At 40.2% G+C, this 72089-nt stretch overlaps 1 protein-coding gene and 1 pseudogene across 1 annotated transcript; one reads left to right on the top strand and one right to left on the bottom strand.

Annotated features, from left to right (window-relative positions):
- Positions 1 to 32229: 32229 nt before the first annotated feature.
- LOC100654980 (polycomb group RING finger protein 5-like) lies at positions 32230 to 36856 on the bottom strand (annotated as a pseudogene).
- A 6211-nt stretch (positions 36857 to 43067) lies between these two features.
- Positions 43068 to 57536, top strand: SLC2A3 (solute carrier family 2 member 3). The gene is made up of 10 exons (XM_003410674.4): positions 43068 to 43289; positions 45141 to 45233; positions 46651 to 46811; positions 48580 to 48820; positions 49099 to 49261; positions 49597 to 49784; positions 52966 to 53070; positions 53434 to 53535; positions 54074 to 54277; positions 55011 to 57536. Exons 1-10 carry the CDS (start codon positions 43275 to 43277, stop codon positions 55224 to 55226), a joined length of 1488 nt encoding a protein of 495 aa, XP_003410722.1. The 5' UTR covers positions 43068 to 43274; the 3' UTR covers positions 55227 to 57536.
- Positions 57537 to 72089: the final 14553 nt, after the last annotated feature.

Genomic DNA, 72089 nt, shown 5'->3' with positions numbered 1-72089 from the left:
CACCAATGTACAATATAGAACATTTTCTTTATAAACTATGTTATGCCAATTGAGCAAGATGTTCCCCAAGACCATGGTCGCCACAGCCCTCAGCCCAGCAATTGGGTCCCTCAGGGAGTTTGGATGTGTCTGTGGAGCTTCCATGATCTTGCTTTGTACAAACTGTGCTGGCTTCTCCAGTATTGTGTACTGGCTTATCCTTCACCAAAGTTACCACTTATCTATTGTCTATTTAGTGTTTTTCCATCCATACTTCTCCCCTGCATCATAACCGTCAAGGATTGTTTCTTTTTGTGTGTAAACCTTTTCATGAGTAATGGTCTCATACAGTATTTGTCCTTTGTGATTGACTTATTTCACTCAGCATAATGTCCTCCAGATTCATCCATGTTATGAGATGCTTCATTATTTCTATTTCTAGCTTTCTAAGGAAACACCATATTGTTTCCCAAAATGGTTGTATCTTTTTGCACTCACACCAGCAGTGCATAAGAGTTCTGATCACCCCCACGCCTCTCCAACATTTGTTATTTTCTGTTTTTTTAGTTAGTGCCAGTAATGTCTGGATGAGATGATATCTGATTGTGGTTTTGATTCACATTTCTCTAATGGCTAGTAATTGCGAGCATTTCCTCTTGTGTCTCTTGGCCACTTCAGTGTCTTCTTTGGTGAAGTGTCTGTTCATTTCCTTTGCCCATTTTTTAATTGGATTCTTTTTTTTTGTAGAGATGTTGGATTTTCTTGTAGATTTTAGAGATTAGACCTTTGTCAATTTGTAATAGTAGGCTGAAATCTTTATGAGAGCAGATTGCCAGGCCTTTTCTCCCGAAGAGTGGCTGGTGGGTTTGAACTGCTGACTTTTTGGTTTGGCAGCCTAGTGCTTAATCATTGCACCACCAGGGCTCCTTTATCTCTCACTAGACTCCTGTAGGAAACCCTGGTGACATAGTGGGTAAGAGCTACTGCTGCAGACCAAAAGGTCGGCAGTTTGAATCCACCAGGCACTCCTTGCAAACCCTGTGGGACAGTTCTACTCTGTCCTGTAGGGTCGCAATGAGTCAGAATTCCCTTGAAGGCAAGTTTTTTTTTTTTTTTTTTCTTTTTAGACTCTTATAAGCACTCTGCCCTTCAGCTAAATTGGACTAAGTACTGTTCCCCAGCCTTCCCCACAAATTTCCTGCATAGTGCCTTTAGCCCAACCCATTCCATGTACCTGAAATGTACTCCCAAGAAGCTGGACTGTATGAAGAATAACGGGGCATCGGGATTGGGATTGGAGGAAGACTTATTAACAACCTGCATTATGCAGATGACACAACCTTGCTTGCTGAAAGTGAAGAGGATTTGAAGCACTTAACGATGAAGACCAAAGACCACAGTCCTCAGTATGGATTACACCTCAACATAAAGAAAACAAAAATCCTCACAATTGGACCAATAAGCCACATCATCATAAACGGAGAACAGATTGAAGTTGTCAAGGATTTCATTTTATTTGGATCCACAATCAACAGCCATGGAAGCAGCAGTCAAGAAATCAAAAGACGCATTGCATTGGACAAATCTGCTGCAAAAGACCTCTTTAAAGTGTTGAAAAGCAAAGACGTCACCTTGAAGACTAAGGTGCACCTGACCCAAGCCATGGTATTTTCAATCGCATCATATGCATGTGAAAGCTGAGCAATGAATAAGGAAGACGGAAGAAGAATTGACATCTTTGAATTGTGTTGGCGAAGGATATTGAATATACCATGGACTGCCAAAAGAACGAACAAATCTGTTTTGGAAGAAGTACAAGCACAATATTCCTTAGAAGCAAGGACAGTGAGACTGGGTCTTACATACTTTGGACATGTTGTCAGGAGGGATCAGTCCCTGGAGAAGGACATCATGCTTGGTAAAGTAGAGGATCAGTGGAAAAGAGGAAGACCTTCAACAAGGTGGATTGACACAGTGGCTGCAACAATGGGCTGAGGCATAACAACAATCGTAAGGATGGTGCAGGACCAGGCAGTGTTTCGTTCTGTGGCACATAGGGTTGCTATGAGTTGGAACTGACTGGAGGGTACCTAACAACAACAGCAACAACATTCCATCTACCTGGAATGTACTTCTCTTGTCTCTGCCTATCTATTATCTCTTATCCTACCAATCTTTCAAGATACAGTCCAAACTCTAACTTCTTTATGAAGCCTTTCTCTATTCTTCCCATTTGCATAAAATCTCTTAACTGTTTGGCTTCTGCATGGTAAGGACCAGCATGAATCCAGTCCCTAAAATGTAAAGATTGACCTAGTCCTCACATTCCTACTTCTTCATCCTTGTTGCCAGCTGTCCCTGTGACACTTTCTTTTTCTCTGACCCTAGCCATCGAGAGCTAGGTCAGAGCTCACAAGTTAAAAGGACACCGTCCTTCAGACTGCCAAACAGGCAGATGCCAGCCTCAAGTTTGGGGAGTCCACACAACTCCCCAGCCTTCAGATCTGCCAGCCATAAATATGGGGCTTGTTGCCCGCTACCCTTTCAGGATACCAGCTTCAAGCTTGGGAGTCCCCATGACACCCTTTCTTTCTGACCTACTGTCTCCTTCTACCATTTTGGGTTTGATAACTCACTAAAATGACTACAGAATTCATGGAAAGCATACCATAATTGGAGAAGTGGTTCAGAAATCAGCTGCTAACCAAAAGGTCAGCAGTTCAAATCCACTAGCAGCTCCTTGGAAAGTCTATGGGACAGTTCTACTTTGCCCTGTAGGGTCGCTATGAGACAGAACCTACTAAAGTGCAACGGGTTTGGTTTAGTTGATACCATACTTATGACTACAGATTTATTGTAGCCAAAAAAGGATACAAATGAAAATATGCATAAAGCAAGGTCTGGAAGGGTTCCTGACGTCCTAAGGGATGGGCTACCTTCCCGAGAGCAGATGTTCTCGCTCACCAGGAATGTCTCTGAGCCTCCTTGTTCAAGGCTTTCATTGGCCAATCCTGCTTGATAGGCTAAATCGTGCTTACTGAGGCTAGTTGATATCAGTGTCCCAGGTGAGTCTTTTCTGGTCTGGGCAGCCCCCACTTGGAAAGCCTAAGTTCTCAGGTGTGCCCTGCAAGTCCCAGTCCAAGGCATCCCAATTGCTCCCAATGTTATTTCTCCAGACCCAAGCACAAAGCCCACCTTACTTGCGGTAAAACTAGGTCCTTTATCCCACAGCTTCCTTCAGCACTTATCTTGCCCTTCCAATCTCCAGTCTCCCTCCCCCGCAACCAAATTATAATGAGTTTAAGGGCAGGGACTTTGAGTTCCCTGCATTGTTCAGCAGAGTGCTGCTGGTTTTGTGGGCTCTCTTAATATATATATATGTATATATATATTTTTTCAGCGTTGTCTTAAAAAAAATCACTCAAACCTTCCTGAATTTAGAAAGCTGCTGTTTTTATTGGATCTTATCTTGTCCAAAGATGGACAAGTCCAAGTAAGAGCTCAGCTAGTGGATGAAAGTAGAGAATAGAATTGGAAGAAGCAAATTATCTGGCTGGGATGTGGGAAAAAGAGTGACTTTAGATAAAGGGAGAGACTGGAAAAGAGGATGAGATAGGCAAAAGGAGTATGAGAGATGGTGGCTTAAGACCTGGGGAAAATGAAAAGAAAAAGGAGCAAGAAAGACAATGAATTGTAGAAATTTTGAGATACAAATATTGAAGAAATGGAAGAAGGAACAATCGAGGGGTGAAAAGGGTTACATCTAAGGGGGAATATTCCTAGCCTTTGATTATCTTTGGGAGGTTTTTTTCCATGCACATCAGGCCACAGGCAAGAAAAAGAAGTAGAAAAGAATATAGAACTGAAGGTACCCTTTTCATAACCTCCCACTGATCACTTCCTTGGAAATACGAATGGCTCAGGGAGGCAGATGAGACTAATAACACGTCTTTGGAATTTTTTCTGTTCTTAGCAAAGCTCCTTGCTTTCTCCAGAATCGTGTATGTTCTGGTTCATCACTTGAGTGTATCTCTTCCCTCCTCTGTCTCTACGTATATTGCAGATGCTTGGGTCTGCTTATGTCCGTTGCCTTAGTACCTCTGCTCTGTTTCTCTAACTGTGGGCAGTATGTCTCCACCCATTTCTGTAACTGATAAAATGGCATCTTACCACTCGTGCAGTTCCTCTTTTGACTGTCAAAAGTCTCATCTGTGTTTTTCCCTTTCGTTTTTGCTTTAGTCTTTTAATTTTCTCTCTTTCCACTCTCTCTGTTTCTGTTTCTGTCACTGCTTTTCTCCACCAGCTGGCTTCCTAGGATATCATCCCTATGGCAACCCCTCTCTGGGGAAGGATATGGGGAAGTAGAGGAAATGAGAGAACTTATAAGGGCAATTGGGCAATGAGAAGCCAGATTGAAGTTGGAGGTGACCTTTTGGATCGAGTCCTGGAAGAGGATAGAGAAAAACTACATAGATAGTTGCCCGCCAGGTTACATAAAGTCCTAAGGGAACACAAATTGGGGCTGATATCCAGTTCCTACTAGCAAAACTCAGTCAGTTGGCACATCCTGTCTATCTTAAACGGCAAGCTGTCATCTCTTTTTCCCTTTCCTGTGAATCAGATTAACTATTCTTCTCTGTTTCTAGGCTTCACAATTCTTTTAAATGTATTATTTCTGATATATTGTGCCTTGAGAAAAAAAATTTAAGAATTATGAATATTCACATTAAAACAATGAGATCATTCTTTCAATATACTATAGTTTTGCTTTTTTTTTTTAAGTAAGATTACTTCTGGACATCATAATTTAAGTGGTACTCGAAGAACACTTGGAATGGTTCTATTAAGGACCAAAAAGAAAAAACCTCACAAAACTATGAAATAATATTGTCCACTTTCACTTAGGACCAGAATACAGATGTAGAACTTCACCGAGCTGTATGTAAACTTAAGATGAGTTTTTTACCTGCTTTGCTACATGTATCTCATACCTCAGTAAAAAAAAAAAAAAAAAAAAGACATAAAAGGAAGATAAAAATTCACTCTTAACTCTAATACCATTAGAAGACAAGTTGTTTTTTCTTTTTTGAAATGTTTGGTTCTATCAGCCCCACCACTACTAAAACCAAAAAAACCAAACCCGTTGTGGTCAATTCCGACTCATACCAAAAAAACACAAACCCATTGCCGTAGAGTCAATTTCGACTCATAGGAAGCTAAAATATGGTTCAGTTTGTAATTTGAACATCTAATGTGTGGATTTAGAGGTTATCCCCTCATTTAGATTTGGTGATCAAATGCCTTGGTTTCTAGGCTTGAGCAACATGAGATAGTAAAGGGAAGTGGAAACCCTGTGTCACTAGTTCAGGAAGAGGGGAAAGGTTTATATCAATATTGCAACGATTTTTTTTCTTCATTCTCTCTTTTTAATTGTGCTTTAGGTGACAGTTTACAGCTCAAGTTAGTTTCTCATACAAAAATTTATGCACATATTGTTACGTGACCCTAGTTGCAATCCCAATCATGCGACAACACACTCTGCCTTTCTACACCAGGTTTCCCGTGTCCATTCAACCAGCTCATGTTCCTTTCTGCCTTCTCATCTGGTCTCTGAACAGGAGCTGCCCAATTTTTTTTTTTTTATCTACTCAAACTAAGAAGCACACTCTCCACGAGTGTTATTTTATGTTTTATAGTCTAGTCTAATATTTGCCTGAAGAGTTGGCTTTAGGGAAGGTTTTAGTTCTGGGTTAACAGAGTCTGGGGACCTTGTCTTCTGGGGTTCCTGCAGTCTCAGTTAGACCATTAAGTCTGGCCTTTTTATGTGAATTTGAGTTCTGCACCACATTTTATTCCTGCTCCATCAGGTACTCTCTGTTGTGTTCTCTGTCAGGGTGGTCATTGGTGGTAGCCAGGCACCATCGAGGTCTTCTGGTCTCAGGCTGATAAAGTCTCTGGTTTATGTGGCCCTTTTGTGTCTTAGGCTAATATTTTCCTTGTGTCTTTGGTATTCTTTATTCTCCTTTGCTCCAGGGGGGTTGGGACCAATTGATGCATCTTAGGTGGCTGCTCGAAAGCTTTTAAGACCCTAGACACCACTCACCAAAGTGGGATGCAGAACACTTTCTTAATAAACTTTGTTATGCTAGTTGACCTAAATATCTGCCAAAACCATGGTCCCCAGACCCCTGCCCCTGCTACACTATCCCTCAAAGTGTTTGCTTGTGTTCAGGAAACTTCTTAGCTTTTGGTTTAGTCCAGTCGTGCTGACTTCCCCTGTACTGTGTGTTGTCCTTCCCTTCACCTAAGATAGTTCTTTTCTGCTATCTAGTTAGTGAATACCCCTCTCCCTCCCTCCCCACCCTTGTAACTATGAAAACCAAAAAACCAAACCAAACTTGTTGCCATCCAGTCGATTCTGACTCATAGTGACCCTATGGGACAAAGTAAAACTGCCCCATAAGGTTTCCAAGGAGCACGTGGTGGATTCGAACTGCTGACTTTTTGGTTAGCAGCCATAGCTCTTAACCACTATGCCACCAGGGTTTCCCCAACCATCAAAGAAGCAACAGATTTTTTTGTTGTTCCTTTTCTTTATATTGTTCATTTTTATGCCTGCTTTTCTTAGATTTTTCATTTTTCCCTACACACCTGTCTCCTACTTTCCTACCTTGTCTAAAATGTCTCATTAATCTCAGTGGTCTGTGCTCTGACATTTTGTTTTATGAGTCTGTCCCAAGGGCTTACACCTCGTTTCCCTGCCCAGGAGCCTTCCAGTAGCCCCTACAACTGCATTCTCACATGTTTATCATTTTGTTTTTGAAACAGCACCTGTGACATTCCCACTATCATTAGAGCATTGCCCCTTCCCAGGACTCCAGGAAATTCTGTTTCAGTACTTTCCCACCCTGCTTTCTACCCAGCAGCTATTCTGGGTCTAGTATGTTTCATTCTCCCTTAGTCTTTCTCAGGAAGAATGAAAAAAAGGAAACACTTATTTCTCAGGAAATGTTAGTCAGTTGACCGGTTGTCAGAGGGTCTAAAATGAGGGTAAAAAAAAAAAAAGACTCAGAAATACGTAGATGGGAGGGAGAGCAGAAAGCATGGATCTCATTATGTGTCTTCCCTTCTAAACTGAATTGCTCATTTCTCTATCACCAGCGTTTAGCTCGTAGAATTTATTAGTAAATATATGCCATTATATGAAAAAAGTGAATGCATAGAATAAAAATATAAGGGAATTGAAAAAATGACAAGGTAACTGAAACAGGTTTTAGGAGCAAAAATCAAGACGCTGAGGGAACTTTCCAAGAAAATGCAAATCTACATCTCGATTGAGTGGGGTGTTGGTTACGGCTGTATATGTATCTGTCAAAAGTCCTTGATCTGTACACCAAAAACTGAACTTTATGATTTTATACCTAAAAGTGACTTACAAAGAAAGAAAGAAACCAGTCTGCTGCAAGGGTATAAAGAAGGGGTGGAATTTGTAAAGATCCGAGGCTTGTAAAAAGTGTGACATGTGGAGGACGACGGGGGTGGGGGAGTGGGGGGGTGGGGAGCGGTTTTAGGCCTGCGGCTAAACAGAATGGCTGTCCGCCTAAAATGGAGGAGTAGGACAATGGAGATTGGCACTGCCGAGTGGCCCTAAAAGGGATGTCAGGAGATTAGCTGCCTAGAAGAAGACCATCTATCGTTGAGCCAAACCCTTGTATAACCGTTGGCATCTCCGTAGAGATGCCTCGGCTTCCTGAGAATTCCGATTTTATCTGGCCAATTACGTGTGCGCTGCAGCCGGCTCCTCCCAGCATCTCGCTCCAGCAGCGGAGCGGAGGCTTGCGAGCAGGAACAAGGGTCAGGGTGTGAGCAATGCCTTCCCGTCACTGCTGAGTACGTGCGCGCTGGCACGGAGCCCGCGGCGCGTTCGCATCCTGTCCCCGCCCGGCCCCCCTCCCCCACCGCCTGTGCCCCCGGCCCCGCCCAGGGATTGCCGGGTGAGGGGCTGAGCCCGGAGGCTGAAGAGTCTCCTCTCCCGAGCCATAGGGGCGCTTGCACGTACTTTCCCTCCATATCTGGTGTCGGACTCTACCTCGGGACAGTTTTGAGTAAAAAGGCCATGAAATGAGAGAAAGGGACATGGAGATACAAATGTAATAACGGAAGCGGATGGGGGGATAGGGAGCGCTTGGAAGAAAAATACTGAATAGAATGCAAGAAAGGGGAAATGAACTGGAAAGCGGAATGTGTCAAAAGAGAGGGAGAAAGCACAATTTTGGAAGGGATGGACGGAGCTGGCACGGAGAAAAGACAGAGAAAAGACAAATATTTTGGATTGATAAAGACGCTGAGAAAGATACAAGGTTGAGCGTGTAAGAGCAGTGAGGATTGATGTAGGCTCGAAAAAGAGAAGAATTGTATGGGGAAGATGGAGAGCAAGTTGCAGTCAAATGGGGTTTGCTCTGCACGCTGCCTGCCATGGCAAGAGGTATCTGAGAGGAGAAACAAGTGGAAACCAGGGAAAGGGAAACGGTCTAAATCAAGAACTCCCGTTTGCCACCTCATGTTCTTAACTGTTGAGATGTAAAGAAATCCCACTGTTGGTTTTGTCTTTCTTTCCCTTTGTGTACCAAGAGAAAAACAAGGAAGCGTTATGGTTTAAGAGCGAAGGGTTTGTGTATCATAACATTGTTTGTGTATTGTTTTATTTGTGCACTTGGCATCGGTCCTTCATGTCAATAATACGAACTTATTTAGAGCTTTGGAGAGACAGGTTAGGCATAGGATACATGTCATCAGAACAGCATCCTACATGTTGCAGAAGTTCATTAATTAGAAAATTCAAGTATCTTCTGCTTTAAACACACCTACTGTGCTACATTAAAATCTGAATTTGTGAACAGATGAGTTAGAACAATTGTTTATATTATAAAATTACATAGGATTTTAAAAAGACTGTGGGATATGACTTTTTTTTTTTAAATAACAGGCTTCCATAGCGTATTTTAAAATATGACTCAGCATCTAGTAGTGATAAAAAGATAGTAGTCGGTAATTACAGAATAAACAAATTAATGGCTTATGTTCAGTAATTTATTTTACTTAAAATTATTTATTTGGGTACCTAATTCCACTGAAGTCCTTATTCTTCTGTTTTCAGAGGAATTTCTTCACTCATCACCTCAATAGGTAAATAGAGGATCGTGGTGGTAATTTTTTTGCTCCAGTTTCCATTCCCAACTTTTGAGACTTCCCCTTTTCCAACCTGAAAAAGGAATATTATTCATTAGAAGGTAGGAGGAATCCCTAGCAACTATCTAGCTATCAGTCTATTACTGTGCACTTCAGCCATCCTTACAGCCCTCTCACCTATCCCAGGTTTACAGAGGTGAGGACTTTTAATGAAAACATTCCTACTTCCATATTTGCTGGTTATATAAAATGGAGTGTGTCTGCAACCTTTTTGAAGGTCACAGAAAATGATCATGGAGCTAAGGAAGACAGGGAGACTGGACTTTCAAGATTAGCCATTGTTATGGATTGAATTGTGTCCCCCCCCAAAATGTATGTCAACTTGGCTAGGCTATGATTCTCAGTATTGTGTTTTTGTCCACCATTTTGTCATCTGAAGTGATTTTTTCCTATGTGTTGTAAATCCTACCTCTATGGTGTTAATGGGAAACCCTGGATACGTAGTGGTTAAGTGCTAGGGCTGTTAACCAGAAGGCTGGCAGTTCAAATCCACCAGCCGCTCTTTGGAAACTCTAAGGGGTAGTTCTACTCTGTCCTGTAGGGTCACTAGGAGTTGGAATCCACTAGACAGCAAAGGTTTGGGTTTTTTTTTTTTTTAGTTTATGGTGTTAGTGCATTAGAGGCAGTTATGTTAATGCATTAGAGGCAGTTATGTTAATGAGGCAGAACTCAGTCTACAAGATTAGATTGTATCTTGAGTCAATCTCTTTTGAGATACAAAAGAGAGAAGCAAGCAGAGAGACAGGGGGACCTCATACCACCAAGAAACAAGAGCCAGGGTCCCTGCACTGAGAAGCTCCTAGACCAGGGGAAGATTGATGACAAGAACCTTCCCCAGAGCTGATAAAGAGAAAGGCTTCCGCTGTAACTGTCGCTCTGAATTCGGACTTCTAGCCTCCTAGACTGTGAGAGAATACATTTCTCTTTGTTAAAGCCACCCACTTGTGGTATTTCTGTTATAGCTGCACTAGTTAACTAGTTAAGACAGCGATTATCCCATCTTTCATTAGCTCCGTCCTTAATCCAGTCTTGAGTTTTCCTCTCCCTAATAATATGGAGGGCAACACTGTGTTCAAAGTGGCCTCTAGGGATTTAGGTGTTACAATACGTATACTGTGTCACCAGATCAGTAAAAAGAACCAAGTGAATCTATAAGCCCTTAGTAAACCTAAAAAAAGTTGCTGTCAAGTCGATTCAGACTCATGGTGACCCCATGTGTGTCAGAGTAGAACAGTGCTCCATGGGGTTTCCAATGGGTGATTTTTCTATTGTAGTTCACCAGGTCTTCCTTCCGAGGCACCTCTGGGTGAACTCAAACCTCCAACCTTTCCATTAGCAGCTGAGTGTGTTATCATTTGCACCACTGAAGGACTCCTTAGTGAGCCTAGGGAATCAACTTGTAGAACCAGTATCCTGAAGGCACTGTCAACACTGGTAAACTTAATCCCATCTCTATTACATGGGTGAAAGAAATTTGAAGAATAAACTCCTGTTTCCTACTCTCAGCCCTTTTACATCTGCATCTTGGTAGGCCCACTTTTTTGCATTCCCTAAAAAGGAGTCCTCAGAGATTTTTTACTACTCAAGATGTTTGTATCCCACCTAGATTTATTCAATTTTTTCTCTCTTCACCCTTTACATCTGCTACTCTGCCCCACTCTATTCCTTCCCCTGTCTTAGGTCTGGTATAAAATTAAAAAAAGAAAAAACCGCTACCATCCAGTCGATTCTGACTCATAGAACTGCCCCATAAAGCTTCCAAAACTGTAACCTTTATGGAAGCAGACTGCCACGTCTTTCTCCCGCAGAGCGGCTGGTGAATTCAAACCACTGACCTTTCAGCTAGCAGCCGAAGACTTTAACCACTGTGCCACCAGAGCTCCTTGGGTCTAATATAGCCCTATGATTTTAAAACAGAATGCTGATTCATGTAATATCTCAGAAGTCGGCATACTTTACTGCAAAGGATCAGATAATAAATATTTTAGGCTTTGCAGGCTGTACAGTCTCTGTCATAACCACTTGATTCTGCGACTGTAGTGTGAAAGCAGCCATTGACAAAATGTAAATGAGTGAGTGTAGCTGTGTTCCAATGAAACACAGTAAATTGAATTCATATAAGTTTCACAAGTCACAAAATATTATTATTTTGATTTTCTCCAACCACTAAAAAAGTAAGAGTCAGCCTTGTGGGGAAAAAAAAAAAAGGCATTGGGCCAGATTTGTCCCCAGAGCCATAGTTTGCAGACCCCTGGTCTGTCTGAACAAAAAAGGTAATCAACTCTCCAAAGCTGAAGGAGTCTCCCACCTTTTTTCACTTAATGTTACTTGTTGGCAGAGGCAACACTAATAAACAGCAAGAGCTTGCCTCCTCACTTCATCCTTCTTTTCTGCCATTCCCATCTTCCCCCGTGTCTTAGGCTGGGTTCTCCAGAGGAGTAAAACCAGTAAGCGTGTGTGTGTGTGTACATATATATATATATATGTATGTTTGTAAAACCAACAAACCAAACCCACTGCCTTTGAGTCAATTCCGACTCATAGTGAGCCCACAGAATTTCCAAGGCTGTAAATCTTTAAGGAAGCAGACTACCACATCTTTCTCCTGTGGAGCCGCTGGTGGTTTCAGACTGCTGACCTTTTGGTTAGCAGCTGATCTCTTAACAACTGGGTCACCAGGGCTCCTTAAATATATATTTATTTCACGAGAATGAGTCACACAGTTGGGAGGCTGGCAAGTCCCAAATCTGTGGGTCAGGCATCAGACTGCAGGCTTCTCCTGACTCATGTGGCTGCAGGGGCTGATAAACCCAAAATCTGTAGGTCGTAGGGCAGGCTGCTGGCTTATATTCCAAGAAACAAGGTCAGAGGATGACAAGTTGGATATAGGATCGAGAGAGGGCAAGGTTTGCCAGAATATCCATATAAATATTGGATGCAGGCCACACGCCCTAGGAAACTCCCCTTTCAACTGGTTGGCTACTCATATCAGAACATGAAATGGAGGATGATTACCTAGTATCTACCAAACCACTGAGAATCATGGCCTAGCCTGATTGACACATAACCTTAACCATCACATCCCACCTATGAGGATTTTCTCTATATAGCCTGAAAATAAGGAGTTTTATTGAAGCAGTGAGGGGAGGATATCTCTTTTTTTTTCCTACTCAACCCTTGAGTAGCCACTTATCTTCAGTCTTCAGACTTCTCATGCCCAGGCCATGCTTCCGGTTTTACAACAAGCTGCTTAATTAAGAATGATGGAGTTATTGCTTAGAAGGCACTGAGCTTCTGTTACGGGTGATGGAAAAGGAACGAATAATGGTGATGGTTGCACAACCTGATGAACGTGATTAATGTCACTGAATCGTACGTGTAGAAAATGTTGAAATTGCTCTTTTGTTACATATGTGTACTTAATCACAATTTTAAAAAAAAAGAAGAATGAGAAGAGAGCAAAAACAGTCTCCATTTCCAGGAGTGAAAGGGAACACTATCCTAGATACTTTTTTCTTAACCTATATTGGATATGGAAATTCTGGTGGCGTAGTGGTTAAGTGCTACGGCTGCTAACCTACAGGTTGGCAGTTCAGATCCACCAGGCGCTCCTTGGAAACTCTATGGGGCAGTTCTACTCTGTCTTATAGGGTCACTGTGAGTCGGCATCGACTCAACGGTAATGGGTTTTCTGGTTTTATACTGGATATATCTTTCACAGTCTACAGGAATATAACACAATATAGTTAGACAACTAGTTCTGTCCCAGACTGTTGTCGTTGAGCAAATTACTTGTAGATTTCTCATGGTAAATTAAGATGACAACATTTAATTTAAATGATGATTTAAACTTCATTTAAATGAGGTAACATGTTATGAATATGGCACTTAATAAAAATAGGTTTAATTTATCCAACACCTGTTATTACTACTACAGAGCAGAATGTTTCTAATGATAATTTATTTGAGGTCTGCACCTGTAATTGGAGAACTTCTTTCAAAAGTCTAAATTTAAATCCTTAAAAAGAATGGAGAGTGAGGAAATAGGTATCTTTATGTTTTAATCCACACCTTCAGTAACTTCTATATCTTTGAGCATAAAGGACCGTTGTTAAGAATACAGGATTTAATTGATGATCCTTTTCTTCTCCATTTTGTAAACTTTGTAAGCATCAATTTGCTTACTTCCAATTAGCCTAAAGCAGCCACTTATATGTAATTAGAATTAAACTGGATAAAAAAAGTGCCTGGAACCTAGTATTTAAATAGTTTAAATTGTGATTGTAACCAGAGTGATTTCTCACATTTGAACACTTAGAGAATTTTAGTGTCAGGTCATCAGTGTTAACACTTGCTGAATACATTTTCAATATAGGTACAGTCGTAAATAAATTTGCATCCAACCATGCAAGAAGCACTCAGGGTTTTACACACCCATGAGGCTGTGCACTTTTATGCCAAATAAGGAGGAGAAACCAAAGAGGGTGAGGAAAAACAGGACAACGATAGAGAAACAGATATTGCTAAAATGCTCGCATCCCTAAATTGCATCAAAACGAAAATAAAAGAAGAAGAAGAAAGAAAGGACAGGAGCATTTGGTCAGCTTTGAATGACAAAATGGTCCCTTCAGGGATTTAGCTAACGGTCTCAGATGCACGTCTGCAGTGGTTTACGCAGCCTCCCTTGAACACGCAGATAGGCGGGGCTAAGCTACAGGGTGTACACGCACTAGAAGAGATTCTTTGGTTTCCGGGCCCGCCTCATCCAAATATTTCTGCGACTGCCTGATTTGACTAGAGGCTGAAAATAAGACCAGTAAAGTAGCCTGGATTATTTCTGAGAAAGACATGTAAATTAGGGAAGTTGATTTTTTGCTACACAGAAATATTCCATGGCACTTGTAAATGAAGCATGTGTAATAGAGTAGGTATCAAATCATATAATCATTACAATCACAATGTCTAGAATACTATATGGCACGTAGTAGGCACTTGATAAAATTTGTTGAATGCGTGTAGGTATGGAAGGTTTTGATAAGGAGAAGGCATGATTGTCAGTTTAGCTTGAGAGCTTTGCCTGTACTGCTTCACATCTCTTCTTCTCTGAGACGCTGAAGGCAAATACTAAAATATTACAGTGGCCATTTGGATGAGTGCAGGTAAAAAGTTTTAGTCTCTTCAAACTATGCCCTGTTGTGAGAATTGGTAGTTCTTCTGGCTACAGAATCCTAATTCTGGTACTATTCCTCCACTCAGGCGTCTTAACCTCCCCCCTGCTGGGAAGGAATTAGAGCCTTTGGTATGAAGAGAGCTTATCCTTTGTGATTCCACCTGGAGCCCAGGCCATTCCACTGGAAAACCAGTGTGAAAGCAGACAATGCCTACAGCTTGCACAATACAGGTCCTCTGATGATCCAGAAAAGGTCAGGTTCTTCTCCTCCCCCTTCCTACCACTTCAATTCTTGGCAACCCCTCTGGCTGTTTTGTGTAGTGTTATCCCTTTTGAGACTGTGCTAAGAGACTGTGGTCCTCCCTTCCTCAGAAAAGTACACTGAAATGTGACATTTTGCATTCACACTTTCAGCGAGTTTGTGTGTCAGTCTAGTCCATCTTAGAACCCCATATTAATACTACCCCAGAGCTTCTATTAAAAAAAAAAAAAAACCAAACCCGTTGCTGTCGTGTCAATTCCAACTCATAGTGACTCTATAGGACAGGGTAGAACTGCCCACCCAGTAGGGTTTCTAAGGAGCTGCCGGTAGAGGAGCAGCGTGTAGATTCGAACTGCTGGCTTTTTGGTTAGCAGCTGAGCTCTTAACCATTGTGCCACCAGGGCTCCAGGGCTTCTATAGGTGGTGCAAACGATTAATGCACTAGGCTACTAACTCAAAGGTTGGTGGTTTGAGCCCACCCAGAGGCACCTCGGAAGAGAGGCCTGGGAATCTACTTCTGTAAAATCACAGCCATTGAAAACCCTGTGGAGCACAGTTCTACTTGGATACATATAGCATTGCCATGGATCGGAATCGATTTGAGACACCTGGTTTGGCTAGTTAGAACTTCTATAGCGTTTTCTCCCCTAGAGAACTTGATGAATTTTCTCTAAGGAGTTAAGTTCTACTGTGCCAGAGGGTCACCAAAGGGACAAGCCCTGCTTGAAGAATACAGACTTTTAATTATAAAACATTTTATTGAAAGATGTCCTTGCTTTGTACATACATCTGTAGACTGACATATGCTTTTGGTTTTTCGAAAGGGTTGATGTGAGTCAGCATGAGCACTTCAGTTATCATATAGCTGTCGTCCGTTAAATGGGCCAGGCAAGGATATCCTGGTGATAGTGTGACACTAATATTCACACAGAAAAGGAAGGACATTCATAGTTTTAGGGCATCGCTAGGGTGAACTTAGGGAGGGAGGGCAGTGGTGGTTTAGTGGTAGGATTTTCGCCTTCCATGAGGGAGAAAGAGGTGGGTTCAATTCCCAGCCAATGCACGTCATGTACATCCAACACCCGTCTATCAGTGGAAGCTTGTATACTGCATGTTACTATAATGCTGAATAGGTTTCAGCAGAGCTTCCAGACTGATCTACTTCCGAAAAATCAAACAATGAAGACTATGGATCACAATGGTCTGATCACAGTGTTCATGGGGTCACCATAAGCTGGGAGCCAATTCAGCGGCAGCTAAAACAAGGAGCACAAAGAACACTCTTTGCATCCTGCAAGCAATAATCTGTGTATAGAAGTTGACATTTAAAACTCTTGTTTATATATCTGTTTCCATCAGCTCCCCAACCATGAGACTGTGAATACCTTAAAGGCAGGGACCATATCTTTGTATCTTTATATTTCCAGAATCTAGGGATGAAACAGAAGGAGAATGTTATTAGTGCACATCCTAATAATGTCTCAGACTTAGTGTGTCTAAAACAAAGTTCTTGACTTGATCCCTCAAACCTGCTCCTTTCTCTGCTCTCCTGATGGAAGCAAATGGCAACTGTAGTCTTCCAGTTGCTTGGCCAAAAAACCCTTAGGTTCATTCTCAACTCCTTTTTTTCTCTCAAACCCTACATCTAGTCCATCATTTAACCGTGTTGGCTTTACCTTGAAAATATACTTCAAATCCAACAACTCACTGCTTCTGCTGCTACCACTCTTTTCCAAGCCCCTATTACTTCTCCCTGGACCATAACCTCCTAACTGGTCTCTGTGTTTCCACTCTTGCCCCTTTCCAGCCTGTCTCCATTCAATTGCAAATGTGTTCTTAATATATAAATCAGCTAGTGTCATTCCCTTGCTCAAAACCCTCCAATGTTTTTTTAGCTTCTTGGCTTTCTATAACATTTAATATATAATCCAGAATCTTCACTATTGCTTACAATGTCCTGCATGATCAGACTCCTAGCTATCTCTTCAACATCATTTCTCATACCACTCTGCCTCTGGTTTCCTCTGCTCCTGCCAAATCATCCTTTTGTCACTGTGCCAAGCATGCATCCTCCTCTCTGTGTCTTTGTATTTGAAATGCCTTCTGTTTAAAATGCTGTTCTCACAGGTCTCCCATGGCTGCTCTCTCACATCATTCAGGTTGTTCAAATGTTACCTCTACTGCGAGATCAATCCTGACCCCCTATCTTAGTAACCCTCCTCCACAACTCTTTTATCTCCCCTTATCTTACTATATTGTTCTTCAGAGAGCTCCCTTATCATTACCTGACGTTATATTTATTTGTTTCTTTATTATCTGTCTTCTGTAGTTAAAGTTAAGCTCCATAAGGGAAAGGACTTTGTTTTAGTAACATTTGTATTGCCAGCACCTAGAACTATACCTAACGTACAGTAGATATTAAAAAAAATCAAACCAAACCCATTGTCCTCGATTCCAATTTTTAGGGACCCTACAGGACAGAGTAGAACTGCCCCATAGGGTTTCCAAGGCTGTAATCTTTACTGAAGCAGATTGCCACATATTTCTCCTCTGGAGGGGCTGGCGGGTTTGAACTGCCGACATTTTGGTTAGCAGTCCAGCTTTTAACCACTTGTGCCACCAGGGCTTCTATTCAATAAACAGTTGATGAAAATTGGATAAAAGACTGACTGAATGAATGCATGAATATTTGCTCAGGGCTTTGTTGTTTATTTTTTTCACTTCCATAAAAACAAAAAAAACCAAACCCGTTGCCATCGAGTCAAGTTTGATTCATAGTGACCCTATAAGACAGAGGAGAACTGCCCCATAGAGTTTCCAAGGTGCAACTGGTGGATTCGAACTGCCAACCTTTTGGTTAGCAGCCATAGCACTTAACCACTACGCCACCAGGGTTTCCTTCACTTGCATAGTTTCATTTAATTCTCCCAGTAATTGCATAAAGTGGGTATTGTGACCTCTAATTTAAATAATTAAATTGAAATACAGAGAAGTTAAATAGCATGTCCAAATGTGTAATCTCTGGTTCATATTGAAGAGTTGGGGCTCAGATTTTGCTCTTTTGACTCCCAGTCCTCTGCTTAGTTAACTGCACTAAACTAATACTTCCTACCTATTCTTCCTTGAGTTATTTGACAATAAAAGGAAATAGATAAAGTAATAATGCCACGTGTCAGATTGTCTCATATCTTTAACATCCTGCTGGGTGTTAAACAGGATATACAATGAATGAGGTGGGTATTTGAGGCAGCCCCTCCCAGAGCAATGGGCAGCCACGATCAGTAAGGTGAGGTGTAAGAGAAGGAGCTTCTGCTTTGTTGATGGATGCTCATTTCGGAGATGCACCGAGAGGCCATGCAAGAAGCAGAATGTCACTTCTTTCTCTAATCCTGGAAGGAGACCAGTTATGAAAACACTGAAGAAGGTCTACCAGGGAAGATCAAACCCCACTTCTCTGACACCAAACTATATGGAAATCAAAATCAATTTATTATCATTTCTGTTCCCATTTGTTTTATTTATCTAGTGCTGCTATAACAGAAATACCTCAACTGGACGGCTTTAACAAACAGAAATTTATTTTCTTACAGTTTAGGAGAATAGATGTCTGAATTCAGGGTGCCAGCTTTAGGGGAAGGCTTTCTCTCTGTTGGCTCTGAAGGAAGGTCCTTGTCTCTTCTGAGGTTCTCCTGATCCTGGGCAATCTTCATGTGGTTTGGCATCTGTCTTCCCCCTTCTCTGCTTCTCTTGCTTGTTTAATTTTTTTTTATATCTCAAGAGAGATCGACTCAAGACATGCCCTGTACTAATCCTGCCTCATTAACATAACAAAGACAACCCATACCCTAATGGGATTATACCCATAGGCATAAAGGTTAAGATTTACAACACATATTTTTGGGGAACACAATTTAGTCTGTAACACCCTCTGTTCCAATTCTGCTCTGACATCAGCTGCACTTGCAGCACTTCTTCCTCTGACCCTAATCACCAAGAGCTAGGTCAGATCTCACAAGTTAAAGGGCTCAGTCCTCCAGACTGCCAAGCCTGCCCAAGACTTCAGATGCCAGCCACAGGCTTGAGAGTCCCCCAGGGCTCTCTCACTTCTGACCTGCTGGCTACAAATTTGGAGTTTTCCCACTACCCCTTCAGGATGCCAGCCACAAGCTCAGGGGTTCCCAGGGCCCTCTCACTTCTGAACTGCCAGCTCCCACCACTCCCTTAAAAAAATTGATAATTCGCTAGAACAAATCATAGAACTCACAGAAAGTGCTATACTATTACAGCTTTATTATAGCAAAAAAGATACAAATGAAGAGTTGCATAGGGTGAGGTCTGGGAGAGTTCCCAATGCTGAGCTTCCATGTCCCCAAAATGGATGTGCTATCCTCCCACATGGAAACCCTGGTGGCACAGTGGTTAAGTGCTGCAGCTGCTAACCAAAAGGTTGGCAGTTTGAATCCACCAGGCGCTCCTTAGAAACTCTATGGAGCAGTTCTACTCTGTCCTATAGGGTCGCTACAAGTCGGAATCGACTCGATGGCAACTGGTGTTTTTTTTCTTTTTTGTATCCTCCCACATGCATTGATCTCTTTCAACACCTGGGAAGCTCGTGGAACTTTAGTGTCCACAACTTTCATTGGCGGTTTCATTATATAATTTCAAACTCCAGCCCTTCTCCCCTGAGGTCAGTCGATATCACAAAGTTGATAACATGCCACACAGTGGGTCTTCCTGGCATACTCAGCCCTGACCCCATATGAATCATAAACTCTTAGGTGTGATCTAGTACTGATCAAAGACAATTCAATAACAGAAAAGCCCAAGGTGTTAGAGGTTAACACTCAGAAACTGAAGACAAAGACCAAATTCTTTGGGTGAAGTTAAGCTCTTTACCCCACAGAGTCTATAAATACAAACACAAAGATTTCTATATGTGTTGCTTATTTTTCACAATTAGTTTGATATATGGGGGTTGGGGATAGTTTGGGGCTGAACTGTGGGCAGCTGTTGCTTAAGGTAGTGGTTTTTTTAGTTTAAATTGTGACACACATACTTCCCTTCTTACTGCTGAGGTTCTTCCTTTTTTTCAGATCTTGCTCTGTAAACTATAATGACCAACTTATTTTTGTAGGTGTTGTTTATAGCATATTCTGATGTTATTATTGATAACTAACAAGAAGTGTAATATATATGATGCTCTAGTATGGTAGATTCAATTTAATCCCTGCCAATTATTAAAAAGTACCCCCATCCAAAAAGATAGTCACTTGGAATTGGCCAACAGACTTAAAAGCATGAAATGAAGTTTCTAGGAAGATAAGTGTTAAATACTTAAAAATAACCCATGAAGATTAGGGGTATGGTCAATGGGTAATAAACAGCAAAATTGACTATTCTTTTCATAGAATGTTCTTAACAATTGACTAATTGGTCCATAGAAATTAATAATTGGGTTTCATTAAAGAGGTGACAAGGAACAAGCCTAGCTGACTACTTACCAAAAAAACCCTCTGCCAGTGAGTCGATTCCAACTCATAGCGACCCTATATACAGAGTAGAACTGCAGCCAAGAGCTCTTAAGCACTGTGTTGCCAGGGTTTCAGGTGACTACTGAGGCAGGGCTTAAAAGGTGAGTTGTGCTAGTGAAATTGACAAGAGACAAATTATAAATTTTTAAGTGGCTTTCTGGTTTACCAGTGAGAATGAAGAGTTCATGTCCAATTCTGGACTATCTACCCCAGGAATGAAATTGTTTAAATTTCCCAAAGCACTTATCAAGCGTCTACTGTATGTAGGCTGTCCCAGTTATTGACGTGGTGAAGGAAATGATGTTGGAGGAAGAGATACAAAAATGAATGGGCCACACACCTGCTTTTAAGATTGAAGAAGATTGCTTGTATAGGGAATTGGTCATCTTAATAGTGAATCACATCAAACTTGAACCACCTGTCTCCACTAAATGAATATTTTTGTCTTGGACATACAAGCCACCATTCTTTTGTTGATGCTGGCGGTGGTGGTAGTTGCCTTTCAATTGGCTCCAAATCATGGCAGTGCCATGTATAACAAAATGAAACATGGCCTGGCCCTGTGCCATCTTGACGAGCATTGGTATGTTTGAGTCCACTGTTGCGGCTATTGTTTCAGTCCATCTCACTGAGAGTTAACCTCGCTTTGATGATCCTCCACTTTACCAAACATAATTTCCTTCTCTAGCAATTGGTCCCTTCTCATGGTGCATTCAGATAATAAGCAATTCGAAGTGTCAGCTGATACCCTGTAATTCATAGGCTAAAATTCCCAGTCACCAGGTCTTTCTTCGTAGTCTGTCTTAATCTAGAAGCTGCACTGAAACCTGTCCACCATGAGGTGACCCTGCTGGTATTTGAAAAACTAGTGGCATGGCTTCCAGCATCATAACAATACACAAGCCACCACTGACAGACAGGTAGTAGTAACACATCTTTTTAGAGACAGGCAGGTTATAAATATATTTAAAACTTTGTTCAGTTCCATTCCAGTCATGAGAAATTATTCTCTGGTCACCATTCATTTATTCTGGTCTTTCAACAAACATGTACTTATCACTCAGTGTATCAGACATTCAGAATATTTAGGTAAATAAGTTGTAGTCCCTGCTTTCAGGGAGTTCACAGCCTATTTGGGGGAATAAACTGAGAAGCAAAGCATTTTTAAATAATATGGAATGGTAATAGATTTGTCTCTGCTAAATACTCTTAAAAGATACTTCAGCCAAAAGAAGATACTTCGATTTTGGTGACAGACCTAAACACATAAAATGAGATGTTCTAAGAGATAAGATATTGACCAAAAGCACACATTGCAAGACACCTAGTTCAACATTAGGAGCCCTAGTGATGCAGTGGTTAAGAGCTCAGACTGTTATAAAAAAAAGTGGCCGTTCCAATCCACCAGGCGCTCCTTGGAAACTCTATGGGGTAGTTCTACTCTGTCCTCTAGGGTCGCTATGAGTCAGAATTGACTGGATTTTTGGTTTTAGCCATAGACTATCACTAGAGTTTTAGTTAAAAACAACAACAGAAGTCAAGCAGAGAACTTGCCTATCTGATTAGACCGAGCTGCAGAGATGTGTGGTGCCAACAAAATAGAAGATCGAATATACCTTTTTTAAATTGGCTTTATGTTCTACCAATGAAAAATAAAACTTGAAGAATGCTAGTATACTATGATCTTTAAGTACATTGAGGAACAATGCTTGGAATATATAGGAAGCTAAACCCAGAAAACCCAGTGCCGTCGAGTCGATTCCGACTCATAGCCACCCTATAGGAAGCTAGATCTTTTTTATAGGATTATTATGCCCCCAATTCTACTCTGTTCTACAGGTTTGCTATTCATTGGAATCGACTTGATAGCAATGGGTTTGGTTTTGGTTTTATTATGCTCCCATCCACCCACATCCCTAAAAGGATATACTTATCTAAGGGATATTTTTTTTTGAGACTTTGAATAAATCATTACCTTTGTTAATGTAGCCTTTTTATAATTACTTTACATAATATATTAATTATGTTATAGCTTGTTTAGTTATACAACGGCCCTAAGAATATACTTAGGACACATTTTAGTCAGTTAATTTAACAAACTTTTTTTTTAATTGCCAATTTGTTAGACACTGGATGTAGAGATAGGCAAAATAAAATCTCTGCCCTCATAGTGCTCACAGTTTAGAAATGTAAGCAAATACTATGTAAACCAATAATTGCTATGAGATTTAATAAGTACTATAATATTTTTATAATATAGGTTGGGGCCCTGATGACACAATGGTTAAGCATTTGGCTGCTAACCAGAAGGCCAGCAGTTTGAATCCACCAGCCATTCCTTGGAAATCCTATGAGGCAGTTCTGCTCTGTCCTATAGGGTCTCCATGAGTCGGAATCAACTCGATGGCAATGGGTTTGGTTTTTGGTTATAATGTAGGTTGGAGCTCTGGTAGTGCAGTGGTTAAGAGCTCAGCTGCTAACTAAAAGATCAGCAGTTGAAATCCACCAGCTGCTTCTTGGAAACCCTATGGGGCATTTCAACTCTGTCTTGTACAGTCACTGTGAGTTGGGATCCACTAGATGGCAAGGGCTAATAATATAGATATGTTTGAAATAGATGGCGGTACAAGGGAAATCAGATCTTCATAGGTTGGTCTGGGAGAGTTTCACAAGGGGGAAGAGAAGTTGATTACTGAAGCATCACCAGAAGTTAACCAACTGGAAAGAATATTCAGGATGAAGGAGTACAAATGAGAGAAGCTCCAATAGCATGTTTACTTGAAAACCTGTGTGTAGTTAGGTGTACTTGAAGCATAGAGTACATGTGGGGGAATAGTAGAGATAAGACTGACTATTATGAGAGGGAATAGACACAGTTTCTTTCTTTCTTTGTTGTGCTTTAGGTGAAAGTTTACAGCTCAAGTTAATTTCTCATACAAAAAACTATGCACATATTGTTATGTTACCCTAGTTGCAATCACTGTAATGTGAGAGCACACTCCCACTTTTCCCCCTGGGTTTCCCATGTCCATTCAACGAGCTCCTATCCCTTTCTGCCTTCTCATCCTGCCTCTGGACAGGAGCTGCCATTTAGTCTCCAGTATCTACTTGAACCAAGAAGCACACTCTTCATGAGTATTATTTTATGTTTTATAGTCCAGTCGAATCTTCGTCGGGAAGAATTGGCTTTGGGAATGGTTTTAGTTCTGGGTTGACAGTCTGGGGACCATGTCTTCTGGGGTTCCTCCAGTCTCAGTCAGACCATTAAGTCTGGTCTTTTTACATGAATTTGAGTTCAGCACCACTCTTTTCTCCTGCTCTGTCAGGGACTGTGTGTGGTGTTCATTGGTGGTATCTAGTTCTTCTGCACGGTTTCTAAGAGCATAGATTTTAGAGCCAGGCTGCTTAGGTTTCAATCTGATCAACATCACTTGTATAACTCTAGGCAAGTTATTTCCTCATTAATAAAATGAGTTCTCAATGTCCCATCAGGGTCATTAACTGGTATTGTAGTTCTTTTCCTTAAATGGCTCAACTTAACTTCCTAAAACTCAACCAGTTGCTATCAAGTTGACTCCAACTCATGGAAATCCCATGTGTGTCAGAGTAGGTCTGTGCTCCATGGGGTTTTCAATGGCTGGTGTTTTGCAAGAAGATCTCCATACCTTTCTTCTGTGGTGCCTCTGGGTAGACTCAAACCTCAAACCTTTTGGTTGTCAGCTGCACGTGTTAACTGTTTGCTCTACCCAGGGAATCCCAGGTTAGCATAGTGTTTAGTAAATATGTGGTGAAAAATTCTATAGCGTAGATGGAAACAATCTGAAATCTTTCTGAAAATTAGTAACCCTAAAACTTTAATTCTTCCAGCCACAGGTCCCTTTTTTATTTTACATTAGCCACAGCTTCAAGACTTTGAACTTGTTGGGATTCTGAGAAATAAAAATTTAAAGACTCCTGGCCTTTAAAAATGGAATTTTCCATTCTTTCATATTCTCAGCACTGTACAACTTCTAAGAATATTTAAAATTATATCCAATTGAATTTGGAGCATTTCTCTGACTCAAGGCCATAACTCATAGAGTCGTTCTACCAATATTCCCACTGACTCAGAAAATACCTTATAACTAGTACATTTACATTTACTTGTTTCTGTATCATTGATGAATAAAATAATGAGTAAATATGATTAAATAGCAAGATTTAGCAGAAATATATTCTATTCTGTTCATCTTCTTTTAGAATACTTGATGTTATCTTTTTTTCTCCTTTGGGTATCATTCTAGGTTTCTCAGATTTGCAATAGGGTAACCTTAGACAATATTCTCTTTTCGATACCCAAATTGTCTTAACTTTGGCCAGTAGAGTCACTTTTAGACTGGCTCCTGTGTCCTTTTGACATGACCGTATTAATCTTTGAAAGCATCTTTGCTTTCTGACACAATAAGATGTTACCAGGCTTATCTTCTATTTCTTAGCCTTATATATGGAATCAGCTGTTTTTCTTTGGTTTGTACCATTTACCAATTTCCATGGTATAAGTACCCCCACCATGACAGGCTTCAAGTACTAATATGATATCAACGAACAGACAGGTGGAAGGCCATGTGCATGACTGGCTCTTGTGAGCTGGCCCCAGCACACTACTGCTACCTCACTTTATGAGTCAGAGCTTACCACAGATCCAGGTGTTAGAGACTAATAATATTAGGCAAGATTAATAAATATATATATTCTTTAAATAAAAGTGAAAAAGAATTTTACTCAACATTAAGACATCTACTTTTATAATTATAGACAATGCTTTAGTGCCTATGAGTGATCAAAGATGGCTACTATAAAATGTAACAACCTGTAGCTGGCAGATTTGAAGCCCTGCAATTTATAAAAAAAGAAAAAAGATGCAAATTGTTTCTATCTATGCTCTGTAATTAATTCAACAAACATTTATTAAATCTTTCTATGTGCCAAGTACTTAGAAACTTTAAAGATTTAAAAAATACACAGTGCTGATAAGAACACTGTATTTATTATACAATGACCAAATGCCCCAGATTTTCCAGGACAATCCCGCTTTCCATATTTTGTCCCAGCTTCAGACCAGGTAGAATGATTTTAATGTGCAATATATGAGTATGATGAATTTGAGGTTGTAGTCTTCCAGCAGTGCTATATTATGTGTTAAAGGATAGGCCTATAAAGTAGAGGAAAAGAAAACACCACTCTCTTTCACTTTCCTTCCCTCTGATGCCGGTTGTGCTGGTGGGCTAAGGGCTGCGGTGGGCTGCAGGATACGGGAAAATAAAATCACCAAAAGGAGTGATGATCAGCGATCTCATAATAAATCTGGATGTTAATTCACATGCCTCAGGACATCCAATTGGGAACTACACACCAACATCTGAGATCAGACTTTCATCTACCTCATACCCTGTTTAATAATTACTGGAGCCCTGGTGGCACAGTGGTTAAATGCTGTGCTTGCTAACCAAAGGTCAGCAGTTCAAATACACCAGCCACTCCTTAAAAACCCTATGGGGCAGTTCTACTCTGTCATACAGGGTCATTACAAGTTGGAATCGATTCGACCGCAACGGGTTTCGCGTTTAATAATTATAGGTGATTGGAATGCAAAAGTTGGAAAAAGATGAAGGCTTAGTAGTTGTAAAATACGGCCTTGGTGTTAAAACGGATGCCAGAGATTGCATGATAGAATTTTGCAAGACTAATGACTTATTCATTGCAAATAGCTTTTTTCAACAACATTAACCACAACAATATACTTAGACATCACCAGATGGAAAACACAGGAATCAAATTAACTACATCTGTGGAAGGAGATGATGGAAAAGTTCAATATCATCAGTCAGAACAAGGCCGGGGCCAACTGTAGAACAGGCCATCAATTGCTCATGTGCAAGTTTAAGTTGAAGCTGAAGAAAATCAAAACAAGTCCACAAGAACCAAAATGCAACCTTAAGTATAAAAAAGAAAAACCCTAACTCATTGCTGTCAAGTTGATTCCAACTCATAGCGACCCTATAAGACAGAGTAGAACTGCCCCATATGGTTTCCAAGGAGCAGTTGGTGAATTCGAACTGCTGACATTTTGGTTAGCAGCCAAATGTGTAACCACTGTACCACCAGAACTCCAACCTTGAGTAAATACCTCCTGAATTTGAAGACTATCTCAAGAATAGATTTGACTCATTGAATGCTAATGACTGAAGACCAGATGAGTTGTGGGACGACATCAAGTACATCATACATGAAGAAAACAAAAGGTATTAAAAAGATAAGAAAGAAAAGACCAAAACGGATGTCAGAACAGACAATGAAACTTGCTCTTGAACGTCAAGTAGCTAAAGCGATTGGAAGAAATGATGAAGTAAAAGAGCTGAACAGAAGATTTCAAAGGGCAGCTCGAGAAGACAAAGTAAAGTATCATAATGAAATTGACAAGACCTGGGCTTAGAAAACCGAAAGGTAAGAACATGCTTTGTGAAGATTACAGCCAAAAAAACAACAACATAGACACAGAGGCAAGCAAGCAGACATTATCTGAAGATGATGAAGGCAGATGAGTCTACACATCCAGAGCTCCAAGGATTGCTAGCTACTTGAAGCTGTAATAGTCAAATCAGTGCCCTGAATTCAAACTACTAGCCTCCTGAACTGTGAGAAAATAATATTCTGTTTTTTTTTAATACTACTCACTTGTGGTACCTCTGTTACAGCAACACCAAGAAACTAAGACATGGTTTTTTGTTTTCAAGCTTACTCACATTAATTTTATTAAAAGTAAATATGATGAGTTCTAGTATTTCATATGATTGTGAATCACATTCCAGTTCTCCAGAAAGTCACATATATTTTCAATCGGAAGGCTAACGTGCCCTCCTTGTGCAACCGATGAATCACACAGATAGCTTAAAATGCCCACAATTAGGACATGCTCTAATGTTAAATAATAATTGGAATTCTTTGCAAAAGGATTTGTACACTCAAGAGTGAACTATTTTGTACCTGAAAAGCTTACCAAGAACAAGACAATGGCTTAAAAATTACTTTTCTAAATATAGTTCCCATACAAAATAGTTTCAAGACAAAATTATTAGTTTATCTTATTCTATTTAAGCAAGAATTTAAAAAATAGTAACTATGTGAAAGCTACAGCGCCACAAAGATTGAGCCATTTTACTGGTGTAAGTACGCAGAACAGTCTTGGAACAGGCAAGTAAAATATTCAGAAGGCTGAATCATGGCTGCCCACCAAACTGATTTCAACTATTATTTACACACTGTGAGACAGCAGAAACACCTTATGCAGAGAGTTCAGTAGCAGAATGGCACTTGGTTTGCTCTTAGTAGAAATAACATAGATGCAACAATTTAGAGACAAACAATGGCCTTGCATGCTGAAAATCTGATTTTTTCCCTCTGATCCACACACTGTTTATGGTGTAATCTGTCGATGAGTAAACAAATGTGTAGGATTAATCTCACTGGGATCTAGGCCCTTTAAACCGAAAACAACAAACCCGTTGCCTTCGAGTCGATTCCAACTCATAGCAACCCTATAGGACAAAGAAGAAGTACCCCATCAGGTTTCCAAGGCTATAATCTTTATGGTCCACAGACTAGGAAGAAGGACCTGGCAGTCTACTTCTGAAAAACATTAGCCAGTGAAAACCTTAGAATAGCAGCAGAACATTGCCTGATATACTGCTGGAAGATGAGCCCCCCAGCTTGGAAGACACTCAAAAGATGACTGGGGAAGAGCTGCCTTCTCAAAGTAGAGTCGACCTTAATGATGTGGATGAAGTAAAGCTTTTGGGACCTTCATTTGCTGATGTGGCATGACTCAAGATGAGAAGAAACAGCTGCAAATATCCATTAATAATCAGAACCTGGAATGTACGAAGTATGAATCCAGCAAAATTGGAAATCATCAAAAATGGAAAGGAACACATAAATATCAATATCCTAGGCATTAGTGAGCTGAAATGGACTGGTATTGGCCATTTTGAATCAGACAATCACATAGCCTACTATGCTGGGAATGACAACTTGAAGAGGAATGGTGTTGCATTCATCGTCAAAAAGAGTGTTTCAAGATCTATCCTGAAGTACAATGCTGTCAGTGATGGGATAATATCCATATGCCTACAAGGAAGACTAGTTTCTACGACTATTATTCAAATTTACACACCAACCACTAAGGCCAAGATAAGGAAATAGAAGATTTTTATCAGCTGCTACAGTCTGAGATTGATCAAACATGCAATCGAGATGCATTGATAATTACTAGCAATTGGAATGCGAAAGTTGGAAACAAAGAAGAAGGATCAGTAGTTGGAACATATGGCCTTGGTGACAGAAAAAATGTCGGAGATCAAATGATAGAATTTTGCAAGACCAACGACTTCTTCATTGCAAATACCTTCTTTCGCCAACATAAACGGCGACTATACACGTGGACCTCGCCAGATGGAACACACAGAAATCAAATTGACTACATCTGTGGAAAAAGATGATGGAAAAGCTCGATATCATCAGTCAGAACAAGGCCAGGGGCTGACTGTGAAACAGACCATCAATTGCTCATATGCAAGTTCAAGCTGAAACTGAAGAAAATCAGAGCAAGTCCATGAGAGCCAAAATATGACCTTGAGTACATCCCACCTGAATTTAGAGACCATCTGAAAAATAGACTTGACACACTGAACACTAGTGACCGAAGACCAGACGAGTTGTGGAATGATGTCAAGGACATCATATGTGAAGAAAGCAAGAGGTCATTGAAAAGACAGGAAAGAAAGAAAAGACCAAGATGGATGTCAGAGGAGACTCTGAAACTTGCTCTCAAATGTCGAGCAGCTAAAGCAAAAGGAAGAATTAATGAAGTAAAAGAACTGAACAGAATATTTCAAAGGGCCTCTCGAGAAGACAAAGTAAAGTAGTATAATGACATGTGCAAAGAGCTGGAGATGGAAAACCAAAAGGGAAGAAGAACATGATCGGCATTTCTCAAGCCGAAAGAACTGAAGAAAAAATTCAAGCCTCGAGTTGCAATAGTGAAGGATTCCATGGGGAAAATATTAAATGATGCAGGAAGCATCAAAAGAAGATGGAAGGAATACACAGAGTCATTATACCAAAAAGAATTAGTCAGTATTCAACCATTTCAAGAGGTGGCATATGATCAGGAACCGATGGTACTGAAGGAAGAAGTCCAAGCTGCTTTGAAGACACTGGTGAAAAACAAGGCTCCAGGAATTGATGGAATATCAATTGAGATGTTTCAACAAACAGATGCAGTGCTGGAGGTGCTCACTCGCCTATGCCAAGAAATATGGAAGACAGCTTCCTGGCCAACTGACTGGAAGAGATCCATATTCATGCCTATTCCCGAGAAAGGTGATCCAACCGAATGTGGAAGTTATAGAACAATATCATTAATATCACATGCAAGCAAAATTTTGCTGAAGATCATTCAACAACGGCTGCAGCAGTATATCGACAGGGAACTGCCAGAAATTCACGCCAGTTTCAGAGCAGGACATGGAACCAGGGATATCATTGCCGATGTCAGATGGATCCTGGCTGAAAGCAGAGAATACCAGAAGGATGTTTGTTTACCTGTGTTTTATTGACTATGCAAAGGCATTCGACTGTGTGGATCATAACAAATTATGGATAACACTGGGAAGAATGGGAATTCCAGAACACTTAATTGTGCTCATGAGGAAGCTTTACATAGATCAAGAGGCAGTTGTTCAGACAGAACAAGGGGATACTGATTGGTTTAAAGTCAGGAAAGGTGTGCATCAGGGTTGTATTCTTTCACCATACCTATTCAGTCTGTATGCTGAACAAATAATACGAGAAGCTAGACTATATGAAGAAGAACAGGGCATCAGGATTGGAGGAAGACTCATTAACAACCTACATTATGCAGATGACACAATCTTGCTTGCTGAAAGTGAAGAGGACTTGAAGCACTTACTAATGAAGATCAAAGACCACAGCCTTCAGTATGGATTGCACCTCAACATAAAGAAAACAAAAATCCTCACAAATGGACCAATGAGCAACATCGTGATAAATGGAGAAAAGATTGGAGTTGTCAAGGATTTCATTTTACTTGGATCCACAATCAGCATGGAAGCGGCAGTCAAGAAATCAAAAGAAGCATTGCATTGGGTAAATCTGCTGCAAAGGACCTCTTTAAAACATTGAAGAGCAAAGATGTCACCTTGAAGACTAAGGTGCACCTGACCCAAGCCATGGTATTTTCAATTGCATCATATGCGTGTGAAAGGTGGGCAATGAATAAGGAAGACCGAAAAAGAATTGACGCCTTTGAATTGTGGTGTTGGCGAAGAATATTGAATATACCATGGAATGCTAGAAGAATGAACTAATCTGTCTTGGAAGAAGCACAACCAGAATGCTCCTTAGAAGCAAGGATGGCGAGACTGCATCATACATACTTTGGACATGTTGTCAGGAGGGATCAGTCCCTGGAGAAGGACATCATGCTTGGCAGAGTACAGGGTCAGTGGAAAGAGGAAGACCCTCGACACAGTGGCTGCAACAATGAGCTCAAGCATAACCACGATTGTAAGGATGGCTCAGGACCAGGCAGTGTTTCGTTCTGTTGTGCATAGGTTCGCTATGAGTCGGAGCCGACTCGATGGCATCTAACGACAACAACAACAATCCTTATGGAGGGGCCCTGGTGGTGCAGTGGTTAAGTGTTTGGCTGCTAACCAAAAGGTCAGCAGTTTAAATCCACCAGCCATTCCTTGGAAACCCTATGGGCCAGTTCTATTCTGTCCTGTAGGGTCGCTATGGGTCAGAATCTACTCAACGGCAATGGGTAGTCTTTATGGAAGACAATTGCCACATTTTTCTCCCGTGGAGTGGCTGGTAGGTTCAAACCATCAACCTTTTGGTTAATAGCCAAACACTTTAACCATTGCACCACCAGGACTCCTTCAAAGTCTCTTGGTCTAACCAAAATCAATTCTTGGTTGATACTGGACTTCCATAAGGAGCCCTGGTTAAGCAGTTGGCTGCTAGCCAAAAGGTGGGCGGTTCAAACCCACCAGTGACTCCACATGAGAAAAGACTGGGCAGTCTGCTCCTGGTGATCTGCTCCCTTAAAAATTACAGCCTAGGAAACCCCATGAGGGTAGTTCTGCTCTGTTACATAGGGTCACTAAGAGTCAAAATTTGACCCAATAGCACACAACAATGAGAACACCATGGAGTGTGATTGAGGAAGACTGGCGAAGCTGAGCTGTTCAGACACCGAAAGTTTTCATCTCTTAGTCCCCATTTTAAGATTCGCTGCCTGGTGCAAATTGTTAAGCCCTCAGCTCCTAAACAAAAGACTGATGGTTTGAACCTACCCGGAGGCACCTTGGGAGAGAGGACGGGTGATCTGTTTCCAAAAGGTCACAGCCTTGAAAAGCCTATGGTCCTTCTTTCTTGTCTGTTTTACTCTGCACATGTGGGGTCACCATGAAATAACATCTACTAGACGTCGTCCAACAGCAGTCGCCATCTTGTCTTTTGTTTCTTTTTTTTAAAGGCACTGAATTTTTTTTTTTAGTACACATACATACGTAATGTATATATAGAAGGATGCACAAATCATAATAGTACACAATGATTTTTACAAAGAGGACACACGTTTATAATTAGCATTCATACCAAGAAAAGGTCATCATCATGAGCATCCCAGAAGCTCCCCTTCTAGTCGCTGTTTTCCCCAAGGGTACCTATTCCCCTTACTTATAACACTGTAGATTATTTTCCCAGTTCTTGAAATTTATGTAAATTTAATTATATAGCATGATCTCTATCATGTCTGGATACCTTCACTAAATATCATGTTTATAAAATTTGATCCGTATGCTGCTTTAGCTCATTTCTTCTCAATGCTCTCTAGTATTCCATTATATGAATATTGTAAAATTTATCTGTTCTACTGTTGATGTTCATTCTGTCGTATGTAGAGTCACTATGAGTCAAAACCGACTCAATGGCACCTAACAATAATAACAACAACTGTTGATGAGTAATGGGTTACTTTCGTGTTTGGGGCATTACCGAATAGTGCTTCCATGAACATAGTTTTACATGTTTTTGGTAAATGTACGCATTCTTGTTGAGCATGTGTACCTAGTAGTGAAATTGCTGTGTCATAGGACATTCATATGTTTACCTTTAGTATATATATTGACAGATACTAGGGTCGCTATGAGTTGGAATGGACTTGATGGCAGCAGGGTTTTCTAAAGTGTTTGTACCAGTTTATATTCCATAAGCAGTAGATGAAAGTTTGGGTTGTTCCACATGGTCATCAACACTTCATATTTTTCATCTTTTTTTTTTTTTAATGTTATTTTATCCAGTGAGTGTGTAACACCAGTTGATGATGAAAGCAATTAGGCAGCTAGGAGTATAAAGAAGCTTCCTTAATCTGACAAAAAGTGTCTGCAAAAATCCTACAGCAAATGGCATACTTAATGGTGAAATATTTAAAGCTTCCCCCCAAGATCAGGAATGTGACCTGGATGCTCACTGTCACCTCTTGCACTCAACATTGTATGGGAGGTTCTAGTCAGGACAATAAGTAAGGACAAAGAATTAAAAGGAATAAGGACCAAAAGGGAATTAGTAGAACTGTCATTATTGACAGATGACATGACTGTGTATGTAAAAATATCTAAAAGAATCTATGGAAAAAATTATAGGATTTAGTAAGTAAATTTAGTGAGGTTGCTGCATAAAAAAGTCAAGGTACAAAAATCAGTTTTATTTTACATACCAGCAACAACCAAATGATCTTGGTTGCCAGTGTATTGGTTCTATAGATCAACTGGGGGCAAGTGATATTTTAATAATATTCAGGTGTCTGATCCATGAGCTAGGTATAAATCCTTATTATTTAGTTCATTAATATTTCTCAGTTATGTCTTATAATTTTCATTGTACATATTTTGCACATATTTTGTTAATTTATTCTAAAGTTTCATACTCTTTGATGCTATTGCTAATGTTTCTTTTTCGTTTTGTTTTGTTTCCAATTTCCAGTTGTTCATTAAGAGAATGTAGAAATATAATTGAATTTTGTATGTCAAACTTGTGTCCTGCATTTTTGCTTCACTTTCTTTTCTTTTTTTAATTGTACTTTAGGTGAAAGTTTATAGCGCAAATTAGTTTTTCATTCAAAAATTTACACACGAATTATTTTGTGACATTGGTTGTAATCCTCACAATGTGTCAGCACTCTAACTCCCCCCTTTCCCTTTCTACCCTCCGTTTTCCATGTCCCTTCGTCCAGTTTTCTTGTCCCTTCCTGCCTTCTCTACTTTGGGCAGATGTTGCCCATCTGGTCTCGTATACTCTATTGAACTAAGAAGCACATGTGTTATTGTTTGTTTTATGGGCCTGTCTAATCATTGGCTGAAAGCTGGGAGTGGCTTCAGTTCTGAATTAGCAGCGTGTCTGGGGGCCATAGCCTCAAGGGCCCCTCCAGTCTCTGTCAGACCAGTAAGTCTGGTCTTTTACCATTTTGTCTTTTAGATTAATTCTATAGTATGAACCTTCCCCATAGTTTCACCATGACACAGCACATCCAACTCATAAGAGCTTGGAAGTTTGAGTTTTAAGCTTAGAAATTTTATAATCGTTCCTGCAGTTACACATGTAGAACATTGAATGAATTTCTTCATTAAACCCTTTACTACATTGTCCATTATTATGTAAACAATTTGGACAATTTTTGGGTCCCTTTTTTTCTGTGATAGTCTTTATCATCTTGATTTTTATCACCTTTCTCATCTACTTTAGATTTGTCAACTTTTGAAGTATCATTGTCCATTTTCTTAAGGTTCATTTTACTTCAAAAATTAAGATTCACACTCAAATTCTCATTCTTGTAGTTCAGGAGTCAGCTTAAATATAATATCCTCTAATTTATTATCCAACCTCAATATTTCTAATGGATTTGTCTCACAGACTTGGTTGCCACACCTTAGACAATCATTGCCCATCTTCAAAGTGATGGACAATACAAGTCCTACAGAACATATGGAGGCATTCTGTCACCATAGCTGCCTTGATCCCTTTGTAGATACAGCAGGTGATATACAGATTGAAAATTTTCACCAAATGTGTCCTTTGGATAACCCTTTGTGGTTAGCTAAGACTAGCTTTTGTATTTAGTAGTTCAGGCAAAGAGGACATTGTTGTTGTTAGGTGCTGTCGAGTCAGTTCCAACTCATAGCGACACTATGTACAACAGAATGAAACACTGCCGGGTCCTGCGCCATCATCACAATCATTGCTATGTTTGAGCCCGTTGCCGCAGCCACCGTGTCAATCCATTGCATCAAGAGTCTTCCTATTAAATGAAGAACACCAAGGACACGGGGCAATTACGAGCCCAAGAGACAGAAAGAGCCACATGAACCAGTGACTACATCATCCTGAGACCAGAAGAACTAGATGGTGCCCGGCTACAACCTATGACTGCCCTGACAGGGAACACAACAGAGAACCCCCGAGGGAGCAAGAGAGCCGTGGGATGCAGACCCCAAATTCTCATAAGACCAGACTTAATGGTCTGATTGAGACTGGAAGGACCCCAGTGGTCATGTCCCCCAGACCTTCTGTTGGCCCAGGACAGGAACCAATCCTTCAGACATGGATTGGACTGAACAATGGGTCGGAGAGGGATGCTGGTGAGGAGTGAGCTTCTTGGATCAGGTGGACACTTGAGACTATGTTGGCATCTCCTGCCTGGAGGGGAGATGAGAGGGTGGAGGGGGTTAGAAGCTGGCAAAAAGGACATGAAAAGAGAGAGTAGAGGGAGAGAGCAGGCTGTCTCATTAGGGGAAGAGTAATTGGGAGTGTGTAATAAGGTGTATATGGGTTTTTGTGTGAGAGACTGACTTGATTTGTAAACTTTCACTTAAAGCACAATAAAAATTAATAAAAAAAAAAAAGAGTCTTCCTATTTTTTGCTGACCCTCTTACTTTATCAGCCATGATGTCCTCCTCCAGGGAATGGTCCCTCCTGATAACATGTCCAAAGAACATGAGACCATCCTCACTTCCAAGGAGCACTATAGCTGTATGCCTTCCAAGACAGATTTGTTCGTTCTTCTGGCAATCCGTGGTATACTCAACATTCTTTGCCAACACCATAATTCAAAGGCGTCATTTCTTCTTCCATCTTCCTTATTCATTGTCCAGCTTTCACATGCATATGAGGCAACTGAAAATACCATGGTTTGGGTCAGGCGCGCCTTAGTCCTCAAAGTGCTTTGCTTTTTAACACTTTAAAGAGGTCTTTTGCAGAAGATTTGCCCAATGCAATACATTTTTTGACTTCTTGACTGCTGCTTCTATGGGCGTTGATTATGGATCCAAGTAAAATAAAATCCTGGACAACTTCGATCATTTCTTCGTTTATCATGATGTTGCTTATTGGTCCAGTTGTGATGATTTTTGTTTTCTTTATGTTTAGGTATAATCCATACTGAAGACTGTAGTCTTTGATCTTTATTGGTAAGTGTTTTAAGTCCTCTTAGCTTTCAGCAAACAAGATTGTGTTATCTGCATATCACAGGTTAATGAGTCTTCCTTCAATCCTGATGTCACGGTCTTCTTCATATAGTCCAGTTTCCTGGATTATTTGCTCAGCATACAGATTGAATAAGTATGGTGAAAGGGTACAACCCTGACACACACCTTTCCTGATTTTAAACCCTCAGTATCCCCTTGTTCTATTCAAACTACTGCCTCTTGGCCTATCTACAGGTTCCACATGAGTACAATTAAGTCTTCTGGAATTCACATTCTTCAAAATGTTACCCATAATTTGTTATGATCCACACAGTCAAATGCCTTTGCACAGTCAAAAAAACACAGGTAAACATCTTTCTGGTATTCTCTGCTTTCAGCCAAGTTCCATCTGACATCAGTAGTGATAACCCTTGTTCCATACCCTTTTTTGAATCCAGCATGAATTTCTGGCAGTTCCCTGTTGATGTACTGCTGCAACAGCTTTTGTATTACCTTCAGCAAAATTTTACTTGCGTGTGAAATTAATGATATTGTTTGATAATTTCCACATTCTGTTGGATCACCTTTCTTTGGAATGGACACAACTATGGATCTCTTCTAGTCAGTTGGCCAGGTAGCTGTCTTCTAGATTTCTTGGCATAGGTGAGTGAGCACCTCCAGTGCTGCATCTGTTTGTTGAAACATCTCATTTGGTATTTTGTGAATTCCTGGAGCCTTGTTTTTCACCAATGCCTTCAGCACAGCTTGGACTTCTTCCTTCAGTACCATCAGTTCATGATCATATGCTACCTCCTGAAATGGTTGAAAGTAGACCGATTCTTTTTGGTACAATGACTCTGTGTATTCCTTCCATCTTCTTTTGATGCTTCCTACATCGTTCAATATTTTGTCTATAGAATCCTTCAGTATTGCAACTTGAGGCTTTCAGCTTGAGAAATGCCAAGTATATGCTTCCCTCTTGGTTTTCTAACTCCAGGTCTTTGACCATTTCATAATACCTTACTTGGTCTTCTCTAGCCATCCTTTGAAACCTTGTGTTCAGCTCTTTTACTTCGTCATTTCTTCCTTTTGCTTTAGCTACTCTACATTCAAGAGCAAGCTTCAGAGTCACTTCTGACATACATTAACCACTGTACCACCAGGGCCCCTCCACAGGTATACACTTAGGATTTCAATTCAGGGATAATGTACTCATTAATGGAGCCCTGGTGGCACAGCGGTTAAAAGCTTGGCTACTAACAAAAAGGTGGGCAGTTCCAAACCGTCAGGGTCCCTTGGAAATCCTATGAGGTAGTTCTGCTCTGTTCTATAGGATCGATATGAGTCAGAATCGACTCAAGTGCATCAGGTTTGTTTTTTTGGGGGGAGGGGTAGGGGTACTCACTAGCCTTGCTTCCACTGCCAGCCTTATTTCTGCTTTTGTGGCCAGTAAAAATGTGACTGTATTAGTCCTTTTTTTTAGCCAAATGCTTTAATGGGAATTAAATTATTAATAAATTTTAGTAAGCTCATTGTTCATTCATTCTGCATGTTCCTACAATTATGTGAAGTGCCTGGGAACAGAGATGAAACACAAAATCTCTGCTCTTGAGGAGACAAAGAAGACAATTAAATTACACAGGATTTAATGGAAGCAAACAATTAAGGAAAGTTCCTAGAGGAGGTAACTCCTCAGTTAAAATTTGAAGAGGTTCCTACTTGCATTGCACTGTCTGTATCCTGCATCCCCTTGAAAGACTTTCATTAGGTGTTCCATCAGCCTGCAACTTCCACATGCAACCAAATACTGATTCAGCTAACTTATATTGGGATACTATTCTGGGCCAGACAAAAACGACCAACCCAGATCATGCTCCCAAGGAATTCCAACCTAGCTATCTAAAATTGAAGATAGATAATGGACCACAATCACCACAACCTCCAACAGACTGAGCCCAGAACAACTAGATGGTGCCCACTTATCACCACTGGCTGCTGTGACAAGGATCACAATAGAGAGTCCTGGATAGAGCGGGAGAAAAAAGTAGAACAAAATTCAAATTCACACAAAAAAAAGAAAAAAGGCCCGACTTGCTGATCTGACAAAGACTGGAGAAGTCTCAAGTGTATGGCCCCCAGACACCCTTTTAACTCAGTACTAAAGTCATTCCCAAGATTCACCCTTCAGCCAAAGATAAGATAGGTCTATAGGGCAAACAATACACATGTGAGGAATGTCCTTTGTAGTTTGATCATGTATACTACACTAAATGGGCTCATCAGCCCAGAAGCAAAGATGAGTAGGCAGGAAGGGACAGGAAAACTGGACAAATGGAAACAAGGAGCTGGGGTGGAGAAGGGGAGAGTGTTGACACATCTCAGGGTTAGCAACCAGTGTCACAAAACAATTTGTGTATTGTTTAATAAGAAACTAATTTGCTCTGTAAACTTTCACCTAACAAAAAAATCCCATTGCTGTCAGGTTGATTCTGACTCACAGCGACCTTACAGAACAGAGTAGAATTGTCCCATAGAGCTTCCGAGGAGCAGCTGGTGTACTCAAACTGCTGACCTTTTGGTTAGCAGTCAAGCTTTCAACCACTAAACCACCAGGGCTCCACTTTTACCTAAAGTACAATCCTTGTTGTTGTTAGGTGCCAGTTCCGACTCGTAGAGACCCTGTGTACAGCAGAACAAAACACTGCCTGGTCTTGTGCCATCCTCACAATCATTGTTATGCTTAAGCCCATTGTTGCAGCCACTGCATCAGTCCATCTCATTGAGGGTTTTCCTCTTTTTTGCTGACCTTCTAGTTTACTAAGCATGATGTCCTTCTCCAGGGACTGATCCCTCCTGATAACTTACCAAAATATGTGAGACGCGTAGCCTTGCCATCCTTGCTTCTAAGGAGCATTCTGGTTGTACTTCTTCTAAGACAGATTTGTTTGTTCTTTTGGCAGTCTATGGTGTATATATATATAAAAAAGCACAGTAAAAAATTAAAATTGAAGATAGAATGTGGTAAGTCTGGAAAAACACGCATAATCTTTAGATGGATTTGCTTTGGCTGGGAGGATTTTGCATTTGAATTGACTCTTGAAGAATTGTGTCTCCCAAAAATGTGTCAACTTTGGCTAAGCCATGATTCCCAGTATTGTGTGATTGTCCACCATTTTGTCATCTGATGTGATTTTCCTATGTGTTGTAAATCCTACCTCTTTGATGTTAGTGAAGCAGGATTAGAGGCAGTTATGTTAATGAGGCAGAACTCAATCTACAACATTAGGTTGTATTTTGAGTCAGTCTCTTTTGAGATATAAAAGAGAGAAGCAAGCAGAGAGACATGGGGACCTCATACCACCAAGAAACTAGTGCCAGGAGCAGAGAGCATCCTTTGGGCCCAGGGTCCCTACACTGAGAAGCTCCTAGTCCAGGAGGAGATTGATGACAAGGACCTTCCTCCAGAGCCAACAGAGAGAAAGCTGAAGCTGACCTGAATTTGGACTTCTAGCCTACTATTATTCTGTGAGAGAATAAACTGTTTGTTGAAGACATCCACTTATGTATTTCTGTTATAGTAGCCCTAGATAACTAAGACAGATGGGAAAGCTTTTTTTTTTTTGCACACAGGGATGACAAGTTTGTTTTTTTTTTTTAAGGCAGAGACAGTAGCAAAGTAAAAACTGTGAGACAGGAGATGGGACCTGTTTGAAAAATTGATGTTAGTTTGGCTGGGCAAAGGGTAGATATACTTCTAAATTATTATTATGTGGTTGTATATTGTGGAGCCCTGGTGGCATAGTGGTTAAGAGCTGTGGCTGTTAACCAGAAGGCTGGCAGTTTGAATCTACCTGCTGCTCCTTAGAAACCCTATGGGGCGGTTCTACTCTGTCCTATAGGGTCACTATGAATCGGACAGCAATGGGTTTGTTTTTTCTTTTTTTAGGTTTTTATGTTCTATATTCTGGATAAGATTGGAATGATAGCTTAGGGCCATGCTTAGGAGCCAAGACCTGCACTGGCCAGTATAGCAGCCACTAGCCGCATGTGGGTATTGAGCATTTGAAATGTGGCTTGTGGGACTGAGGAACTAAATTGTTAATTTTGTTCAATATTAATCCATTTAAATGTCATATTTAAAAAACTGAACCAATATGAAATATTTTTTCTGTTAAACATAACTTTATTGTTTTAATAGGAGTACATTTTACTTTGATGGTTAAAAATTTAGTGTCCCAATTGAGATGTGCTTCAAGGTGCTGGATTGCAAACACCTAGTACAAAAAAAAGTAAAATGTCTCACTAATAATTTTTACATTGATTACATGTTGCAATTAGAGTATTTTGGGTATATTAGGTTAAATAAAATATATTAAAATTAACCAATTTTGAAGCTACTGGAAAATTTTAAATTATATATATGCTCACATTATAATTTTATTGGACAGTGTTGGTCTAGACTTTATTCAATAGCCGTTGAAGGTTTTTGTGTAGAAGATTGATATGATTACAATTCTGATTGAGGGTAATTCATCTAGCACTGGAGCGGGATGGTGTAAATTTTGAAAGAAAGATTGGTGGAGGGAAGACTCTTAGAAAGTGATACAGATGCAGGTCCTGGGATCAGGTCCTTCAAAATTATTTGGAATGAAGAACGGTTGAACCCAGTTTAGGCAGGAAAATCAACATTTCTCAATTTTTTCTTTTTTCACCCTGAGGGCTTATTTTCTACAGTGTTTTCAAATTCAAATAAATTCTGCTCACACCTAGCCAGATTAAGAAAGATTAAAATGTAAACATGCTGTAACAAAAATTGTTCTCTGTGAGGAATGTTATAAATGCAAACATAGAACTCACCTGGGCTGTCTTTGGAACAGTCACTAGCTTCTTTGTGTGCCTTGAAATGCCATTTCCATTGTTCTGTGAAAGAGGCAGTTTCTCCTGTCTTTACCTCAAAGTGCCTAAGGCTCTGCATCCCCTGATTATAGGGTTTTTGGTTTTAAAACTGAGGCAATGTAAAATGTTCCTGTTAAACACAACTTTATTGCTTTGGTAAAACTGCATTTCACTTTAACTGTAGAAAATTTAGAGTCTGAAATTGAGATGTTTTGTAAGTGTAAAATACACACCGGATTTCAAAGACTTAGTACAGAAAAAAAGAATGTAAAATAATAATTTTTGTATTGATTACATGCTGAAATGGTAGTAATTGGGGGTATTTAAACCAAAACCAAACTCATTGCCATGGAGTCACCCCACAGAGTTTCCAAGGAGCGCCTGGTGGATTGAACTGCTGACCTTTTTGGTTAGCAGCTGTAGCTCTTAAGGACTAGGCCACCAAGGTTTCCTGGGGTATATTAGGTTAAATGAAATATTTTACTAAAATTAATTTCTCTTATTTAAAAAAATTTTTAATGTGGCTACTAGAAAATTTAATATCACATATGTGGCTCTCATTATATTTCTGTCAGACAGCACTGCTGTATGGGATATTCTTTTTCCTTTGGCTGCTAAATTCAGTTGCTGTGGTGACTAAGGGGGCCACCAGGCGCAGTGTTTCCTGGAAGGAAAGGGTGAGATGGGGGAGGGGATGTGTAACATCTTGGAAAGTCTTCTTGGTTGTCACGTTTCTCAGGCCCTCAATTCTCGGCTAATTATCTCAGAAAATCTCGTTTTGGGAAATAGACAATGTAATCTGGCTTGTTATATCAGTTATATCAATTTGAGTTCTAGATCGTCAACCAAAACCCAAAAGGAAGATGCACTTCTAGCTCATCATTTAGAAAAGTTTATCCATTTACTTGCTCTGCTTCTTTTACCCTCTTGTACTACAGGGGTTGCTAGGCTACATATTAATGGGCATTAGGAATTTGGCCATTGTTATCTCATCCTTGATATTATCTCTCACTTACCCAGCTCCTTTAACTAGAAACCAAATTGGTTTACTTTGTTTACTGTCAGACTGGAGCCTCCTTTCTCTCTCCCCTGTCATTCTTCATCTTTCTCTGTTTTCATCTTTTTTGCTTTGTTTCTCCTCATCTCTTTCAATTTTCTGGTATAGGCTAGTAATCAGATGGTTATCTCACCCTTTCTTCAAGAAATTCACAGTCCTTAACTAATAAGATATTGATAATCTGCCCCAGTTGTGTGAGAATCAGCTCAGTTAGCCTTGTTCCTCTTTTATTTAAGTGGGAGGAGTAAGCGAAACCTGTAAAGTCTGTGAGAGCCAGGACTTCTTTGTCCTACTGGCTGATGAATCCTCAGTTTCTTGGAGAGTACCCAATATATAGTATGTGCTCAGCAAATATTTACTTAATTGATTTGATAACTATTGTATCTCTAGATGCCAGAGGTGGATTAACCAGTAAGCACGATATGCACTGGCTTGCATTGAGCAAGGTACACACAGGCTTAATTGTATTTACTGGCTAACCTGTGTCGAGCAATCTCACATGGGTTTCAGCACACCTTTGATGTGGGTGGGGGACAGGTGAAATTGTGCGTTGAAGATTGGTGGGAAGACACAATTGAGCCTGTGGGAACCTTGCTTATAGGGTAATCCAGCCCTACTAAATGCTGTAATCCTAACTATAGGCAAAATGTTGCAGAATGGGTAGAACTCAGTATGGCGAATGCTACATTAAGAAGTTTGGATTGTATTGCAGGGGCAGTTGGTTCCTCGCTTTCTAGCTGCCCAGGAGAGTTGGTCTGGCTCTTAGAGATTCAGATTTTCTTCCTCCTGGGTGAAATTATGCTAATCAGAGGAAAAGCAGAGAGCCCAAAACAGGCCAAACTCTCCTTTTGCTTTTCTTCTTTCAGAGTGCCCTTCTCTCCCCTTCAATATTATAAATCCACCCTCCAATCAAAAATCAGCTGATAAAACTCATAGGTTTGTTTGTTTGTTTGTTTTGCTCACACTCCTTCAAGCAGCCTTAATTCTCTGATAGCAGCACCTGCTAGACTTTGCCTTAGATAAATAGCATTTATCCTCATCCCTCTGTAGGTTGATTCAGTCCTGAACAGAAGTGAGAGCCAAAATAAATGTATTTGCTCTACCTCCAGGCTTTTCTGTTAGCATTTTGTCTGTGAAACTAAGAAGTTGCTATTAGAGGCAAAGAAGAATAAGGATGAGGGCTCACAGGATGTGGTTTTAAAAGGGGTGGGGGAAGGAAGGGAGGGAGTTATTGCTTGCTTGCGAGGAAAGAGGAGTACCCAAATTTGAGGTCATAAAATTCCGAGAGGTCAGGCGGGAGTGGGGTGGGGCTGGGGGGCTTGACTCCCTTCCTAGCTCCACCCCTTACAGAGAATATAAATAGGTTGCTGGCACATCTCTGCCTTAGATGCTTTAACGGATGAAAGTGAGTGTGAATTGGTGAGGACCTGAAGAAAACTTGCTGCCGAAAAGGACGTTTTGAAGCTTTTGTTGACTGGAAGAGGTATTTCCGGAATCCTGCTCCTAGATCTTTATTGAGGATTCAGAAAGGATTAAATTAGGGCCATGGGGACAGAGAAGGTAAGAATGATGTAATTACTGGTTATTTTTGTCTGTTTGGGGGACACTTAGAAAGGCAAACCTTAATGGTGATGTCATATGCTTTTTTCCTCTAAGTCATCCTAAGGCCTTTTCATTTCTATTCCAGACTGCAGTGTTACAGTTTCACCAGTTCTCTTTGAATGTCATACCCAAAATTTATTTCTGTTCTATTTTCACCTTCCCATCCTATGGGAAAGTCGCTTGTAGAAGTTGTGTTTATTTCTCCGGTTTATTTTACATTGTTATATGCTGTCGAGGGTGAGATGGTTGAGTGTCCATAGGAACCGGGAGCTGCTTGGTTGTGTTGCTTATGAGTGTGTCTCTGAGGGCCATCGTGGGGCTTTCTTTGGAGGGACCTGGGATTCAACTGGGGGTGTGCATCAGTGACCTGCCATCTGTTCTGTAACCTCTAGGGTTCCTTGGATACTAAGGAGAGAGAATCCCAAGTGGCCTTTCTATTGTGATTATGATTGTGAATGCAGAATTTATTGATGTATTATTGTGTGTCGTGTATGCATTTTTTGTATGGAGGAAGACTTTCTCACTAAGATAAACTGACTTGAGAATAAAAGAAAACAAGAAAAGGGAAAATGGGAAGGAAGTAAAGGACCTTGAGGAAAGTGAATAATGGGGTGGCGGAGGGCGGGGAGGAGGGGAAGAAGTTTCTGTTAAAAGGGAAAAGGGTTAAACAAAACAAGAGCTATGCATTGGCAGAAGCCCGCAGGTGTTTCTGCTTATTTGGGACTGAGACCTTATTTGGGACTGAGACGGCTGGGAGGCCCCATGCAAGGTCAACTCAGAGCTGACGCTCCCAGGCTCTGCCTGACCAGGGAAAGAGAAGGAGTTTAAGATAAAAAGCTTAAGATAAAAAAAAAATAATAATAATGGATGGGATTGGGAGTGTGGAGATGGCATTAGGCATTAAAATTGAATTGCCCTGAGGTGGAAATCCAGGATAAGGTAACACCCACTTGGATTACTCCCTGCAGGGTGAGAAGGTTGATCCTCACCGGCTTCACTCCCGAAGAAATGTCTTCTGTGCGTTGGGTTGAGAATAAGCATTTGTTCTCCCCCTGCTGGGTGGGGGATAGCAGTACAGTATCCAAAATACATAAACCCAGTACTGTCGAGTCGATTCCGACAGGACAGGGTAGAACTGCCCCACAGAGTTTCCAAGGAGCACCTGGTGGATTCGAACTGCCAAGCCTGATGGTTAGCAGCCGTAGCACTTAACCACTACGCCACCAGGGTTTCCTATCCAATATACACAGCAGAAGAGTTTCAAATGGTGCCAGGACGCAGCGAGTAGATAAAGCAAATTACATGGTCCAGAGAGATAACAGATTTTATTAAAGAATAGCCCAGTATCTTCACATATATGACCACCACCATCACTCAGGACTTCTGTGGACTCTAGGGTGTAGTTGAGATTACCCTGGGTCTAGCTGTTTTCAAAAGAACCAGTTCTTAGAAACCCTAAGGCTGTTGTTGCTCTGCCCTCCTAGTTCTTTGTTATATTCCTGAGTGCAATTCCATCATTGTCTTTACCTGGGGCAGTTTTTTAAATGCTTCCAAACTGTCCAACCCATTTCTTAACTTCCTTCTCAAATTTTCTTGTTACTTTTCCCAAGTTAACTTCAAATGCTTTTCTATCTCCGGATAAGTTCCTACTTATCTGTTCCTTTGTTACTCCAGTTTATTACCTAAATCTCACCTAATTCTCATACTATTCATAGACCAAGCTCTCCTAATACATCTCCTTAGTTAATAAGAAACAATCATCAAGAGTTTTAAGAATTGTCTTTCTCCCCACCCCCTCTTCCCCCTCAGGTCACTGCCTCTCTGGTCTTTGCCATCACCATTGCTACAATCGGCTCTTTCCAGTTTGGCTACAACACTGGAGTCATCAATGCTCCTGAGTTGGTGAGTACTGGACAAATGGAGTTAGAATTTGGAGTAAAAAAAAAACCCATTGCCATCGCCTCGATTCTGACCCATAGTGAACCCTATAGGACAGAGTAGAACTGACCCTGTAGGGTTTCCAAGGAGCACCTGGTAGAGTCGAACACCCGACCTTTTGGTTAGCAGCCATAGCTCTTAACCACTACGCCACCATGGTTTCCAGAATTTGGAGTAGGGAAGTTATTTTTAAGTAGAGTTTCAGGCATTCAGAATTGAAGACAAACTTGCTATCTAGCCTGGCTAAGGTGAAGAGGGAGAATATATTGATGGGGAAGTCTTGTGTCATTTAACCAAAGCAAAAAGCTTATTTGTCACCTACCCTGGACTGCACTCATTCTCACTTTTATCCTATGATGATAAAAACCAAAAACCAAACGCGTTGCCCTTGAGTCAATTCCGACTCATAACGACTCTATGCTGATACAGCCCCTCTGTTAGCCCTTAAGGGATAGTTAAGGTGGGATAGTTGCTAATGGAAGCTGTTTGAACCCACAAGAAGTGAGTTTGAAACCACCAGTGGCTCAGAGCAAGAAAGACCTGATCTGCTTTTGTAAAGATTACAGCCAGGAAAACCCTACGGGGCAGTTCTGCTCTGTCACATGGGGTCACTGTGAGTAGGAATCCACTCAAGGGCACCTAACAACAAGGGATAGTTACAAATAAGGGGGGAATACCTCTTAGGAAAAGAGTCCTGGTGATGCAGTGATTAAGTGCTGGGCACTAACCAAAAGGTCAGGTCAGTGGTTCAAACCCACCAGCTGCTCCACATGAGAAAGATGTAACAGTCTACTCCTGTAAAGATTTGCAGCCTAGGATATCCTATAGGGCAGTTCTACTCAATCCTGTAGGGCCACTGTAAATGAGAATCTACTCCAGGGCAATGGGTTTGGCTTTTGCCTCTTAGGAGAGGACTGGGGTAGTCCTGAACATCACTTCTGCCACCTACTGGGATTTTCAGAACAAATAAAAAACTGCTCTTTTTACAGCTAGTAATGAACTCCGGATCCCTGGGTGGTGCAAATGGTTAAATGCTGTGCTACTAGCTGAAAGGTTGATAGTTTAAACCTACCCAGAGGCACCTCAGAAGACAGGCTTGGTGATCTGTTTCTTAACGGTCACAGCCTTGAAAACCCTCTGGAGCAGTTCTACTCTGCATACTTGGGGTCTCCATGAGTTGGAATCAACTTGAATGCAACTAACAAGAATATTAACCTCAGTATTTTATCTGTCCATTTCATCCCCATAACTTTGAGTCCCTACTTATAAAGCAAGTGAAATGCTGTCCTGTTAGGAAGGGTAAGCACCCCCCACATTTGTCTAATCTTGTTCTTATCCAACTGTAACAGTCTGTCCTCTTGCCAACCGCTTTATTTTGCAGATCATAAGAGACTTTCTCAACCGCACTTTGGATGCGAGGTCAGAAAACTCTCCCTCAGCGATATTGCTCACTTCCCTCTGGTCCTTGTCTGTGGCTATCTTCTCTGTTGGTGGTATGATTGGCTCCTTCTCCGTTGGACTCTTTGTCAACCGCTTTGGCAGGTATTGACCAAAAGCTGGATGAAGAAGTGGGTTATACTGGTTGTACTGAAGACAGGTATTGAGAATTAGGGCAGGGAGATGGTGTTTTCGAATGAGAACACCCCATCAAAGGAAGCTTAGTCCACCTGGCACTGAATATGACTGTTCTTGCTTGGAGCTCTACTGTCTTGTATAGCTTTCACTCAGCCTTTTAGGAAACGGGCCATGTGAATGATTGGCCTTTGCAGTCCAGCTTAGGCTAGTTCAGTTATTCTCTAGTAAGGTCAGCTGTGGAGTTTCCCAGAAGCATACTTTATTTACAGGGTCAGAAGCTGTTTGCTTTTCTAAATAATTCTGGGATTCCATGCAAGTAATTTCATTATTTTACACAGCAGGATCTGTAGGAAATATTTTATAATCTTTGGTCTTTGGCAAATACGGATTATGACGAAATAACTGATTTTTTTTTTTTTCCCTCGAGGAGAGAAATTTGAATCTCTTCACTCTAAGTTAGCTTAAAATGTGTTACAAGGTAGAATGCTTTCAGTAATGATTGGCGAAAGAGCCATTTCGTTTGCTAAATAGGTGTGCTGGAAGCAAATGGAATGCAAGTTTAAAAAATTAATCAAGCAATCTATTTGATGATGTTTAATTTTTGTTGTTTTGTGAGGCTACCCTCTGTCAGTAAAATTTTAATTGGGACCTACAACAACTAATATGGCTTTCTTCCTATTGTTTTATTACCAAAAGAACCCAATAGAGGAGTGAGGGAACAGAAAGGAATGAAGAAAGTAATTTTTCTCCACCTTGGCCTGCATATTTAGGATCCCCGGGGGAGCTTTTAGAAGTCCCAGTGCCAGATCATACAGCAACCCAATTAAATCAGCATCTCTGGGGATGAGAACCATGTATCAGTATTTCTGAAAGTTCCCCAGGAGTTCCGGTGGGTAGCCAAAGTCAAGAAATCACTGTTGAGGTATAATGGAGCTGGTTCTTCACAATACCTGTAGTAGTTTTCCAGCGTTAATCTTGTACTTCAGCCTTCTTTCAGCTGTTTCAGTGTCTTTGCCTCTTGCGTTTCCCACACAAATGCATTAATCTATTATTTCATAGTGGTTATCAACACTAATCATTAATAGCATCACCCCAGTCTAGTCTAGAGAAGGCCAACCAAAGCTGATAATCCCTTTTGCATAGTGTTTTCTGTGGATGCAGAAAAACTTGTTTGAAATAATCTATCCTCTGTATGTTGGTAATATCTAAGCAACTATGTTATATGAAATGTAGTAAGAAGCATAAAAAGAATGAGCACTAGTCCAAAAGCTTCTCTTTAGTGTGTTCCTGTATCAACTACATGGGAATTAGGGTTCTCAAACTAGCTGGCATCGGATCACTTGGAGGGCTTTTGAGAAGATTGCTGGGCCCCACCCCTAGAGTCAGACCTACTGAGTCATTAGTTTGGGGATGAGGTGGGGTAGTTTCTGGGTTGCTAGTTTGTGGACTGCTTTGAGAACTACTGATTTAAGAAGCTTGCTAAAATCCTAGATTTATAGCTGGTACTCACAGATATTCTTAACCAAGTTCTCTAGATGAATTTTTTGCATACACAGGTATAAGGACCATCGATCCTGATTATTCTAACTAGAAATGTTCTGATAATAAACAGCGGAAAAGAAAAATTAGATTCAAAGAAGATGTATAAGCCTGGAGAATATCAGAATAAGGAAAGAAGGGGAAAGATTTAGGGCTAGTTTTGTTAACCTCACCTGTCTTTGATTTACCCTTACAGGCGCAATTCGATGCTTATTGTCAACATATTGGCTATTGCTGGTGGCTGCCTTATGGGGTTCTGTAAAATAGCTCAGTCGGTTGAAATGCTGATCCTGGGCCGCTTGATTATTGGCCTCTTCTGCGGACTGTGCACAGGTTTTGTGCCCATGTACATTGGAGAGATATCTCCTACTGCTCTACGGGGTGCCTTTGGCACTCTCAACCAGCTGGGCATCGTCATCGGAATTCTGGTGGCCCAGGTACTCTAGAACTTCTCATACTTAATGTTAGTTTCATGGCTCATTAAATGAATTAACTCAGGTAAAGAAGTCAGGAGAATGTCTGGCACATATTCAACCATATTTAAGTTTCAAGTATCACTATAGCTCACAGACAGTTCAAAAAGCAATGAGGATCAACAACAGAAAAGAAAAAAATTTTCTTGTGGTAAAAGAGTGGAGTTTTTTTTTTTGTTTTTGTTTTTTAATGAACTCGTGACCTTATGAGGTTTATTGCATTCTCTTTGTCTGGTTTCTAGATCTTTGGTCTGGAAGTCATCTTGGGGTCTGAAGAGTTGTGGCCTGTGCTATTGGGATTCACCATCATTCCAGCTGTGCTACAAAGCGCAGCCCTTCCATTTTGCCCTGAAAGTCCTAGATTCTTGCTCATTAACAGAAAGGAAGAGGAGAATGCCAAGCAGAGTGAGTATCTTTCACACCTTTCCTTTAGGAATTTTAGGGTTGTGGTTTAAGGATATTGGATGTATTTTTTTGTCACCCACTTTCCCTGCCTCCCTGCCCCCTCAAAAGGCAAAATTGAACGAACAGTTTTCTGATTACTGTTGGGATAGAAACTTTGAGCTTCTAAAGAGTGAGGTGAGAAGGCAAGTACTGTATGGAAGCTGATTGATCAGCCATATCCAGGTCTCCTTGCTTTGTCTTGTGCTGCTGCTGGCTGCTTCCCAGTAATCTTACAGGAAAGATAAATTTGGGACAGCACATTGACTTTATCCTTTCCCCTTTGTTCTTTTCACTAGTTCTCCAACAGTTGTGGGGGACCCAAGACGTGAACCAGGACATCCAGGAGATGAAAGATGAGAGCGTTAGAATGGCCCAGGAAAAGCAGGTCACTGTGCTGGAGCTCTTCAGAGCACCCAATTACCAACAGCCCATCATCATTTCCATCATGCTCCAGCTCTCTCAGCAGCTCTCTGGAATTAATGCTGTGAGTATCTACTTTTGTGTCAAAGGTGTCCTATGATATTTCACTTAAAACACCTGCCCAGAGATATAAGTAGCATCACCTTTTAGTTGTTGCTCCCCTACTCACATATACAACATCTGAAGTCCCTCACAATGTTTGCCACATAGCCTGCAACTCAGAAAATTTTCCAGGTTGATAATTTTACATGTAGAAAAATGAGAAAATAGATGAAATTAAAGTTTTAGATCACCCATAGCTTTAGAGCTTATGGTTAACATTTGCCCTTCTCTAGACTTTTTTCAGTATGTATGTGTGTCAGATTTATCTAATATCCATTAATCTTTTTTGACCACTAATTTTTTACTTCCAGTCTTGTTTAATTCCAGTGTATCTAATATGATACCATCAATGAACATGTAAACCGTACAACCAAACTATATCCTAGAATTTATGCATCTCAGTGTTTTTGTTTTTCTAAGATTTTATAGCCTAAAATCAGTGTAAGGCCCTGGAGAACAGATAGGAAATCAATTCAAGAGGTTTGGGAGGACATGGGTAACTTCTCTCAGAGCTGGCCTTACCATTATATATTTTTTACAACTAGAGTAGTGACTATGGTAATTTAAATTGTGTAGCAAAGATGGAAGCTAGCATTTGACAGCTGATTCATGCCCTGAGGGTTGTCTGCCAATTTTTGATCAACATAACAAGGCATTTTGCAAAACACTTAATGCTTAAAATAGAATTTAGTCCTTGGCCTTTTCTCCTGCCTAAAGGATACACTTGGCATTTGAAATAACAGTAATTCTCATGAGGGGTTGGAGGCTTATACATCAGCATCTGGGAGGAAAGAGAGTTTGAAAAAGTCTCCCAGGTAATTTGATGAATCGCAATCTCAAATTTCCTCATTTGAAAAATCCCTGGAATAAAATATACCCCCAAGACTTTCAGAGCAATAGAGCTGGGACTAGGGTGAGGTAGGTGAGGTACCTTGGTGTAAGTGCATGGTCGTGAGAGTGAGTGCCTCAAATTATGTGCTCTGGGCAGCTCACTTGCCTCACCCTATTCCTGGCTCCACAGAAAAGGATCTGAGACTACTGTCTGAAAACTGCATGTGATAGATAGATGAGCACTCTGCAGGACAGGACAGCCTCCTTCCACTTCAGGAAATGGTGTGTAAATTCATTGCTTTTAGAATAAGATGTCTCCCAATTTCGTCAGCAGATTCTGCCCTGGGTATGTAGTCTAACCCAGAATTACCTGGGGCAGTGGTAAGAGGGAGCCTTGATTCTATTGAATCATATCTCTGGGTAGGGGCCTGGGGATTGCTTGTTAGTCTCTGAGAGGTTAAATCTGATGTATAGCAGGTTTGGAAATCACTTTTCCAATCTACCTTTGAGGAAATAATGTTTTCTAGTTTCCCTTAAAAAAAGGCAAAAGGGTGAGTGGGTGGTGGGGGGGGGGGGTTGGGTAGTGCTTACCTAGCAAAGTAAACTGCTTTTCGAAGAGATGATGTGGAGATTAGTTTAATTTAGCTTGATGGCATTAGATAGCAAGGTAGTGTTTCTGTAAGAAGTTTGCTTGAGATGTATGTGTGTATATTCTCTTCATGATAAACAAGTCCACACATCAAAAACATAATTAGGTTTTTCACATGTGGCCTTGTTTGTACGGAAGAGAATTGGCATAAACATTGCTAGTTAGAACTATTCAACTATCCTCAGAAGCGTATGTCATCATAAAATATTATATTGGAATTTTTTAAAAATAGTTTTCATTAGCTCATCCTTGTCTCTCTCCCACAGCAAGGATGCAGCTATAAATCTCAGTTTCAGAAAAAAACACAATCTGAATCTTATTTTAGAAAATACAAATATACATAGTTTCTATTTTAGCTAGTGGGGATTTGCAAAGTTGTTTCTTGAGGAGGCAAATCCTAATATGGTGCCATATATTCATCAAAAAAACTCTGAGGAATATTGCTACAGAGGCAGGTACTCTGAGTAAAATATAAACTCTTAAACTGAACCTGAGGGACGAACTGAACTTGAGTAATCTAGGTAATGTTCTCTTGCTATCTTGAGGTCTGAGTCCAAAATTTTTGACATTTTTTTAGCTATGGTAGCAACCTTACGTTTTATTTTAGCACAGCATCTAGCAAATAGTAAAAGTTCAAAAATAGTAGTTGGTACTATTTCCTAAAATAGGTAGAAAAAGCATAAGGCTAGGAATTCTAGCCTAAACTCTCCTTCTGGTTAAATGAACACCTCAGTTTCTTCACTGTCAAAATGAGACATCAATGTTGTTCCTATCAATGTTTTGAGGATTTGGGAAAGAGGCCATTGAAAAAGCACTTAGTACGACTTAAAACCTTTATTCAAGTGACTAACGTAGTAGGTATAAGAAAGAACCTAAATGGAGCAATGGGAATAATCACACTATAAAGAAAAATAATAGAATTGAGAATTAAGAGAATGGAGATAAGATGCAGAATATTTGCAAAAAAGGATATTGTGATTGAACAAAGAAACCCTGGAAAGCACTCTTCCTTACCTACTGAAATGTTTGAAGGTGTTTTTGTTTTTGAGTTTATTTTTTGAGGATTTTTTTGTTTTGCTTTTAAACTGGTAAGCACTGCTAATTCAAAGTTGCATCTTGTCTTAGTCATCTAGTGCTGCCATAACAGAAATACCACAAGTGGATGGCTTTAACAAAGAGAAATTTATTCTCTCACAGTCTAGTAGGTTACAAGTCCAAATTCAGGGTGTCAGCTCCAGGGGAAGGCTTCCTCGCTTTGTCGGCTCTGGAGGAAGGTCCTTGTCCTCAATCTTCCTGTGGTCAAGGAGCTTCTCGGGCGCAGGGACCCTGGGTCTGAAGGACACGCTCTGCTCCTGGTGCTGCTTTCTTGGTGGTATGAGGTCCCCCACTCTCTGCTTGCTTCACTTTCCTTTTATCTCTGGAAAGATAAAAGGTGGTGCAGGCCACACCCCAGGGAAACTCCCTTTACCTTGGATCAGGGAGGTGACCTGAGTAAGGTTGGTGTTACAATCCCACCCTAATCCTCTCAACATAAAATTACAATCACAAAATGGAGGGCAACCACACAATACTGGGAATCACGGCCTAACTAAGTGACACATATTTTTGGGGGGACACAATTCAATCCATGACACATCTCCTTTTGTTTTGTTTGTTTGTTTAGGTGTTCTATTACTCCACTGGAATCTTCAAAGATGCAGGTGTTCAGGAGCCGATATATGCTACCATTGGTGCTGGTGTGGTTAATACTATTTTCACCGTGGTTTCGGTAAGTTACGTGGATTAATAATTTTGGGGTAGAAAAGAGGAATCCTTGCTACAGACGTTCAAAGATGGCTTGCATGTCCTTCAACCTCCCTACCATCATTTAGTTAAAACTTTTTTGTGGTTTTTTAATTCCTCTTTGGGGAAAAGAAATACACTAAATGATGGGTCTCTTCACTCTACAAGCAAATATGGGATGGATGAGAAAGAGAGGCAGAGAAGGGACTGTATAGGATGCTTTGAACTTAAAACTGGAGGAGATATATAACTATAGCAAGTATCCTCTTAGTAAGGCAGATTCAAGTAGCTCATACAGTATCTTCATGAAAGGGAAAGCAGAAGTTTCATGTTATTTTTCTTCTTTTAGCTATTTCTGGTGGAAAAGGCAGGAAGGAGGACTCTACATATGCTCGGCCTTGGAGGCATGGCTGCTTGTTCCCTCCTCATGACTATTTCTTTGTTATTAAAGGTGAGTGCTCTCTGAGTGAAGGAAGGGAGGGAGGTTACAGTTGACTCTGACAGGGGGTGGTTAGTTAAGGTTGGAAATATCAATAAAGTCAAATTTGGGAGAAACAAGATGCCCAGAGTTTAAAGAAAGGTATATCTTCAGAGATAAGTAATTAAACTATTCTATTATAACCTATACATTTATATAACTTCATAGTTTACAAGATACATTATCTAATTTAATTCTTAAAATAACCTTGAGGTAATTATTATTCCCATTTTATAGATAATAAAAAGGTTACATGGAAAATGACCTGTGAGATTGTACAGCTAGGATTCAAAAACCCAGGGCTGTTGATTCTAAGTCCAATAACTTTCCATTATACCACAAGACAGAAAAATCTTGCCATTACTGATATTCATTTTCCCTTTGAGAGAGTAGAGTGGCTAAACAAATCTAGAAGGTAGGAAACTAGTATCAGTCAGTACTTATCTCTGGGAAGCTGGATCCTAGGTCATGTTCTCTTTAATATTAATTTTCCTCTATTCCATTCTCACAGGATCAGTATAATTGGATGAGCTTTGTCTGTATTGTGGCCATCTTGATCTTTGTGGCCTTCTTTGAAATTGGACCAGGCCCCATTCCCTGGTTTATTGTGGCTGAACTCTTCAGCCAGGGACCCCGCCCAGCTGCAATGGCAGTGGCTGGTTGTTCCAACTGGACCTCCAACTTTTTGGTGGGACTGCTCTTCCCCTCAGCTGCAGTAAGTAAATCAAAACAAAACTCACCTAGCTTATCTTGAAACCAGACTACTTAGACCAACATGTTTAAGATAATACTTAACAACGGTCACTGATGCCATGAAGGATTAGATATCAAGGGGTTTTTTTTTCTCCTCATTTTAAAAGACATATTTATAGAAAAAGAAGAAATGACAGTAGCAGAAAAGACTGAAGCGGGAAGGCAAAGCTGGGAACTTCTAAAAGACCACTGAAATGGTCTGAAACGATACAGGCGTAGTTATGCCTAGAAACAGAATGGTAGTGATAAGCCTCAAAGATTCCAAACCAATACTAAATACTTGATCATGGCTTCATGATCTTAAAGACTCACTAAGCATAGGATGTTAATGAATCAGACAGATATTGTTATAAAATGACCTGGAGCTGATTTGTTAAATGAACTTGGCAATGAACATTTAGCATGCATTTACTATTTCTGTGAGTCTTTCAAAAACCAAGATTTTATAAGTAATAATCAAAAGTCCTAAAATAATTCAATAGTATTTGGAAACTGCTAACTTAAATGACTAGGAAAAGAAAATTCCAGGGAAATAATAGTAAGTTAGCAATGGAATTGTGAAGAAATCTTATCTTCATTAAATATGGGAGGGTCATGGCTTGAAGCCTGTCGGCAATCTGGATGGGAAGAAAATGGATGTTTTGTCAATGATCAGATTTTAACATTGACCCTCCTTTTTTGTCTCCTTTCACTAGAGCGCTTTAGGACCCTATGTTTTTATCATCTTTACTGCCTTCCTTGTTATCTTCTTGATCTTCACCTTCTTCAAAGTTCCTGAGACCCGTGGCAGGACTTTTGAAGATATTACACGGGCTTTTGAAGGGCAGGCACAGGAGACCGGGAGATCTGGGAAGGGCCCCATTGAGATGAACAGCATCCAGCCTGTGAGGGAGACCACCACCAATGTCTAAGTTGTGCCTCCTTCCCACCTCCCTCCCAACATGGAAAAAAAACCTCTCCCTGGATGAAGGAGAGACCTCATCAGGATGTAACCCAGGACTGTTTCTGAATGCTGCTACTTGATTGCTTTCTTATCCCACATACTTCACGAGCACTCAGATGAAGCCATTGTTGGGGTTAGTCGTATCTTCAATGGCTTTTTAAACATTTTATTTCTTGGACATTCTCTTCTGTTTAGGAGAGACCAAGTGAACCTACCTTCATTTCAGGAGGGATTGGCCACTTGGCATATGACAACTTTGCCAGTTCTTCCTCCCTTAGGTTCTAATATTGCCTCACTAGGTCATACAGGGAGTACAAGTGAGGTTACAGTTCCCCCAACCTCAGACTTACCAGGAAGAGAAGCAGATATATTTAAGGTGTAGCGGGCAGAGGGGGATTAAATAAGACAGCACCTTCCTTACTTCCATATAGCTCTGCAGAGCAAATTAACTTGTTTTATTTATTTTATCTTCTGGTTTTATTGCATAAATATTTATTTTTTTAATGTAATTTTACCAAAATAATGGAAAACCAGGAAATCGAGTTAGAGGGAGGTGTTTAAAGAGAGGCTATACGGTAGAAGAAGATTCAATACTGGAGAGGTTATGGTTCAATAAGGAAGAATTTAGGGAGAAATAGTAGTATAGTACATTATTGAAGGGTATATGAAGTGGTGCCTGAGGTTTGTACATTACCTCTTAACAATTTCTGTCCTTCAGATGGAAATTCTTAAGCCTAATTTCTCAGAAAAGTCATGTGCCTATATAAAAAAGCTAGTGGTTTCCTTTGGAACTTTTCTCTTTGTTTAAAATTATAGTTTATACGTAGTATTACTTGAAATCTAGGATTGTTACTAAGATGGGATTCTAGTTGATGGCAGTTGATGTATTCTAATCTCGGGGTGGAGTCCATAGGAGGGAAGATTATTTCTAGAAATCTCTCTCCCTTTAATGGACCAAACCATTCCTTCCCCTTGTAGTGGACTCATATTTTTCAAATATCTCACTACCCACCTGGTGGCAGAGCCCTCCAAATGAGAAACTTAGAATATTGATTCTTGATAAAGTATTTCTCCACTTTGTTCTTTAGGAGATTTTAGGTGTTGGTTTTTTTTGTTTTGTTTTGTTATAATCCATAGCTTTAAAGGAACTTACAGGAGAATATTTATAACTAACTTGAATTTGTAACCTCAGCTCTGGGAGAGGATTTTTCCTGAATGTTTATTATCTAGCTTAAGTGTGTTCTTGCTTCAGGGTCATGGCATGCTTGTTTATGTCTGTTTTATCACTTTTAGGGAACTTGAACCTTCCCAATAGACCACACTTGAGATAGTCTGAATATATGTGCAGTGTAGCCCACACTTGAGAGAGCATGAATGTATGTGCACTGTCACTTTGCTCTGGGTGGAAGTAATTTATTGGTAACTTGTTTCCTCTATGTTCCTACTGCTTCCTTTTGGGTAAGACTGTATTAAAACACATCTCTATGTATAAAGATACCACTGCCTCTGCTGGGTGGAATTTGCATCTTTGGTTTTCTCCCAGTCTTTAAAATTCAATCTCATCTGTCCTCCTTTCCTTGGAGAGTTGGGGAGAACTTGATAAATCCTGATGTTGAGGATAGAGGGCTCAGCCTTACTCTGGGCCCAGCCAATGAGAGTAGGGATGAGAGTGTGACATCAGGGCACCCGGGCCTGTTGGAGGCTCTGGAGAAGAAGCAGTGGAGAGAGGGAGGCAATCTTTTGAGGGGATAAGAAGCAAATGGAAGACTTGCTTCTAGCCCTGGAGAGTTTCAGAGGGTTAGATATGATGGAGGGGATTTACTCTCGCCACAAGGTCATCAACACTTCTACAATCATCTCCTAGTTTCCCAGTATTTTTATAAATGAAACTGGGCCCTGATGACACTCACCCTCTCTTCCCATTTTTTCATGTTTGATCTCCCTTTCCCTCTTTGGTGCTTACACATTACACATAGCCAAATCCCTGCCTTTGACAGTATTTTAGTTCTCAGTTCTCATCATTCCCTCTGGTCACTGAGCCTTTGGATAAAAACCCACGTAACTATGGAGTGGGGCTCTGTTGGAAGAGGTGACTTCCCTCTGATCTAACTGCCCCTGTACTTCTGGCCCCTCAAAGACAGTGGGTTGGCAGTAATGCAGCATGGAAGGTTTCTCATTTCTCAGTGACCAGGCTGTGAATATTTCCAAATGGGTTTTCTATTATTAATGTTACTGTGCTTCTTTTGTTTTGAAATAAAAATGGTGAATGTGCATATGACATCACAGACTCCTTCCTGTTTTTGTCCTCCTATAACAACAGAATCAGCTTTAAATCCTAGTTTGGCTACTCATTACCTGTTGTGACCTTGAGCAAGTTTCTTAGTCTCATTTCAATGCATATGAAAATACCTGTTTATTATGTCGATTAAATGGAAAGTTAAAGCCTCAGCACATTGCTTTGCCTATTTAATAAATTACATTGCTTTCCTCCCTCCCACTGAGGATTAGCTGTTATTCTGCTTTTCTCTTAAGCTTTCCTATTTCCTTTCTTCAGTCTTTGCTTCCTCAAATTCATCCATATGTCAGGGTGATCCATATGGCATATATGTCACTATCCTCCTTAGAATCCTTCAATAGCTTCCAGTCAACTAAAAAATGAAACCTAAATCCACTAGTTTATCACACCCCAAGGGCAAGGTCCCTGTTACCTTTTCAGTTTGATTTATCATTTCTTAGCTCCCGTTCATATAAAAAAAAACCTCACATCCACTAACACTTTCACTCTTCTGCTTTTGCTTATGTAGTTCTCTTGACACTCCCTACCTTTTCATTCACTTACTAAAAATATTTGCCTACCTTTTTTCCTTTTACTTACGCAGCCCAGGCATTAGCTCCATAAAGCCTTCCTTATTCTCAACATGTTCTTTACACTCTGGTACTGTGGTAGGTGTTAAAAGGAATGAAAGGATGAAATATTTTCTGAACGAGCTTTGGTAAGTATACCATATTCTCCATAATTGTGGTTATTGTCTTGACTCCCTTTTTCTACCTCTGTTCCCTTAAAATGCATTTTCTACATAACCAGAGTGAAACTTTTAAAATCAAATCATGCCACTCCCCTTCTTTAGGCCTTCAAATTGTGGCTTATTGCACTTAACATTCAGACTCCTTACCGTGACCTATAAATAGGGGGATCATAAGTCCTAATTTACTCCTGTTGTCCTGGTGTAATTACTATTCTGCATTCATTCATTCTCAAAGTGCCCTGACAATAAGTTATGGTTAAACCAGAAAACAACAGTTACCATCTAGTCAATTCCAGCTCGTGGCAACTGCTACATACGTAGAGTTTTCAGTGGCTGATTTTTCAGAAGTTGATCACCAGGCCTTTTTTACTCTAAGACACCACTGGCACCACTGGGTGAACTCAGACCTTCAACCATTGTACCTCCCAGGTTACCCTACCTTCATCTTGTTATGCTTCGTATTTGCTGAGTGAGCTCTGGCCCCAGTGGTCTTTAGTTCTCATGTTCATTATTACTTAGGTTCTTTGCACTTGTCTCATCCTTGGAGTATTCTGCCTGAGAGTTTTACATGGCTGACTTACCTTGTGAGTTATGTCTTAGTTAACCTCTGTAGAAATTAAGCTCCATAAAAGCAAGTACCTTGTCTGCCTTATTCATGGATATATCTATAGTGCCTAGACCACTATCTAACACTACTTATTTAAGTGTATCAGTCTGGGCCCTATCTGAAGACAGAAAGCACACATCAATTTCAACAGGGAAAATTTAAGGAATATTAAGCTATAATAAAGAGTGAAAGAAAATATGATACCCTAGGGCTGAAGGAAAGTATCCAAGGAAGGACAAACTTGGGAGGCCACATCCCCAAAGCTGAGGTTCTGACCTCACTGGAGATGATGAGTAGCAGAGAAATTTGCTGGTTTGGGCCAGAGCTGTTTTACAGTCAGTAGACAAGCAGGCAACAACTCTGCAGGATCCGGAGCTGGTGGCCAGACCTGTGTATAGAGGGAGTCAGGATGCTAATGTGGGTAGAAAGCCTGAAGCAAGTGGTGTCCCTATGGAAAGTGATCACTAGGCTAAGCCAGGCTGCAAGGCTGCCGAGGGACCTTGCATTCCAGGTGCATGGCTGGGGTAGAGCACCACCAAATTTTCTCTCACTGGCACCGTTTACCTGCAGGGGAAGCCCCTTCCTCTTGGACTATCCTTCCAGCACCCTCTACTGAAAAATCCTAACATTGTGCTTAACACTGTAAAAAAGAAATGCTTAAAGGAATTCCACTGATTACCACAAAGCAGGTGTTGAAGGGTGAATCTGGAGCTAAGAGGCAATACATTGATAACCGGCACAATAAGTATTTGTTAGGCAGCTGGATGGAATAGTCCTTGGTTGAGAGCATTTTCTCCTTCCACACTTCCCAAAGCTACCTGATTTTATATAAAATTAAAATCAAAATCTTTTTTAAACTGTGTTTATTGAGGAAATTTGGCCAATCGAGTGGCCCCAGCTGAGGTTAGGAGGGAGGTGAAGAGACGGGGTGGAGGGTGGGAGAAGGTTGCCCTGGGCAGGGCAGGTGAGACAAGGAAAGGGTAGAGAGAGTAGGTTAGGGTCTGGGACTCAGAACCGCGAAATTATGTTGGGGGCCAAGCTGCACGAGAGGTAGCGGCTACACCACGCTGTCACCATCACCATGGAAAGCCTGGGCTGTCAATTCTCGAAGAGAGGCACCAAGGAATCATCTAGTAACAAATCTGTCTCCTTGACCAGGGCCATGGCTGCAGCCGAGCCGCTGAAAGTGCGGGTCCCGCCAAGCCGCTATCTCCTCCTTCTTCCGGTCGCCGTCCTGCTCCCGCCGCTGCCATAGGGCGGGCGCCTCAGCGAACACCAAGCCTGCCAGAGTCCCGGGGCTCGCAGCTCCGTCAGCCCCTTTTCGGGCCCTGGGGCCGGGGGCCGGCTCTCCCATCCCCGGTCGTCCCACAGAGGCAGGGCCTAGCCGAGCCGAAACCGCCGACCGGGCAAAAGGCGCGGCTCGGCCTCCCGCGAGCAGCCTTCACTGCGCAGGCGTGGGCGGCTGCGGAAATGTGTTTTATTCCGTTTTGTTCAGGATCATTAAATCCATTTTTTGCTATAACCTAGGATGTGTTTGGAACCCAGCAAACCTTCAAATGCAGGTATTTCCCGTCTCTTATTCTGAAGTGAATTTAAAATTAACTACTCTTCTTGGATTGCTCTAGGCTTTGTGACTTAATTGCGTAAGGCTAAATCATCGGAGTTGGGAAATATTTCGGAGATTAAGTTCTTAAATTCAAATCTCATTTTTTACAAGAGGAAACTGAGCCCCAGAGAGATGAATAGTTTCCCAGTGAATCACTGGCAAAGCTGGAACTAGCACTCTTGTCTCTCTCTTTTGATATATATATTTTTTTTAATTTAGCATTTTGTTCATGTATTGCTCAATCAAAATCAAAGAATACAGCAAACGAACGTTTAGTACAGGTTAGAGGTGAGTGAATAATAATATGATACAAGCAATACCGGCTCATCCACAGGTACAGAAGGACCTGGTCCTAGAGGACATGTTACTTAGAGGACCAAGGAAATGTTTTGATTTATTTTAAAATCAGAAGAAAAAAATGAATGGATTATATTCATTGGACTATCTTGATTTTCAGTTGGAAAATATAATTTTTGACATTTTTTAAAATGGAGACTGGGTCCATGATCTCTCTTTTAATTTTAATGTGGTAAGACACAAAACATTTGCCATTTCAACCATTTTTGGGGTACAATTCAGTGACATTAATTACATTCATCATGTTGTACAATCATCACCACTGTTTCCAAATTTTTCCATCAGCCTTAACGTGAACTGTATGCCCGTTCGGTAATAACTACCCCTTTCCTCCTCCCATCCACCCCTGGTAACCACTAGTAAACTTTGGTCTCTATGCATTTACATATAAGTAGGATCACACAATATTTGTCACCCCTGTCTCTTGGCCAAATGCTCAATGATTGGAATAAAGTTAAGTAGCGACCGAGGTATAAGGGTGCCAGTTTCTACACACTCTTACCAGAATGTTTTATTATTGAACTTTTTAGTCTTTATCCATTTCAGGTCAAAAGGGGTCCTTTTTCTTTGAGTTTGTAATTTTAGTATGAGGCTGGGCATTTTTTCCACATGGTTAAGAGCTCTTTATATTTCCTTTTCTGTGAATCATTTGTACATAGCAGAGGAGGAATTTTACTCCCAGGTATACCCAAGAGAAATGAAAAAATATGCCCGTACAAAAACTTGTATGAAAATGTTTATAGCAGCATTGTTCACAGGAAGCGAAAATTGGAAACAACTCAAATGTCCATCTATTGATGAATGGATAAACAAAATGTGGTATATTCATAATCCATGTAACAGAATATACGTATGAATATACAACTGAATATAATTTGACTACAAATAGGAATGCAGCACGTGCTATTTGTGGTACAATAGGGACGAACCTTGAAAACAATATGCTAAGTGAGAAAAGCCAGTCACAAAAGACCGCATATTGTATAATCCCATGTATATGAAATGTCCAGAAGAGGCAAATCTATGGAGATAGAAACTAGATTAGTGGTTGTTTAAGGCTGGGGGGATGGGACACAGAGGGCCAGTAGCACAATGTTTTCAAAGGTTTATCCATTCATCATTTGATGGACATTTGGATTATTTCCACCTTTCTGGCTATTGTGAATAATGCTATTGTAAACACTGCTGTACAAATTTTACTTTGCTTTGTTTTGTTTTTGTGCCCTTGTGGTACAATGGTTAAATGCTTGGCAGTTTGAGCCCACCAGCTGCTCCGCAGAGAACAGACCTGGTGATCTGCTTCCTTAAAGATTTCTACCTAGGAAACTATGGGGCAGTTCTATTCTGTCCTGTAGAGTCCTTATCAGTCCAAATTGACTCAACAGCACACAACAACAGATGTACAGGTTTTTATATGGACATATGTTTTAATTTCTCTCAACGGAGTAGAGTTGCTAGGTTTTATGGTAACTGTGTTTAACCATTTGAAGAACTGTCGGGCTGTTTTTGAAACTGCGCCATTTCACGTTCCCACCAGCAGAGTATAAGGTCCAATTTCTCCACATCGTCACCAACACTTGTTATTATCTGATTTTTTGTTTATAGCCATCCTAGTGGGTATGAAGTGGTACTTCATGTGCTTTTCATTTTCATTTCCCTAATGACAAATGAAAATTTTGAGCATCTTTTCATGTGCTTACTGGCCGTTTTTGTACATCTTCTGAGAAACATCTAAACAGGTTATTTACCCATTTTTAGATTGGATTGTTTGTCTTTTTATTATTGGGTTGTAAGCGTTTTTTTTCTATATAGTCTAGATACAAGTCCCTTGTCAGATACATGATTTGCAGATATTTTTTCCCATTCTGTGGGTTGTCTTTTTCACTTTTTTGGTAGTGTCCTTTGAAACACTTAGTGTCCATTAAATTTTTTTAAATTTTAATGAGGTCAGATCTGTTTTTTTCTTTTGTTGCTCATGTTGTTGTTGTTGTTGTTTTAAATCTAAAGATCTACTGCCATGTCCAAGGTCATGAAGATTTACCCTTATGTTTTCTTCTAAGAGTGTCATAGTTTTAGCTCCTATTTAGGTCTTTGATCCATTTTGAGTTAATTCTAATATATTGTGTGAGGTAAGAGTCCAGCTTCATTCTTTTGCATGTAGTTTTCCAGGGGTCCCAATACCATTTGTTGAAAAAACTATTCTTAGCACTCTTGTCAAAAATCGGTTGACCATAGACACATGGGTTTATTTCTGAACTCTCAGCTCTCTTTTATTGACCTATATGTTTACTCTTATGCTAGTGCCATACTGTCTTGATTACTGTTGCTTTGTGGTAAGTTTTTAAATTGGAAAGCATGAGCCCTTCAGCTTTGCTCTTATTCAAGATTGTTTTGATTATTCAGTGTCCCTTGCAGTCCTATACGAATTTTCAAATCAGCTTGTCCAAGAAGCCAGCTAGGATTCTGATAGGGATTGTGTTGAATCTGTAGTTCAATTTGTGCAGTATTGCCATCTTAACAATATTAAGTCTTCCGATCCATGTACACGAGATGTTTTTCAATTTATTTAGATCTATTTAAATTTCTTTCAAAGTTTTACAGTTTTCAGAGTATAATTTACACTCTTTTTTGTTAAATTTATTCCTTGATATTTTATACTTTGATGCTATTATAAATATTTCTTAATTTTATATTTGAATTATTTATTGCAAGTATATAGAACTACGATTGATTTTTGCATATAGATCTTGTATCTTACAACCTTGCTGAACTTGTTTATTGATTCTAATAGTATTTAGTGAATTCTTTAGGATTTTCTATGTACAAGATCTTGTCATCTGCAAATAGATATAGTTTTACTTCTTTCTTTCCAATCTGGATGGCTTTTATTTCTTTCTCTTGCCTAATTGCCCTGGCTAGACCCTCCAGTACAATGTTGACTAGAAATGACCAGACATCCTCGCCTTGTTCCTGATCTCAGGAGGAATGCTTTTTTAAGTCTTTCACCATAAAATATGATGTTAGCTATTGTCTTAGTTATCTAGTGCTGCTGTAACAGAAATACCACAAGTGGATGGCTTTAACAAAGGGAAGTTTATTCTTTCACAGTCCAGTAGGCTAGAAGTCCGAATTCAGGGTGCTGGCTCCAGGGAAAGCCTCTCTCTCTCTGTTGGCTCTGGAGGAAGGTCCTTGTCATCAGTCTTCCCTTGGTCTGGGAACATCAGGTCCAAAGGACATGCTCTGCTCCCAGCCTGATTTCTTGGTGGTATGAGGCCCTCCCCTCTCTGCCAGCTTCCCTTTCCTTTTATCTCTTGAGAGATAAAAGGTGGTGTAGGCCACACTCCAGGGAAACTCCCTTTACATTGGATCAGGGATGTGACCTTGGTAAGGGTGTTACAATGCCATCCTAATCCTCAGTAACATAAAATTACAATCACAAAATGGAGGACAGCCACAGAATACTGGGAATCATGGCCCAGCCGAATTGATACACGTTTTTGGGGGGGACCTAATTCAGTCCAGGACACCTGTGGATGTTTTGCAGATGCTCTTTATCAGATTTAGGAAGCTCCCTACTATCCTAGTTTGCTGAGTGTTTTTTATCATGAAAGACTGTAGGATTTTGCCAAATGCTTTTTTTCTGCCTCTGTTGAGATGATCCTGTGGTTTTTGTCCTTTATTCTATTGGTATGATGTATTACATTGATTTTGTGTGTGGAATCAACCTTACATTTCTGGGATAAATGCCATTGGTCATGGTGCATAATTCTTTTTATATGTTGCTGGATTTGGTTTGCTAGTATTTTGGTGAGGATATTTATATCCATACTCTTAAGAGATATTGGTCTGTAGTTTTCTTGTAATAGCTTTGCCTGGTTTTGGTATTTCAGTAATACTATTCTCCTGGAATGATTTGGGAAGTATTACCTCTTCTTCTATATTATGAAGAGCTTGTCAAGAATTGGTATTAATTCATCTTTATATCTTTAGTAGAATTCACCACTGAAGCCATCTGGGCCTGGGCTTTTCTTTGTGAGTAATTTTTTAAGTTATTAATTCAATCCGCTACTTGCTATGGGTCTGTTCAGAATGTCTATTTCCTTTTGAATCAGTTTTGGTAGCTTGTGACTTCCATCCATTTCATCTAAATTTTCTAATTTATTAGCATAAAATTATTTAAACATTCTTTTATAATCATTTTTACATCTGTGAGCTCAATGGTAATGTCTCTTCTTTCATTTCTGATTCTAGTAATTTTTACTTTTATCTCATTTTTTCTTGGTCTGTCTAGCTAACCCCAACCCAGTATTGCCAAATCAGTTCTGATTCATAGTGACCCTATAGGACAGAGTAAAACTGCCCCACAAAGTTTCCGGGGCTGTAATCTCATGGAAGCAGACTGCTACATCTTTCTCCCTTGGAATAGCTGGTGGGTATGAACCACCAATCTTTCGGAAAGCAGCTGAGCACTTAACCACTGTACCGCCTGGGTGCATTTATCTAGCTAAAGGTTTCTTAATTTTATTGATCTTTTCAAGGAAACAGTTTTTGATTATATTGATTTTTCTGTATTGTTTTTCTCTTATCTATTTAATTAATTTTTACTCTAATCTTTATTATTTCCTTCTGCTTACTTTTAGTTTGCTCTTCTCCTTCCCGTGTCTTCGGGTCAGACCCTAGGTTATTGATTTAAAATCTTTCTTCTTTTTTAATATAGGTCTTTGGGTATAAATTTTCCTCTAAGCAGTGCTATAGCTTCATTCCATAAGTTTTGGTATGTTGTGTCTTCATTTTCATTCATCTCAAAATATTTTCTAATTTTCCTTTTGATTTCTTGTTTAACCCACTGGTTGCAAAGTTATTTTAACATTAGAAAATCAAGTACTGTAATTCATCACACAACAGATTAAAAAAGTATAATTGTCTCTGGTATTTTAATTGGAATAATATTGAATTTATAAATTAATTTGAGAACTAATATCTTTACAATATTAAGTCGTCTATTTTTGTATTCCTCAAAAGAGTTTTACAGTTTTATTTATATAGCTTCTCAAGTAAATTAGGGCATACTTTATTTCATTTTATTGATGTGTACTGATGCTTATAAATCTTTTCTATTGAAAGGTGGCTTTTTGAATAGAACCTAAAATATAGGAAGAATTCACAAACACTGGAATAAATTTCAATCACTGCAGAGTATATCATCAATGTTTAACATAACAACTCCTTAAAATGCTATCTTGATCAACACTGTTTTACAAGTATCTAAAAAATGTGCTTTATAATATAATCTTAAGTGGGGAAGATAAAAGCAAGAGGTAGTGGAAGTGGTGGCCGTATAAGGTCTCATGAATTACCCCAGTGTCAAACTGCTGGGGAATTGTGCCTTCTAAAAGTAATCCCCCCTCACACACACACTCTATTTAACAAATATTATTTTGCATCCACTGTATGATACAAAGGAACCCTGGTGGCACAGTGGTTAAACACTGGGCTTCTAACTTAAAGGTTGGCAGTTAGAACCCATCAGTGGCTCCACAGGAGAAAAGACCTGACAACCTGTTCCCATAAAGATTACAGCCTAGGAAACCCTATGGGGCAGTTCTACTCTGTTGAATAGGGATGAAGGAGTCACAAAGAGTTAAGCGCTCTGCTACTAACCAAAAAGGTATGTAGGGGAATCTCATTGTAGTTTTAATGTGCTGTTTCCTAATGACCAGTGATGTTGAGCATATTTTTATGTGTTTTTATTTGCAATTTCTGTATCTTTTTTGATGAAGTATCTATTCAAATCTTTTGCTTATTTTTAATTGGATTGTTTTCTTATTAAGTTTCTAAAAAACAGCTTTATTGAGGTGTAATTGACATACAACAAATTGCACATATTTAAAGCATATAATTTGATAAGTATTGACATACGTACACTTGTGAAATCATCGCCATAATCATGGAGGTGGGATGGGAAGAGGATGGGTCAGAGGCTGGTAACCTCTGGTTCGGAATACAGTTTATTATGTTCTATACCAGTAATTAAACTTTTCTGAGAATCTGATAAAAGTTTTGGACTCTCTACCAAGAAAAACAGATGACTCAAAATTTTGCTTACATACCTAAGGCTTTCCTGACTACCTTCTATTGCTGTAGGTGAAACTCTTCCTCTTCTGATTGTAAGGCTCATTCTTGCTCACACCTCCTGCTACGTATTAGACTGTTTTGCTGCCTTTTTCTTTTCTCATCATTTCTTTCCTTTCTTTTCTATTTATTTTTATTCTTTACCACAAATCTTTTGTGCATGCTTCTCTGTTAAGTGCTGAGCTTTGGTGCTGATTGTACAATGGCGAACAAGACCTTGCCCTCCAGGAATTTACCTGAAGATTATCTGTGACTGTATTCTATTAGAGAAGAAGGGCTATTGCAGCCTTAAACCTTAAACCAAAAATATCCCCTGAAGTCTTCTTAAAACCAAACAATAGTTTAGCTTAACCAGTAAAGAATGTTTGCCTTGAGCATTGTGTTATTTTAAGATCTGCAGGGTACTGAATTGACAATAGCAATTTGAGAGATTAGATAGGAGCCCTAGGGAGGCAGTGAGCTTATGTTCATGGGGGAGGAACAACTTAGAAAAGGAGGATGGGAATGGTTGCACAACCAGAAGTATGTAATCAATGTCACTGAAGTGTGTATGTAGAAATTGTTGAATAGGTATATGTTCTGCTGTGTATATTCTCAGCAACAACAAAAAATTAAATTGTAAAAAAAGAAAATTGGCTATTGCAATACTGTGAAATATATCCTATGATTGGGGAAAATGCAGAATGCAAAGGCTGCATTACTTGACTTAGTTGTTACTGGCTAGTAAAGGCTACCCAAAGGAGGTGACAGTTAAAAATAAACCTACCCCAGACACTCTGGTAACTCAGAACTGAAGCCGCTCCCGAAATCCACCTTTCAGCCAAAGATTAGATAGGCCGAGCTCTTAACCACGTATTAAAGATAAACATGCAGAAGTGAGGGGAGCAGCCACCAGCCAGAAGTTGTGTAATTACCACAGCTTAGTTCTTAACAGTGGTTAAGAGCTTGGCTAATAACTGAAAGGTCAGCAGCCTGACTCCAGGAGCTGCACCTTGGAAACCCTGTGGGGCAGTTCTACTCTGTCCTATAGGGTCGCTATGAGTCGGGCTCAGCTCCATGGCAACGGGTTTAGTTCTTAACCCACTGATTTTCAGGTTTTCTTTTATATCTGAGAGCATTCCCTGCCTCACTCTTTCTGGGAATTGCTTTGAGGGAAGGCCTTGTAATCATTAGCTAATACATCTCAAAAGGCTATTTGAAAGGAAATACATACCAATTCAAATTGGAAAACAGGGGACTTACAGTATTTGCTCAAAAGCACAAAAAGGAATTGACATCGAATATCTGTAAAGAAGTCTTGATGTTTGTTCAAGGAAGTAAAACATTAAGGTTTTTGTGTGTGCGTGTTAAGTTTTTTTTAACTAAAAGCCAGTCGTGGAGTTTTTCTGATAGGAAGGAGCTGATATCCTGTTTGTATACCTCATCTGTGGGTATAGAAATCCGTGCGTTTATATTAAGCCACTCATCTATACCAATTAGACTACAGATTGGCTGCTCCAGTGATTGTAATTGCTCTTTTCACTGGAAGATACTGAGAGAGTGTGACATGGAGAAAAGCAGGGGAGGAGGAGAACCTTCTTGGTAAGAGCAGAAAACCACAAATTTAAACACAATAAAGACTCTTACAAACCCTACAGTTCGTATCAGCCCAGCAGTTTTCCAGGTCATGCCAACAGCCCTGAGGTTTCTTATCCTGATTCTCTGTGTAGTTTGTGGAGACTTAGCTGTATTTCTCTCAGCCAGTGTGGATACTGCAGGATCACCTCCTTTTCCCCTTTGGAACCAGACTGTCACTGAGTGGTAAAATCCTAGAGAGTCTCTTTTAAGCTTTCAGGGAATTAAGTGGTGTCTTTGATTTGCAAAGGAGTCAGGGTCAGACTCACCTTGTCTGTGGGGCAGTTTTGATGTGGCTGCAGCTTGTCATTCTTGGCCTTTCAGTTTGTAGTGTGGGCAGGCTTGCAGTGAGATGTCTTAGGCAACGGCAGTTCTTTCTCCAGAATTCCCAAGGTGATAGATATATCAGTACAGTGTTGGTTTGGCAGTATGAGCTCATCCTAAAAAGGAAGTTAGAGTAGAAGTGAATCCTCGACCAATAAGACTACGATGTATCCTCTAGGTGTTAAAGGGAAACTGTTGAAATCTTCTTGGGTCCTACAATGGCTTCCTATAGACTGTGCCCCACTAATTCGTTGGCCTGCTGTTTACAGGATACTCATGATAATTGGACAGTCGCCATGAGTCCGAATCAACTCGATGGCAGTGGGGTTTAATGATGTTTATAAGGACCTTGGGTGGTGGCGTAGTGGTTAAGCGCCATGGCTGCTAACCAAGAGGTCAGTAGTTTGAATCTGCTAGGTGCTTCTTGGAAACTGTATCAGGCAGTTCTACTCTGTCCTATAGGGTTGCTATGAGTCGGAATTGACTCGATGGCAGTGGGTTTGTTTTTTTGTTGGGTGGTACAAGCGGTTTGCTCGTGGCTACTAACCTAAAGGTTGACAGTTTGAACCCACCCAGCAGCACCATGGAGGAAAGTCCTGGCAATCTGCTTCTATAAAGATTACAGCCAAGAAGACCTGGAGGAGCAGTTCTGCTCTGCAACACATGGGGTTGCCATGAGTGTGAACCGACTCGACAGCAATGGGTTTGGTCTTTTTTTAATGACACTTACAGCCCATTTGCTGCTATGCTATAGTTCCCATTTGATTTGGTCAGAATGCTGAGGGTGGTACAAGATATGAGGTTGAAATCTGACATTTAGAACTTTACATACATGCTGGATAATTTGGCCCATAAAATGAGAAAGTTGGAGCCAAGATAAATAAAGAAAAGCATACCAGTTTGGGCTTTTTTCCTGGTATGTTGATCCCAAATTATGCTGAAAGAAGAACGTAATGATTTAAAATGAACTAAATGGGAGTGGGACTCTCATCCTGACCCTTGGAGTGAGCACTATTAATAGAAAGTAGATCTATCTTAGGCCCAAAAAGAGTGGACTAAATTTTTCTGGGGTCCAAGTGATAAGTGGTAACAAAAAGCTAGCCATACAGTCTTGTAAACAGACAAGCTCAATTTATAGCCCCTACTTGACAATACCTTTCTGAAAACAGCTCAAGTTTGGAGTTTAGCCACAGCATCTCTTGGCAATTGAAGGGAATAAGACATAAGGGGCTTTACCCTATACACTCTTTTATATCCTGAAACCTTACCCTGCTGGCCTGAGTCTGTGTCACTCCAGATCATTCCAAAAACACGCTAAAATTTGTGGGAAAAAACAAAGAAGCAAATTTGAAATAAAACTGTCATTAATATAGGGGGTAAGCAAAATGCTTACCAGCCAGGACCTAGGGACCAGCACCCCAGATTTTTAAAATTACAAGTTTCCTTTAAATAAGTGAATAACTGTGATGGTTAAGGTTGTGTGTCAACTTGGTTGGGCCATGATTCTCGGTGGTTTGGCAGTCACGTAATGAGGTCATTTGGCAGTTACGTAATGATGTCATTTGGCAGATATGTAATGATGTAGTTAACCTTCATTTTGTGATATAATGTAATCGTCTTTATGGTATGATCTAATATGATCAGTCAGTCAGTCGTAAGGGGAACTTCTTCAGGGATGTGGCCTGCATCCAATATATATGAACATTCTGGCAAAGCTCACTGACTATTGCTGTCTCTGGATCTTGCATCTGCTTGTCGTCTTCTGATCTCTGGTTCTTGGAACTTGAGCCAGCAGCCAGCTGTATTAGCTGCTAATCTTGGGATTCGTCAGCCTCTGCAACCTGTGAGTCAGCAGCCTACCATCTGACCTGCCGATGTTGGGTTTAACATTTCCTGGAGCTACGTGAGTCAGGAGAAGCTGCCATGCTGACGTCTGACTCGTGGACTTGGGCTTGCCAGCCTCTACAACCATGTGAACATTTAGCATTTCTTCAAGATAAATCTCTCTCTCTCTCGCTTTCTCTTTCTTCATATATATATATATATATATATATATATGTATATATATATGCTTCACTGGTTTTGCTTCTCTAGAGAACCCTGCCTAAGTCAGTAACTAACCACTTCAAGATCTACCTGATGGTAAGTACAGAAGGCTGGATCTCATGACACCCAGTAAGGAAGATTAGATATTTGATGCTTAGCAGGTAAGGGAATGCTGAAACTTATAAATTTGCAAACTTCAAAAAGGTCGTTAGAAAGTTGTACTGATAGCATACATTAGAAAAAAGATCAAATGTGCATTTGAAAATAAAAGGAATAGTAGTGTTGAGAAGACCAGAGAAGAATGTAACATTGAATATCTATAAAGGCATTATGATGTTTGTTCAAAGGAGTTAAACGTTAAGCATCTTTTCTGTTAATAGAATTTTGATTGACGTAGAGTTATTTTGATAATGGAAAGGCCAGTGTCCTCCTCCAGTCAGGTGAGACAAGGACTGAGAATTGCCATTCGATTTAGCAACATGGAGCTCACTAGTGATCTCCACGGGAGCAGTTTCCTGGAGTGACGTGGTTGAAACCCTGATGGTCATGGCTCAGAATAAGATGGGAGGATATCAGACAAAATATACTTTGAGAAAAAGAGTGTTGTAAGAGAGAAATAGGATAATAAAATGATTTTAAAAATCAGTGATAAAATGAATTAATACTCAACCTTTTCAAAATATAGATGAGGAGGGAACACTTCCTAACTCATTGTGAAAGGCTAGCATTACTCTGATTCCAAACCCAAAGACATAAAAAAAGAAAATTATAGGCCAATATCCCTTATGAGTATAGACGCAAAATTCCTTAACAAAATACTAGCAAACCAAATCCAAAAGCTTATTAAAAGGATTTATACCATAAGCAAGTGAGATTTATCCCATGAATGCAAGGGTGGTTCAACATTAGAAAATCAATCAATGTAGTACACCACATTAATAGAGTAAAGGAAAAGAACCACATGATCATCTCAATCGATACAGAGAAGACATCTGACAAAATCCAACACTGTTATGAACTGAATTGTATCCCTTAAAATAAGTGTTGGAATCCTAAGCCATTGTCTTAGGCTGGGTTCTGTAGAGAAACAAAATCAGTAAACTGTATAAATATTATATA

Source organism: Loxodonta africana, chromosome 4 (assembly GCF_030014295.1).
Source record: "Loxodonta africana isolate mLoxAfr1 chromosome 4, mLoxAfr1.hap2, whole genome shotgun sequence".
Taxonomy (NCBI): domain Eukaryota; kingdom Metazoa; phylum Chordata; class Mammalia; order Proboscidea; family Elephantidae; genus Loxodonta; species Loxodonta africana.
The sequence above is the reverse complement of the archived record's forward strand: the minus strand, read 5'-3'. Positions and strand labels throughout refer to the sequence as shown.

Coding starts and splice junctions, on each gene's coding strand:
- SLC2A3 (XM_003410674.4), top strand. Junction 45,234..46,650: donor TCATCAATGCTCCTGAGTTG/GTGAGTACTGGA, acceptor TTTATTTTGCAG/ATCATAAGAGACTTTCTCAA. Junction 53,536..54,073: donor CTATTTCTTTGTTATTAAAG/GTGAGTGCTCTC, acceptor CCATTCTCACAG/GATCAGTATAATTGGATGAG.